The sequence below is a fragment of the Schistocerca americana genome, chromosome 2 (genome assembly GCF_021461395.2).
Source record: "Schistocerca americana isolate TAMUIC-IGC-003095 chromosome 2, iqSchAmer2.1, whole genome shotgun sequence".
NCBI lineage: Eukaryota > Metazoa > Arthropoda > Insecta > Orthoptera > Acrididae > Schistocerca > Schistocerca americana.
In genome coordinates this window covers 386,869,158-386,941,246 of record NC_060120.1, presented here as the reverse complement: position 1 = coordinate 386,941,246, position 72,089 = coordinate 386,869,158, and the positions used below count along the sequence as shown (strand labels likewise).

At 41.7% G+C, this 72,089-nt stretch overlaps 1 protein-coding gene across 1 annotated transcript; it reads left to right on the top strand.

Annotated features, from left to right (window-relative positions):
- The first annotated feature begins 26,211 nt into the window (after positions 1–26,211).
- Positions 26,212–70,258, top strand: LOC124596362. The gene is made up of 3 exons (XM_047135470.1): positions 26,212–27,001; positions 44,636–44,996; positions 69,358–70,258. Exons 1-3 carry the CDS (start codon positions 26,235–26,237, stop codon positions 69,508–69,510), a joined length of 1,281 nt encoding a protein of 426 aa, XP_046991426.1. The 5' UTR covers positions 26,212–26,234; the 3' UTR covers positions 69,511–70,258.
- Positions 70,259–72,089: the final 1,831 nt, after the last annotated feature.

The following is a 72,089-nucleotide window of genomic DNA, read 5'->3' as shown; positions in this document are numbered from 1 at the left end:
TAAAGTCTATAAATCTTCGGGTCCCTTAGTGTTGTTCCGGGTATGACTACATCGCGAATATAAAAATGCACAGAAATGATAATGTTTCTCTTATTCAGGTATTTAATGCTCAGCGTATGTTATTGTAATAGTGTAATCAATCCCTGATTCTGTTGCCAAGTGGGCCACCAAAATATTCACTTTTTCGACATTTTTTTAAAAAAAAATATGAAATAACAATTATTTTTCTTTTTGCCCCCAAGAGCAACGCTACAGGCCTGCACCACACTCGAACCCTACCACAGCTTTATTAACTGAAATCAGGACTCGTCTAAGCAGGCCATCGTTTTATAGTCGTCTAGCGTCCAACCGACTCCGTCCCGAGCCCAGAAGAGGCGCAGCAGACAATGGCATGCTGTGAGCCAAGACACTTGCATCGGTCGTCTGCTGCCGTAGCCCATTAACGCCAGATTTTGCCGTACTGCCCTAACGGATACGTTAGTCGTAAGCCCCACGTTGATTTCGGCGGGTATTTCACGTAATGTTGCTTTTTTGTTAGCACTGACAGCTTTACGCAAAGGCCACTGCTTTCAGTCGTTAAGTGAAAGCCGTCGGCCACTGCATTTTTCATGGTGAGGGGTAATGCCTGAAATGTTCCATTGGTCACCTCAGTGTATGTTGGATGGTGTATTAGGAGCGAAACTCTCATCAAGAGGGACATGTTATGTAGATGTGTTGATACAGTCCGAGGACATACTACAGGAGAAATCTGTGAGAAGACAAGAGGTATATAATCATGGAAAACTGGCACAATCATTTCAAATTGGTGAATCTGTATTGGTGACGGCAAGGGCTAAATCAGCCAAGATAGATAGTGAAATAAAACTTTTTTATGTTATTTATGAAGGATCACACAAAATAACACACATAGCTCAGGCTAAAACAATGGAACTCTCAACACCCAAAATCTGTGTGACAAAAGGTCTGTAATGTTGTAGATATAAAACAATATTGTGCATGGAAAATCACGCTTTAAATGTATGTGGATAGAAAATTATACTGTAAATAAAGTCTGAAAATGAATTGAATGTGTTAGTTGAGCCATTACATACTATAAATTTTATGTCAGTATTTTGCTAATGTTATGTGGCATGACCACGAATGTTGTAATGTTTTGCACATAGTTTAAAGGACAGAGCACAAAGCGCACACAGAACAAGGGAGTGGTGTTCTAATGTTTTGTACTTAGTGTAAAGGACAGAGCAGAAGGTGCACATAGAACAAGGGAGCGGCTAATGGCCTCTCTGGAATGTGGAGCGATGAATCATATAGTCTGGCTCATCAACATCCAGCTACTTTGGCAGTCCATGAGCAGCAGGAACACAAAGAAAGGACTGGCAACACAGATGTTCTAGGATGACGTAACAGTTCATAATTCGTTTTCAACAAGTTAAGCGAATACATGCTTACTGTGTAGTTGTTTTCCCATCCATTCTTCTTCCTTTCATTTTGTATTGGGTACACTGAGGCCTCAGTTAATAGTAAGCAGACAATGTGGAGAAGCAAGTTTCATCTCAGGACGCTATTCAGCAGTCCATAAATTGTTGTTGTTGTGGTCTTCAGTCCTGAGACTGGTTTGATGCAGCTCTCCATGCTACTCTATCCTGTGCTGGTGATCCCTTGATGCCTCAGAATATGTCCTACCAACCGATCCCTTCTTCTAGTCAAGTTGTGCCACAAAGTTCTCTTCTCCCCAATCCTATTCAATACTTCCTCATTAGTTATGTGATCTATCCATCTAATCATCAGCATTCTTCTGTAGCACCACATTTCGAAAGATTCTATTCTCTTCTTGTCCAAAATATTTGTCGTCCATGTTTCACTTCCATACATGGCTACACTCCATACAAATACTTTCAGAAACGACTTCCTGACACTTAAATCTATACTCGATGTTAACAAGTTTCTTTTCTTCGGAAATGCTTTCCTTGCCATTGTCAGTCTACATTTTATATCCTCTCTACTTCGACCATCATCAGTTATTTTGCTCCCCAAATAGCAAAACTCCTTTACTAATTTAAGTGTCTCATTTCCTAATCTAATTCCCTCAGCATCACCTGACTTAATTCGACTACATTCCATTATCCTCGTTTTGCTTTTGTTGATGTTCATCTTATATACTCCTTTCAACACACTATCCATTCCGTTCAACTGCTCTTCCAAGTCCTTTGCTGTCTCTGACAGAATTACAATGTCATCGGCGAACCTCAAAGTTTTTATTTCTTCTCCATGGATTTTAAAACCTACTCCGAATTTTTCTTTTGTTTCCTTCACTGCTTGCTCAATATAGAGATTGAATAACATCGGGGAGAGGCTACAACCCTGTCTCACTCCCTTCCCAACCACTGCTTCTCTTTCATGTCCCTTGACTCTTATAACTGCCACCTGGTTTCTGTACAAATTGTAAATAGCTTTTCGCTCCCTGTATTTTACCCCTGCCACCTTCAGAATTTGAAAGAGAGTATTCCAGTCAACATGGTCAAAAGCTTTCTCTAACTCTACAAATGCTAGAAACATAGGTTTGCCTTTCCTTAATCTAGCTTCTAAGATAAGTCGTAGGGTCAGTATTGCCTCACGTGTTCCGATATTTCTACGGAATCCAAACTGATCTTCCCCGAGGTCCGCGTCTACTACTTTTTCCATTTGTCTGTAAAGAATTCGTGTTAGTATTTTGCAGCCGTGACTTATTAAACTGATAGTTCGGTAATTTTCACATCTGTCAACACCTGGTTTCTTTGGGATTGGAATTATTATATTCTTCTTGAAGTCTGAGGGTATTTCGCCTGTCTCATACATCTTGCTCACCAGATGGTAGAGTTTTGTCAGGACTGGCTCTCCCAAGGCTGTCAGTAGTTCAATTCAATTAGAGGCAGAATTATGGCAGCTAAGAGAGGAAAGGAGAGAAATGTCACTCCCTAGTCAACCTGTCCAAGACACTAACTGCACTACATCGATCACCCCATTTCCAGCGAACTCAGGGGAGGATGTCTTTGTCTTTTTCTATAAGATACATCCACTAGGCTATAAAATTGAAATAATTAGCAAGTTTCGAGTGCAGCCAAGCTAAAATTAGCAGGGGACACTAGGATGTATGTGACGTGTCATAAAAAGTAAGGGAAGTACAGTCTTTCGATGTCTTCAGGTTGGTGGACAGATATAGGAGAAAGTATTCGTCGATACATTACCAAGAGCAACTTAACGGTATGTTTCAAAAGAATGGAGAATCAACAGAGAGTTCTGCAAAATTGCTGACAATACATATGAACTCATGGAAGATGATGATGTTGGCAAATCCGTGTTCCTGGAAGCTGACAAGTGATTACTTGATGCGTTTTTAAGGGCATACAGCTAGAAATGTCATGACGAGTCCGCATGGAATTCCCAAAGACTGTGAATGAAGAAACAGAAGCAGCAGAAGCGCTGCCTGATATTGACGTGGTCGCCATGCCACAGGAAAACAAGGCAATATGTGATACAGACGATAAATGTTTTGGATGTAGGCGTATGGGGCATATGAAGTGTAATTGCATAGAACAGCAGTGCTGTATATGCAGATGGTTTGGGCATTCTGAGCAGAACAATAGCGACCGAAATTTGCAGAGGCATGGAAGATGTCCAATGGGCGGACTTCACACCACACGTGGCAGATTTTTTTCTGATCTGTTACGCAATTGGATAGTTGCGTAAATTTTTGTTAGATACCTGATCTCAGGTATGTCTGGCAAGTAAGAGTATATTTGCTAAAGTAAAACTAAATCCGCCACACAGGGCATTAAGTGGCATAGGTGGTGATGGTGTAGATTCACTCGGTTCAATAGTTATAAGTTTCCAAGTGTGGTAATGTAACTTCCAGGCTGACATGGAAGCTCCTCCTTTGTATATGAAATCAGTCTCGTGCGAGATATCGCGGTTGCTCATCCCATAAAGTTGACTTGGAACAGTGTATAGTAGGACAGCACGGAGCACCTTTTCATCTTGGCTCTTTCGCTGGAGTACTATTACTATCTCAAGGAAAATCCATTACGGTAGGTTGGCTGCCTAAACTGCATACAGAGTCCCTTAGAGGCTACTTGTGGGATATTATACTGAAAGGTTCTGGGAAGGTAATGTGGGTTGATGTAGGAGCTCAACTGCTGGTGAATTCTTTTTGTGTTATTGAACCTTTTCTGAAAACAATGAATAGGACAAGGTGAAGCGTTTTGCATAGGGTAGTTTGTTGTACGAATGGGAAACTGAAGGAAGCAAAGTAATGCCTGTCAGTATTAATAACAGCAGTCATGGATAAATACAGCAATCGTGTGGTGTCCTGGTAGCTGATTTAGAAGTAGTAGATGAAGACGAATTGGACAGGGATTTCACATTAAATAACACAATACCAGGCGATCTGGCAGCTTCACCTCACTAAGAAGTAAAGTAGCACATTTAGAGGGACAAGACAAGGAGGACATAAAAGACTCTTTATAAGAAACCATTTTGAGTTCCCCAAATCTTACAGCCCAGCATGGAAGACTTTGTAAGTCAACAACCTCAAGACGAGACCACAGAAATAAGTAATATCCCCTGGTCAGCACCTATCATCATCATCATCATCATCATCATCATCATCATACCGAAAAAATTGCCAAATGGGGGAAAGCATATGAGTTCTTTTGCGACTACCACTACTTAAACCAGAGTACAGGGTCAGATGCGTATCTGATGCAAAATATACCAGAAACATTAGGTAATCTGGGCCAGTGTCGATATTTTACAGCTATGGACCTACCATCAGTTAAAGATGGCGTCTGAAGATCGTCCAAAGACAGCATTCTTAACCCTTTCTGATCATTATCAATATTGTTGCATGCCTTTGGGACGGAAAAAGTACCAGCTACTTTCCAGCGAATATTAGATGATGTATTTTGAGGATGAAAACTGAAGCAATGCATGATATTTTTGGATGATATAATTGTGTCCTCTAAATACACCCAGGAGCGTATAGTGCAATTACGTGAGGTTTTCATTTGTCTGCATGTAGCACAATTAAGCCTTAGCCTGGAAAAGTGCAATTTCGTTTTACAGGAAGTCCATTACTTGCGCCATATTGTCAGCCAAAACGGGAATAATGCTGAACTGCGACTTGTTGATGCCATCAAAAATTTTCTGACACTGCGACAGTCAAGGAACTGCAATCATATTTAGGCATTACAAATTTTTATCGAAAATTCATGCTAAAACTCGCTGAAGTTACAAGTGCCTTCAGGCAGTTGTTAAGGAAAGAGATGAAGTTTCATTGGCCACCAGACTCTAAAACTTAAAGGTAATATAGTCCAGTTATTGCCTTTCCAGATTACCGGAAATGGTTCATAATGTCTTCTGACTCCAGCAATTTAGCATTGGTTGCGTTTTTAGTCAAGAAATAAATGGACAAAGCACTCCCATAGTGCACACATCCAGACAACTTAATAGGGCAGAAAATAAATATTCAACAACTGAGGAAGAAATTCTGGCATTAATATTTGGAATAACTTAATTCTAATGTTATTTATATGGACGTCATTTTAAAGTAATATCGTCTTATGCAGTAGTAACTACAGTTTGCCTAGAGCCAACATTTCCCGCTAGACCATCAGCTATGCTGCCTGTCCGTTAGAATTTGGCGAAGAGCTTGCGAATTATTTTCGCATTGATTCCTTTTGGAACGTAGTATTGAGTTTAAAAACTGTGCTTTGATACCGCTAAACTGTGTTCTAACGTGGGGCTTACTACTCTGTAGCTTTGTTTGGTTCGTTCGGTCTTTATCCAGGTTTTATTTCTAAAGCCTAGATTCTGCTATCCCCTGCGTTTTAACAATGGATTACCGCTTTTAGCGCGCTAATTGTTTCTAATTTTACGTGAATTATGGGGAGTGGAGCTAGGGCACTTATTTTCCGCTATCACTTGTTAAAAAGAATCTGTGATTTCTCTTCAAGTATTGCTATATAATGCTACTTTCAGGTATCCCTCTATTCTGCAGACCATTGTTAAAAATTTTTGTACGGATGAAGAGTCTTCGAGTGTTATTGCAACGTATAATCAATCATCAATTATCTTCGGAAGCAATATCAGGAACAAAAATTACCTATCAGACAAAGAAAAAGCGGTGATGTATTGGTTGAATGAAAGTGGTAAGAAATGCATACGTGTCAGCAATATTCAAAATAAATATCGCTTTGTCCGTTCTGTGCCTGAATTGTACAGATGGAAAAAAGAAGTCGCTGGACGACGTAAGACTCGAATGGAAACTGCGACACAGTTAAAAGCGCGACTTTTTGAGCTGTTTACCGAAGCCAGACAAAATTCATTTAGTTTCAGCGATACAGCTTTACGTGATTGGGCGTTAGATATTGCCAAAGCGATATGTGCTGGAGAATTTACAGCTTCCCAGAGTTGGATTAGTCGCTTCAAAAGATCACATAAAATGTGGCAAGGAAAAAAAAAGCAAGCCGGCCGCGGTGGTCTAGCGGTTCTAGGCGCGCAGTCCGGATCCGCGCGACTGCCACGGTCGCAGGTTCGAATCCTGCCTCGGGCATGGATGTGTGTGATGTCCTTAGGTTAGTTAGGTTTAAGTAGTTCTAAGTTCTAGGGGACTGATGACCACAGATGTTAAGTCCCATAGTGCTCAGAGCCATTTGAACCATTTTTTGAAAAAAGCAGAATATGTATCGAGAAACAGGTTGGAAAATGAAGTGATTCAAACCGAAATGAAGGAAGCTTTTATTACGGATGCAAATCATAAGATTGGTAGTTTAAGTAAATCTTACGTTTACAGTGCAGATTAACACTGTCTCCAAAAAGAAATGCGTGTTAAAAGGACATTGTCATTCAAAGGGGGAAAAATATGCAGAGGCGACAGTGCAGTCAACTACACTCACACGTTCATTGACTATAAAGAACAATCAGAGAATCATGTGATAGATGCATCGAAGTTGGGAAAAATAAGAAATGCAAACGTTGCGTTTCTCATACGTCATGCTTTTCTTCTGTTCTGAGGGAACAAATCTCTTCTCCTTTTTGGTTCCTGATCAGGTCTTAAAAGCACTGATTCATTAAGAGCTGTATTTCGAGCTCACCCTGACAAAGAAGTTGAGATACTTTAGATTCCACCCAGCACGACGAACGTAATTCAACCGTTACATAGAGCATTTTTCCCTGTGTAAGGCATTTTACGGAAAAGTAACAAATAAAATTATTGCTTGCAAATTACTGCAGTTTCCAGTCTACTACAGCGCAATATTCTCAAGTTGCAATCAGTTGTATGTTATAAGTTTTCCTCAGCACAGTTTCAAAATTTAATTAAATGTGCGTGGGACTCCTCGAATACACTGATATTAGACCTGATTTATTTCTGACACCGGCCCACATTTGTCTAAGGACGCCTAACAACGTCTGTGAGTTGCAGAGGTGTCATACGTCGTTTTTACTTGTATGTTCTTGATGCACAAAAAATACATGTCTGGAACACTGTATCAATATTAGTTACAAGAAATAAAAATAATTTTTGTGTGTTTTCAACCATATATTTATTTGTGTGTCTATTCTATAGCAATTTTGAAAGAACGTTATAATTAACATGCCAGTTGTACTAGTCAAGAAATTGTTAATTATCTTACGATAACTTTCTATGGGCGGTTCAGCTCTCATTATTATGGCAAGAGAGCGGCACGTAGCTAACGCCACCTTGTCACTAGTGTTGGCGAAACGTAGCGAGAGATGTCAGGCATGGACAACAGGCAGTTAGCTATAAGCACGGAAACTTCCTTTACAGATTTCCAGGTTATGTTAGCAGCTAAAATATTACGTACAGGCTGTTTTCAACGTTAACTCACAGTGGTAAAAAAAAGCAGCACAGGTTTCGACATGACAAGTCTAACCTTCCCCTGCAAGTGAATGTATTAATCACATTCAAAATCCGAGTTATTTTGTTTCAGTACTTTACAGAGTATTGTAAATGTGACATGATTAGAAACTTCAGATGTAAGAGACATTAGTCAGCATCAATATTCGTTCTTTAAAATTCCACTTTGTGTGATTCTGTATAGACGCAATGTAGACTCTAGGTCATCAGGTCGGCGACAGCAGACTGCTATTGCGGCTTTGGTTGTGTGGAGTTCACTCGATGTCGGCCCTCGTCACAGTCAGAGGCCTTTGTTGTTTGATGAGGGTCCGCCCCCACACCACCTGGTTGACAGGAACAGATGCCTGGCGCTCGCATCAGGTTTGGTATGGCGTCTCAACGTCGTAATACGTATTACAGCTCACCATTGGTTTATATGAAACAAATTAAGAGCAGCATCAGAGAGACAAAAGCACATTTGTTACGCATTATGCGACCATAAAGAGAGTTTTGTTAGTACATTTGACTTGTTAGAAATTTCTTATAGTTTATATAAGGTTATTACTATACATTTGTTTCGTGTAGTGTGAACTCATGTTTCTCACGAGCTTTACGTTCGTTCACTGTTACTGATCTAATCTAGGCAAGGGTTCCACTAAACAGCTACTGTTAGCCTGTTACATATACACACCTGGAAATTGAAATAAGAACACCGTGAATTCATTGTCCCAGGAAGGGGAAACTTTATTGACACATTCCTGGGGTCAGATACATCACATGATCACACTGACAGAACCACAGGCACATAGACACAGGCAACAGAGCATGCACAATGTCGGCACTAGTACAGTGTATATCCACCTTTCGCAGCAATGCAGGCTGCTATTCTCCCATGGAGACGATCGTAGAGATGCTGGATGTAGTCCTGTGGAACGGCTTGCCATGCCATTTCCACCTGGCGCCTCAGTTGGACCAGCGTTCGTGCTGGACGTGCAGACCGCGTGAGACGACGCTTCATCCAGTCCCAAACATGCTCAATGGGGTACAGATCCGGAGATCTTGCTGGCCAGGGTAGTTGACTTACACCTTCTAGAGCACGTTGGGTGGCACGGGATACATGCGGACGTGCATTGTGCTGTTGGAACAGCAAGTTCCCTTGCCGGTCTAGGAATGGTAGAACGATGGGTTCGATGACGGTTTGGATGTACCGTGCACTATTCAGTGTCCCCTCGACGATCACCAGTGGTGTACGGCCAGTGTAGGAGATCGCTCCCCACACCATGATGCCGGGTGTTGGCCCTGTGTGCCTCGGTCGTATGCAGTCCTGATTGTGGCGCTCACCTGCACGGCGCCAAACACGCATACGACCATCATTGGCACCAAGGCAGAAGCGACTCTCATCGCTGAAGACGACACGTCTCCATTCGTCCCTCCATTCACGCCTGTCGCGACACCACTGGAGGCGGGCTGCATGATGTTGGGGCGTGAGCGGAAGACGGCCTAACGGTGTGCGGGACCGTAGCTCAGCTTCATGGAGACGGTTGCGAATGGTCCTCGCCGATACCCCAGGAGCAACAGTGTCCCTAATTTGCTGGGAAGTGGCGGTGCGGTCCCCTACGGCACTGCGTAGGATCCTACGGTCTTGGCGTGCATCCGTGAGTCGCTGCGGTCCGGTCCCAGGTCGACGGGCACGTGCACCTTCCGCCGACCACTGGCGACAACATCGATGTACTGTGGAGACCTCACGCCCCACGTGTTGTGCAATTCGGCGGTACGTCCACCCGGCCTCCCGCATGCCCACTTTACGCCCTCGCTCAAAGTCCGTCAACTGCACATACGGTTCACGTCCACGCTGTCGCGGCATGCTACCAGTGTTAAAGACTGCGATGGAGCTCCGTATCCCACGGCAAACTGGCTGACACTGACGGCGGCGGTGCACAAATGCTGCGCAGCTAGCGCCATTCGACGGCCAACACCGCGGTTCCTGGTGTGTCCGCTGTGCCGTGCGTGTGATCATTGCTTGTACAGCCCTCTCGCAGTGTCCGAGGCAAGTATGGTGGGTCTGACACACCGGTGTCAATGTGTTCTTTTTTCCATTTCCAGGAGTGTAGTTCAGTTCTCAGCAAACTGTATTTACAAAAATGTCCACCACAAACAATGGTTGAGCGTTCTTTATCCTTTAAACGTCCTGCGCTTGGTTTTGTGCAACAACACTTTTGAAGACACGTAGGATTAAGTGCATTCACACTATTACTTCCATATTCCAGCGCAGCACAGGTGAATGCAAATTCACACACTACTGTCTGTTTTCAAGCGTTTAATGTGTTTGGGTTTGCGTAGTCTTTCAGTATCACATAAATAAGTGTTCAGAGTTTCTCAGCTGGCTTAAACTGCAATTCATACGGAATCTTCACCTGTTTCTGTGCACTTTCACATACAAATATGGGCTACTTAACTATCCGGTTCCGGGATCGTGAAACTTCTTACAACTTTAAAACTATATACATATTTAACATTTTTGTCTCTGATTTTTAAAGTGTAAACTACATGTATATACGCGATTCGTGTATTATCTTACTATTTGGCTGTGTTGCTAGACACTTGCCCCAGTGGCCTGACATGTTTTCTACTTCATAAATTCATGTTTTTCGTCGTACAGGGCATCATTGTTCTACACGCACCATCAAAAGAATCAAAAAGACCAAAGCAAGAAAGTGGGCAAGAAATCGTCCACCCCATGCGCGAATCAAAAAATGTGTATGCAAAGAAGCATAGAGAGAAACTTCGTCCAATTTTAAGTTAACGAGACATTGTGTTAAGCAACTCATGGTCAGATCCTTCAACTAGTACTATGAGCTTGCATCATTTGCATATGAAAATTCACTAATAAATGATTGGTCACTAGGTTCTGAACAAAACTTATCCATTACATTTGAAATGATAAAACTAAACATAAGCCACAAATATTTACATGTTTGTACCTTGCTTGAATAGTTAATGATTTTTATTTACATGCTCTTGACAGTGCATTCCACCCATACTGTCTGTCTTGACAGCAAAATTGTCACTTTTTGATTCGTATTCTAGTATCCATTCACATACTACGTATGTCTGTTGCAGATTACTGCTCTCAAACTATTTAACTTAAATGCTGCACTTTCCATGACACATTTACAGTTGTTGACTTTACATGTCACTGTTAGTAGCATAGGCATACCGTGGCCGTTATTATTATTGCAATTACTCGGCGGCGGGTGCCTAAAATGCAGCTGCCACTGGTTATAATGGTGTGGTTGCCATCTACCATTATACCTGTATTTTGAGGCTGCTGTACCCTGGAGTTCAACGACGTCCATTATTTTGATTTCGTTGCCACTTGTTTGCGTGCGACGGGTTGTGGATATTTTTCTGTCTATATTGGTGTTCGTTTTCCTGATACGACGCAGCGACGTTGCCACGCTGCGGCCGTTGGCGGTGGTGGCTGCCCCTCTCCCCCCACGGCGTTGCCATTGCAGCTCGCACCAGTTTTCCTGGATTAAGGCTGGTCCACACGCAACGATCTGTCTGCGCAAATGTCTGCGCACATGAGATGTGCGCAGACAGATCGTTGCGTGTGCACAGAAGATTTGCACCAACCTGAGGTGTGTGCAAACCTGGAAATTGGAGTTGGAGGTTTGAGCGAAACCTCTCAAATCTGTGGGTTCAAACCACATCTGCGCAGACAAGTTGGAGCGTGTGGACAGGAGATCGCCGCAAATCTGGCGCGAAACAGCTGTTTGCTCAGTCTAGTGTTTATATTTGTGCGCACAGGGCATTAAAATGGCTGGTACTAGTCAGTGTTCTCGAGAGTTTGTAAGTGAATTCATTGAAATATATAGAAACCACCCATGTTTGTGGAAGATTAAAAGTAAAGAATATAGTGACCGAGACAAAAAGACAGCCGCATGCAATGCTCTAATTGAAAAATTGCGGGCAGTTGACGTCTCGGCAAACAGAGAAACGGTAATAAAAAATAAAAAAATTCGTTGCGAACTGGCGAAATTATTTGCGAATGGATGTCGAAACTTATAATTATCTCTTAAAGCTTGTAACCCCTCATATTATGAGAAAAAATACTTGTATGAGAAGGGCAATCTCTCCGCATGAACGGCTGGCGGTAACATTAAGATTCCTAGCAACAGGAAGGAGCTACAAGGATTTGGAATTTTCATCTGCAATATCGAAATAAGCATTGAGTGAAATAATACCCAACAGATGTGAAGCTATTTACGCTTTCCTGAAGGATGAGTTCATGAAGGCAAGTCAAGTAAATTAAGTCCGTCAGCGAATTGTTTACCGAAAAAATCTAGATCTGGTGTAGGAGTAGATCAAGTATACCAGCCAACGTTATGGTATTTTGATCTGCTTGTCTTTCTTAGTGATCAAGAAACGCCAAGACCAAGCAGGAGTACAATTGAAGATGAAATTGGAGTGCCAATGTGCGAGGAAATGGAACACGAGGTAATGTAAAACAAAACTGGTTCGCCCTGTAACTCTCGCAGTAAATTTACGTGAGAAAACTGCTTTCGCTTTAGCAGCCACTGTCTACACCATTTTGACCGCTTTCTCTGTTTCCTGCGGTTGGTCTGAATGTTTTTTGCAACACAAGTTGCGACCACAGACCACAACAGAACTTCCTCCATTTCTATATTTCAAAATAACTGATTTAAATTTTGACGTTTACGGGGAGCGTAGTCGCTTACCACTGATATTTCATTTCTACACCGACAGATGGCGGGCGAGTAGTAGATTGGGGTTTGTGTCGTGTGAACACACCACATTTGCAGCGATCTTTTGCATGTACAGACATCTGCGCCGATAGATCGTTGCGTGTGGACCGGGCTTTAGATCACTCGACTCCAAGACGGATAAGAAATTTCCCAAATTATCGTCCAGCACACAAATGATTTCTCCACGTATCGGTATGGGCAGTTTAGTTTTCAGTATTCTCAAGAAGTTCGCTAGGGGTTTTCGCGATATATCTCTCAACAGTACTTTCGAAGACTTCCAGTTACGGATTATAGACCTCTAGAGAAAAAACTTACGTCCGTAATCTCCCCTGAGTACATGTCAACCAACGTTTTGTGAGGAAAGCTTGTCAAATTCATTTATGTTGTACAAGTTTCTGCCGCCGCAGTTCTCCATAAGGCAGAGTCACCCTGAATGTGAAATATGACAAATTCTATTTTATGTTTCTCATTCCAAGCTTTTATAAAGCTTTTATATACACGGCTGGATGTGGAGATTTGTTGTCTTGTGTGAAAACCAGAAGCTGCCGATGTTTTTAAGAGGCCTTCCTCTGATACAGCGGATCTGAACATTTTTCGACCCGCGAACCCCTTCTACAACGATCTGTCTTGGGTGAACCACAGACTTTTAAATAAACACACAGTAGACATGCGTAAATTTAATTCTAAGCAAAAGGTTTAATAAACTTAAATTAACTTTCTTGTTGGTATTTTTGTTCTATCGCTGCAACTACAAAAATGTGTGACTTTTTCACCAGACGCGTTTCGCTTTATTGAGGTAAAGCATCATCATTGGTCTGTAATTTATTTACATTTTGATTTGCTTTTAGATAGAAAAACAGTTATTTAAGAATAGGTTAATTTGTACTTTCGGTGATTTTTCGACTGATTTCTCGCTTACATCGGGAAGTACCGACTGCTAACACATCGTTGTTTTTGTGTGTTAGACACTCATAATTTTGGTCTAATTTTTAGATGTTCTGCAGCACTATGCATTTCTTATGTTTTTTCACAACGCACTTTTATGCACACCACTGTATTCTGTTTATTATTGTACTTCAAGTATGTATTGTTGTTTGAGTTGTGTAGTGTTAACCAACGTGACCTTTCCACTACTTTGTCTTTAACCTACAACTTTTTTAAAAAAATTAGATTATTTTGTGTGTGTAGTTCTATTTAATAATAATAAACACAAATTTGACATATACAGAAAACCCACAAGTGACGTTATCTTAAATGCAACTTCAAACCACCCACAGAACCACAAACAAGCAGCAATCAGATATGGGTTAAAGAGGGTGAACAAGATCTCCCTAAACACTTCTAATTGCCAGAAATATTTAGCCATTATAAAACAAATAGCATTAAAATATTGACATAAAGAAACAATGGTTGTTGTTGTTGTGGTCTTCAGTCCTGAGACTGGTTTGATGCAGCTCTCCATGCTACTCTATCCTGTGCAAGCTTCTTCATCTCCCAGTACCTACTGCAACCTACATCCTTCTGAATCTGCTTAGTGTATTCATCTCTTGGTCTCCCTCTACGATTTTTACCCTCCATGCTGCCCTCCAATGCTAAACTTGTGAGACCTTGATGCCTCAAAACATGTCCTACCAACCGATCCCTTCTTCTAGTCAAACTGTGCCACAAACTTCTCTTCTCCCCAATCCTATTCAATACCTCCTCATTAGTTACGTGATCTACCCAGCTTATCTTCAGCATTCTTCTGTAGCACCACAATTCGAAAGCTTCTATTCTCTTCTTGTCCAAACTAGTTATCGTCCATGTTTCACTTCCATACATGGCTACACTCCATACAAATACTTTCAGAAACGACTTCCTGACACTTAAATCTATATTCGATGTTAACAAATTTCTCTTCTTCAGAAACGATTTCCTTGCCACTGCCAGTCTACATTTTATATCCTCTCTACTTCGACCATCATCAGTTATTTTACTCCCCAAATAGCAAAACTCCTTTACTACTTTAAGTGTCTCATTTCCTAATCTAATTCCCTCAGCATCACCCGATTTAATTTGACTACATTCCATTATCCTCGTTTTGCTTTTGTTGATGTTCATCTTATATCCTCCTTTCAAGACACTGTCCATTCCGTTCAACTGCTCTTCCAAGTCCTTTGCTGTCTCTGACAGAATTACAATGTCATCGGCGAACTTCAAAGTTTTTATTTCTTCTCCATGGATTTTAATACCTACTCCAAATTTTTCTTTTGTTTCCTTTACTGCTTGCTCAATATACAGATTGAATAACATCGGGGAGAGGCTACAACCCTGTCTCACTCCTTTCCCAACCACTGCTTCTCTTTCATGCCCCTCGACTCTTATAACTGCCATCTGATTTCTGTACAAATTGTAAATAGCCTTTCGCTCCCTGTATTTTATACCTGCCACCTTCAGAATTTGAAAGAGAGTATTCCAGTTAACATTGTCAAAGGCTTTCTCTAAGTCTACAAATGCTAGAAACGTAGGTTTGCCTTTTCTTAATCTTTCTTCTAAGATAAGTCGTAAGGTTAGTATTGCCTCACGTGTTCCAACATTTCTACGGAATCCAAACTGATCTTCCCCGAGGTCCGTTTCTACCAGTTTTTCCATTCGTCTGTAAAGAATTCGCGTTAGTATTTTGCAGCTGTGACTTATTAAACTGATAGTTCGGTAATTTTCACATCTGTCAACACCTGCTTTCTTTGGGATTGGAATTATTATATTCTTCTTGAAGTCTGAGGGTATTTCACCTGTCTCATACATCTTGCTCACCAGATGGTAGAGTTTTGTCATGACTGTCTCTCCCAAGGCCGTCAGTAGTTCTAATGGAATGTTGTCTACACCCGGGGCCTTGTTTCGACTCAGGTCTTTCAGTGCTCTGTCAAACTCTTCACGCAGTATCTTATCTCCCATTTCGTCTTCATCTACATCCTCTTCCATTTCCATAATATTGTCCTCAAGTACATCGCCCTTGTATAAACCCTCTATATACTCCTTCCACCTTTCTGCCTTCCCTTCTTTGCTTAGAACTGGGTTTCCATCTGAGCTCTTGATATTCATACAAGTGGTTCTCTTCTCTCCAAAGGTCTCTTTAATTTTCCTGTAGGCAGTATCTATCTTACCCCTAGTGAGACAAGCCTCTACATCCTTACATTTGTCCTCTAGCCATCCCTGTTTAGCCATTTTGCACTACCTGTCGATCTCATTTTTGAGACGTTTGTATTCCTTTTTGCCTGCTTCATTTACTGCATTTTTATATTTTCTCCTTCCATCAATTAAATTCAATATTTCTTCTGTTACCCAAGGATTTCTATTAGCCCTCGCCTTTTTACCTACTCGATCCTCTGCTGCCTTCACTACTTCATCCCTCAAAGCTACCCATTCTTCTTCTACTGTATTTCTTTCCCCCATTCCTGACAATTGTTCCCTTATGCTCTCCCTGAAACTCTGTACAATCTCTGGTTCTTTCAGTTTATCCAGGTCCCATCTCCTTAAATTCCCACCTTTTTGCAGTTTCTTCAGTTTTAATCTACAGGCCATAACCAATAGATTGTGGTCAGAGTCCACATCTGCCCCTGGAAATGTCTTACAATTTAAAACCTGGTTCCTATATCTCTGTCTTACCATTATATAATCTATCTGATACCTACTAGTATCTCCAGGATTCTTCCATGTATACAGCCTTCTTTTATGATTCTTGAACCAAGTGTTAGCTATGATTAAGTTATGCTCTGTGCAAAATTCTACAAGGCGGCTTCCTCTTTCATTTCTTCCCCCCAATCCGTATTCACCTACTATGTTTCCTTCTCTCCCTTTTCCTACTGACGAATTCCAGTCACCCATGACTATTAAATTTTCGTCTCCTTTCACTACCTGAATAATTTCTTTTATCTCGTCATATATTTCATCTATTTCTTCATCATCTGCAGAGCTAGTTGGCATATAAACTTGTACTACTGTAGTAGGCATGGGCTTTGTGTCTATCTTGGCCACAATAATGCGTTCACTATGCTGTTTGTAGTAGCTAACCCGCACTCCTATTTTTTTATTCATTATTAAACCTACTCCTGCATTACCCCTATTTGATTTTGTATTTATAACCCTGTAATCACCTGACCAAAAGTCTTGTTCCTCCTGCCACCGAACTTCACTAATTCCCACTATATCTAACTTTAACCTACCCATTTCCATTTTTAAATTTTCTAACCTACCTGCCCGATTAAGGGATCTGACATTCCACGCTCCGATCCGTAGAACGCCAGTTTTCTTTCTCCTGATAATGACGTCCTCTTGAGTAGTCCCCGCCCGGAGATCCGAATGGGGGACTATTTTACCTCCGGAATATTTTACCCAAGAGGACGCCATCATCATTTAATCATACAGTAAAGCTGCATGTCCTCGGGAAAAATTACGGCTGTAGTTTCCCCTTGCTTTCAGCCGTTCGCAGTACCAGCACAGCAAGGCCGTTTTGGTTAATGTTACAAGGCCATGGTCTACAATGGTAGACAAACTAATAAAAAAAAATACAGAGACAAATAATGCAAAAGCTAACCAAACCACACTAACTGGTACAAGCGGCACTACAACAAAAGGAAATGGCATACAACGACCTACCACAACAAATTCATTAATAAAATAGGTAACATATTCGAAGAAGAAGGCATAAACATTGCTTACAAAACAAACAATTCCGTACAAAAGCACATCCCAAAACAAAAATCAAAACCAGACAGATACCAACAATGTGCTATCTATCAGCTCAGTTGCAGAGATGTTGAGAAGATATACTTTGGAATGATTGGCAGGACATTTGACACAAGGTATAATGAACACATCAGAGCATTTAAATACGGTACAAATCATTCAACATTTGTGGATCATCTAAACCAAGAACACCATAGACCAAGCGATATTGAAAAAGATATGAATATCATAAAAATCAGTAAAGATAGACACCTCCTCCCTTTCCAAGAAAATTTTCACGTACAAAAAGCATTAACACAAAACAAACAGTTGATCAATGACCGGATAAATATTGGAAATCAGACTCTATATAGAATAATTGATGAAATTACATGAAAAAGAAAAGAGCCTTTTCCATCCTTCACCCCCTCCCACAACCCCCCCCCCTCCCACTAGATACTTATGTCCACTCATCACGGTTTCCCCCTACCCTCAAAAAGAAAAAAAGAAAAAAAATCCCTCCATCGCTATTCCTTCTCTACTCTTACACAGTACATAATTACAAAGAAGCATAATTAAATAGAATTACACACCTAAAATAATCAAATTTTTTTTTAAATGTTGTAGGTCATGTTGGCAACACTACAAAACTCAAACAACAACACATACTTGAAGTACAAAAACAAAAAGAATACAGTGGTGTGCATAAAAGTGAGTTGTGAAAAAACATAAGAAATGAATAGTGCTGCAGAAAATCTAAAAATTAGACCAAAATTATCAGTGTCTAACACAGAAAAACAACGATATGCCAGGAAATGCCATTTCCCGCCGTAAGCGAGAAATCAGTCGAAAAATCACCGAAAGTACAAATCAACCTATTCTTACGAACTGCTTTTCTATCTAACGGCAAATCAAAATGGTTCAAATGGCTCTGAGCACTATGGGACTTAACTGCTGAGGTCATCAGTCCCCTAGAACATAGAACCACTTAAACCTAACTAACCTAAGGACATCACACACATCCATGCCCGAGGCAGGATTCGAACCTGCGACTGTGGCGGTCGCGCCGTTCCAGACTATAGTGCCTAGAACCGCTCGGCCACCACGGGCCGGCAAATCAAAATGTAAATAACTTAATTACAGACCATTCATGATGCTTTTCCTCAATAAAGCGAAACGCTTCTGGTGAAAAAATCACGCCTTTTTGGTAGTTGCAACGACAGAACAAAAATACCCTCAATAATTGTAAAGCAACTACGGACACTATGGTCACACAAATGAAGAAATGAAATTAGCTTAACCCTTAACGGTTAAAACCTAAAATTCCTCTAGTTACAGCTTAAAAGTTGCACAACGTGTAGGCCTAGCTGCAATAATAAATATAAGTTTCCATTGTAATTACTCCTCTCTTCCCTGGAATTCAGTAAAAAGGTTGCGCCTGCTTTCCATGGCAAAGAGATTTGAAGCCAGGAAGCACAGCAGTTAAATAAAGTCTCAAATTACTTTCAGCACAAAGTCCGTTTCTCTATTTATTTTATACAGGCATATGAAGAAAACGATTTTTCGCGCAAATATGTGGATGAAAAGGTTTATAGAGCCGTTATGACTTTATTCGTTAGCATAGGGAACTCCTTCAAACTTAATCAAAATAACTAGTTAATGAAAAAGATTTATAACTTTCCTGTAACTGAAAATCACAGAAAATTTCAAGAAGCTGCTGTTTCTCATTCACGCTTAATGTGGATTCTAAAATTGTTGATTCTTCGAAGGGACTGCGAATCCAATTGTTATTATTGGACATAGCAGGGAGATATTCTCTGAAGGTTTTCCAAGTCCTTTCAAATGTTCTTGACTTTTTCTTCCAAAGGAAGATAATTTTCCACCAGGAAGTCGTAAGGGATATCAAAGTATTCGGTTTGATTCTTCCTGAAACATTTTTCCCTAAAATTAAATTTTTTAGTCAATGATTCAATAAGTCCTGCACAGTACAAACTTTTATGTATGACCCCTGGAGAGGTAAGTTTAAACTGTTGCTTTTTGAGAAAATGTCCGCCAGATAAGCTAAGGACTGAAGCCAAATTTCATTTTCCATACACATTGCTCTGTGAAAGGCGTAGCCGGCGAGAAAAACGTAAACTTAGTTTTTAAGCCCGTACAGTCTGGAAATAGTTCCACTTCGACATAGCCACCTAACTTAAGTGTGAGACAATAAACCCTTATAAAGCACTGCGAAGATGCGGGAATTTCTAGAGCATGCCTTAATAAAATTAATTATTTTCACTGCATCGTTCAGCACAGATTTCAGTTCATCGGGCATGCGTTTAGAAACAGATCCGGGCTATGAATGCAACAATGTGTCCAAGTAGCTTTCGGCGATACCTATTTCACTGTGGCAACAAAGCCAGTATGGCACGCTCTCATAGATTTCGCACCGTCTGAACAAAATGCCTACACAGCGAGTCCAGTCTATTGAATTTTCGCCAAAATATTCGTCGGTTAACTTAAATCTAACTCCTCCTATAGTTCTCTCGTTTAAGGGTCTGCGGAATAGTAGATCCTCTTCTACAGACACTTAATATGACGGACGAAAAGTAACAAAATGTCTAAACTGGTAACATAAGTCGATTCGTCAAGTTAAATCACAAAAGAAGGACTGGGTCGAGCTCATTCCACACTTCATTTTCGACATAATTTGACATGTATTTAATCCAACGGTTGATCATATTGTCGGACAATGGCACCGTATTGATTTTTGATTTGTGGAAGATTCTCCAAGTATGCAGTGTAATACATCATTTATACATGGCTGCACTAAATCTTCACCTATTGAATCTAGTTTTGCAGTTTTAGCAATTCCGTAGCTAATGCGGTAAGACACCTCAAGAGCATTCTTATTGTCACTGTTATCAGCTGATACAAAAGCAATTAAATCATTTTACCATTCGTTAGCCTTCCCTATAAAAAAGAACCAGCAGATTTGTTTGCGCGGGTGGGGTATTTAGTGTGTAAATAGCGTTGAAATAGCAAGGGTTTCAGACTATTGTTAGTAAGAATATCACCATAAACAACACACCTTGGTCTTGGATGATACTTGTCACCTATATAGGAAAATTAAAATGTAATGCAATTATCATCTTACTTTCTTTCCTTTACACACGGTTTACTTTTGCCGGATTGAGACACATCACTAAAAGCTGTATGTTCTGTTGACATAACACTAACTTGTGATTTTAGTTAAGCCCTACTTCCCTTTCAAACTTCCAATTTTCAACCAGTCATCTATTTTAATGTGAACAGAAACGATTCTGATACGCAACTGACAATACTTGTTTGGTCTCGGTTATAGAAGGTGTTTTTTAATTTTTGCTAATAACCGAGTAAAAAACCGAAATATTAATTACCCATGGAAACAGTGCTAAAATTTTTCGTTTCTAAAAACCAGTTTTTAAAAAAAGGAGTACATTTTATTCGTGAAATTTGCATTGGTTTGAAAAATTGCGTTGTTGTAGACAGTTGGAAAAGTGATTCTTGCTGTTTTAATAACAATGCCGGCAGAAACGATCAACTAACATACGGCATAAGAATTGGTATACGTAGCATTGCTAAGGCAACACTGTTCCTATTGCCGTACGTCGTGGCCGAAGGCACATGTCTACGTGTAGTATGTCGGACGCGGTCCCGCTCGATTTGCTTTAAAAAATTAAAGATTTGTCTGCCATTTCTATGAAATAATAAAAGATGCCGGAAATTATGGTAATAGTAACAAATTAAAAATTTAACAACATTCAATTCATAGAATGAAATAAAAATGGAAAGTAGCTGTAGCTGCGTGTGCCTACAAAATATGCCTTTGTCTATTGCAGTCCTTGAAAACCGACAAATTAACACAAAAAAAAAAGAGTTCTTTAACCTTGGTTTTCACCCTTTAACACCGACTATTCATAATGCCTAAATAGTGGTATAATCCCCGATTACAACATGATTTTTGAGCAGAGTTTCAAAAATTGGAATCAATACGAGAATATGTGAATTTCTGTAGTATTCAATCACTTATCACTTTTCGAGAAAAGCAGCGCATCTAGAACGGTCTAAGTTTTGTTTTATTGCCTATTTAATTTAATATTTTGCTTCTATGTACCTTGAAAACAAGAGAGTCAAAATTTTTCAATCTTTGTTCGATTTCGACGTTTATTACAGGAAATAATAAGAATAAAAAATTGAAAATCGGTTATTTCAGAAACAGGTTACTTTGAGCGATTTTGACTGTCAGGTTAAAGTGCCGTGGAATAATTAATATAACCGGAAATCGTCGGTTTCAGCGATAACCGCTATCCTTACTTACGGGTATACGCAATCGCGCCAGTCCGATAGATCGCTCTTTAATATCTTTTTAAATTGTGACGAGTCGGTTTGAACATTTTTAGCGCAGCACCCACTACATGTAATGCCTCTGCTTTAGATTGCGCGGCATCACGTAACTCAGTGTCGAGTTTTGTATTGATAGGGTATGTTTCTCCCCTAACCCGCGACTGATATCATCTACTAATTTTGTACTCTGTGCTGTGAGTTTCTCATTAAAGTTAGATTTCTGGCTAACAGTTAATTCATTCAACTGCTGTGTACGTTAAGTGACATTTCCCTGCGGTGTATGGTGCGCAGTTTTTAGCTCGCCAATATCGTCCGATAACCTTTTTAGTGTTTCTGGTATTCCCTGATAAGTGTTTTTAATGTAGTCATTTCAGTACGGATCGCATAAAAATCTTCATTAACAGTATCTGTTTATTGCTTCGCAAACTGTTCAAAATTTACTTTAATTGCTGCTTGGCAATACGATCAAAGTCAGTTCGCATTTGTTCCGGTTGTTCCCTGGAAACACGCTCGAGAGCTGCGTTAGTGTGCACTGCTTGCTGTTGAGACAGTTTTATCTAAATCTGTTGTTTCGCGTTCTTGTGCAATGTGATGAAAATCAGACATGAACTGTACGTATTGCTGTCGTGCGAGTCGCTCAAAAGTCTTATCTATTTGTTCTGCTTGCTTCAATGTAAATATTAGGAAATTATCATTCATCGTTCATGATATTTGACAACTTATTAAACAATGCACTTAACGCATCTTGAGCAGCGCTCGTTTGCGGAATTTCATCCGTTAATTCAGATTGCTTATTATTCTCCTCTTGCACGTTATTTAAATCTACATCAGACATTGTCGGATCGACCACATCGTCGCCATCGACGTTTGAACTGTTTTCAACATTGTCAAATACTACTACAGAATCACGGATTTTACTAAAACACGTCACCACACAATATATACAATTACTTTGTAGCAGTGGTGCACGGAAATACTAAATTAAGACACAACAAGATGCATACCTCTAATTGAAACATAAGATAGACAACCTCCATCCATCTTGTTCGCTTATAGCTCAATAGCAGCCATGTTGCTTCGACTTCCACCGCTAGTCATGAATTTTATAAACAATAATTTTCGTAACTAAAAAGATCTGGAATAATTACAATGGCAGATTTGAACCATGAGTTGTTATAGCACTGTCTGAAAGTCGTAGCAACGCAAAAAATGCAAGCGTATATCAGTGCTGCCCTTTTCTGATTTTTGTGCATTACCTCTTCATAATTTATACAATAATGTCGTTTCCTTTTTTTTTTAATCCCCAAAAAATCTTATAACGTGGATAACTTCTTCTTACAATTTTAGTCACAGTTTGTGTTTACATCAATGGCTTCCATCCACATAGTTACATACAACACAAAAAACTTTATATAAATACACGTAATAGAATTTTCATTTATCGAGCCCCACGCTGAGCACCGTTGAAACGTTTCCCTCTCGAATTTATACTAAAAGAGAAAAGGTCTAAGATATCACTGTCATGTAAACTTTTCCCAGTACGTCACGCAGCATAATAATACCGATTATTGTGTAGTTGCGTGACGGGCGAGAGAAACGTTCAAAGACGGCAATGAAATTGTGCCATGTCTCCGCAGTATCCTTTCTTTCAGGAGTGCTGGTTCTGCAAGGTTCGCAGGAGAACTTCTGTAAAGTTTGGAAGGTAGGAGACGAGATACTGGCAGAAGTAAAGCTGTGAGACCGGGCGTGAGTCGTGCTTCGGTAGCTCAGATGGTAGAGCACTTGCCCGTGAAAGGCAAAGGTCCCGAGTTCGAGTCTCGGTCGGGCACACAGTTTTAATCTGCCAGGAAATTTCACATCAGCGCACACTCCGCTGCAGAGTGAAAATCTCATTCTGGTGACGGCAATGAAATTAATTATGTAAATCATGTATTCACGTAATTATGAATTTACCGACTATTAATATAGTGAGGCACGATACATTGACCCATTGAAGCTACTGCCGACGTCGTTGTTCAGGAGTACTGGACCGATCAACTTAACATGATTCTTACGTGAGAAATATACCTAATGAATGAAAAGAAATAACGGCAACTCGATCTAAGGGTGCTTCTGCTTAGCGACGTTGAACAGGTAACGAAAGAACACGAAACGTGTTCGGTCGTCCTATCTTCGAACAATTCGATATCAATCGTTCTTTACGGTCTCTGAAAAGAAAGATGCAAAAATTCTTACAAAGTTATGGTTACTATTATGAGACATTATCAGGTTCCATACTAAATTAAAGTCCAGTTAGACATTTAAAAATGTTATTTTTTATCTACAGATAATGTACATGTTCTCTGTGCCTACTCTGTTAACAGCCACATGAGAAAAGGCGCCACAGAATAGCGAAAGAAAATGAAATGACATAATTTTTTTAAAGCAAAAGATATACAAATTTCGTTACCGTTTGATCTCTTTAGCAAAAGTCTCTGACCAAATGATTTTATCGTGATTTCAATTACAAAACGTATTTTAACACAGAAAAACAAAAACAGAATTCGCTATATATCAGAATATTAATATGTTTCTATTGGTATTTTTCATCTCAATCTTTAGACAGTCATGGAGTCACATGGAGGCAATGCATAAATGTATTTCATGGCTACCGTACATAACGTTATACGCTTAACGACATTCCTACCTTTGGCATGGTAAGGATCTTATCGTTTATTGGCTTCATACATTGATATTGTATCGGTGCACTAGTAGTCTACGGCTTTCATTGGTCCATTTGGTCTTTATCCAGTTTTTATTTCTATAGTTTCTGCTGTTTCCTGCATTTTAATAGCGGACTACCGCTTTTAGCACACTAATTGCAGTTCCCTGCTCGCTAAGACTTGTTAAAAACTAAAACGCCCCCTTAGAAAAATTAGTGAATGACTGTGCTGATAAACGCCGGCCGAAGTGGCCGTGCGGTTAAAGGCGCTGCAGTCTGGAACCGCAAGACCGCTACGGTCGCAGGTTCGAATCCTGCCTCGGGCATGGATGTTTGTGATGTCCTTAGGTTAGTTAGGTTTAACTAGTTCTAAGTTCTAGGGGTTTAATGACCTCAGCAGTTGAGTCCCATAGTGCTCAGAGCCATTTGAACCATTTTTTTGTGCTGATAAACCTCTTACATTATTTAATTTTCAAAGAGCTGAGCAAAACTGAACGTACTCAGACATTTCTCTCTTTACTTATTCTGATCAACACTAAACTGACTAACAATATTTTTAGCGCAACGCAATCTGACTTTCAAAAATCCCTACAAAAGAATGGCCCTGACTAACAATAACCTATACCTTTCATGAATCACTTACCTCACAAAAATCTTCGTTACTCAAACTACTGCAATACAGCGAGCGCCAATACTGCCAGCTAAATAAAAGATTCTACCTACTTAAGTTACTAACTACTGATATGCATAGTTAGCAAATGAAAGATTTTGATAAAGAACAAACAATGTATTTACCTTAATAGTGTTCAAAAGTCGTAATATATACATATCAGTTCATGACATCCAGTCTTACAAATTTACTGTCTCTGATGGACACACGTCCAGATCATCCGCTCTCAAAACTCCGCCATCTCTCTCCCCACATCCACCACTGCTGGCGGCTGACCTCCAACTGCGCAACGCTACGCGCTGTTAGCAGCCAACTGCCCAACACTACAATAGCAAACAACAATGCAAATCAGCCACAGACTGCACACAGCACAGTCAGTGATTTTCATATAGAGCGCTACAAGGCGTTACCAACATAAAAACCTAAACAGCCTATTTACAAAACAACCTGTGAGTATTCTTCGAGTATTGCTGTACAATACTGCTTTTTAGTATCCTTCTTTTCTGCAGACAATATGTTAAGAATTATTTGTAAAAAAGTTTTTTGTTATTAATTTTGTAAGTATCACCTGAGGATGAGTCTTCAATCGACGCGTAACCGATCGCGACTTTTGAGAAAAAGTATTTTACAACCAGTGCGGATCATTTTATTCACAATGTCCCGTCTCGGGCGCCGTACTGAAAAGAGATAACCTACATGTGACGTAGGTAACGTCCTTCCATCACCTTGGTCTACGTTCGTAGGAGCGTTCAAAATATCTGACATACTTGATATTGCTCTGCACGTTCGGAAAGACCCCCGGGCGTGCGTTTTACACGCTATGACGTCAGAAACTCGGCATGCTCAACATTGACCTTCGAGTGGACGACCCTTGTAACAGGGTTTATCATATGACTCTTAAAGCTATCTGGTGCGATAAAAGCTGTACAGGTATGTGACGTGCTGCAATGTGATAAACCGTTCGTTATACAACGTGACACTCACCTAAAAATAATCGCAGGTAAAGTCCGCCCCCCTTACTGCATTTATTACCGCTGGCAGGTTAGGGCACTAGTATAAATAATCTGTCTTTTCGCAGCCGACCTGCTATTGTGTTGTCTACCAGTACGGGAGGAGCTGACGTCTGACATGAGCTCCACCTCAGCACTGTCACGAGAGGAATGTCGCAAGATCGTAAAGAGGCACCTGCAGAGGGACGACTTCGAGTTGGCATGGTTTGCAGTGGCTCCCCTTAGCACAGACATGAAGGGCTTCATGGGCGATCACCTGAAGCTGCGTACATCGGTGTCACTAGGCGACAAGGAAAGCCGAGGGGCGAAGACCATCGAACCGCAGTTCTTCGTGAAGTCGGTGCCTCTGGATGACGCCTACAGGAGGAGTTTCGCTATGGCGTCTGTGGCCTACCAGAAGGAGGTCCTGTACTACGGCGATCTCCTTAGGGACGTGCAGAAACACCTGCGCTGCTCGGAGTACGAGGCTGCTACGTACCTGGGCACTGTCCCGCAATGCTACTACTTGCGGCCGGACTTGCTGGTGTTGGAGGATCTGGCTTTGGCCGACTTTCGCGTGTTGGACCCCATGAAGCCACTGGACGTCCACCAGTGCGAGTGCGTGCTGAAGGCGCTGGCGCGGCTCCACGCCACGTCCATCGTGTTCGAGGAGCGAGAGGGCCGGCGACTGGCCGACAAGTACCCGCTTCTTGGGCACGAGACTCTCTATCGGTGGGAGCCGGACTCTCAACTTTACCTCGCACAAGTCGCCAGCCGCCGCACTACACACATTTTGCTGGACCTCGTACCTCGCTTCGCACCGGGCACGCCTCATAACGAAAAGCTACACAGCCTCCTTGACACTGTTATGGAATCAATCTACGAACTCTTGAAACCGAGTGACAAGTAAGTCGCCGTCAAAAAGGTGTAGCTGTAGTATAGACCGTGTGATAGGGTGTGTTTGTAACTGCTGTAAATTCGGAGCTTCGTCATGAGGTAAGTATTGAGCCAAAAGTAATGCAACGTTCATAACTTCTTCAATGAACGTAGTTAAAAAAAAACATATAGCTACAGTAGCTCTAAAATTACTGCTCTTCTCCGTTAAAAACGGTGTATCATTGAACTCCACTCTGGAATCCTCTTAATCAAATGGTTCAAATGGCTCTGAGCATTATGGGACTAAACATGAGGTCATCAGTCTCCTAGAACTTAGAACTACTTAAACAACTAACCTAAGAACATCACACACATTCATGCCCGAGGCAGGATTTGAACCTGCGACCGTAGCCGTCGCGCGGCTCCAGACTGAAGCGCCTAGAACCGCTCGGCCACACCGGCCGGCTCCTCTTAATCAGCGGTGCATTCTCGCAACCACATTTTCGTCTACTTCCTCCTTAGTTGTATCATCAAATTTGTCCTTGTAATCTGTCCTTCATAGGAACAAACACGTATTCAGAGAATACCAACATCTGGCTGTACGTTGGATATATCACATTCCAACACAATTTTCCGATAATCTATAACAGGTATGCAACCAATTCTTGCAAACGAAGTGAAGGTGTATTACTTAATAGAGAACTGCCATCGAAATGCATTAGGAGCAGCAGACGTGTTATTAACATAGGTGTAGATGCTGCAATCCTTGTAACGGTTGCAGTAATGGCGAGATATCGATTATCGACTGAAGAGGTGCTCTGCATATTCTTCGTAAATACACACAACACTTTTTCTACATCCCAATTCATAAATGGTTAGACGGTAATGCTTTTCAGTTTCGTTTAGAATACGACATTCGCTCTCCAGCAAGGCAATTACATTTTTTGGAGAACATTTTGTGAATTTATTTCGGCTTTGATCAAAGCACACTTCATCCTAATTGGCAGAGGTTCTCTCGCGGTAGAAGACAATTACGTCGACGGCTGAAGCATATGTGATTAAGTCTGTTACCAGTGTAATAAATATTAAGAGTAGTATAAAAAATGGTTCAAATGGCTCTGAGCACTATGCGACTCAACTGCTGAGGTCATCAGTCGCCTAGAACTTAGAACTAATTAAACCTAACTAACCTAAGGACAGCACACAACACCCAGCCATCACGAGGCAGAGAAAATCCCCGACCCCGCCGGGAATCGAACCCGGGAACCCGGGCGTGGGAAGCGAGAACGCTACCGCACGACCACGAGATGCGGGCAGTAGTATAAAAACTTCTAGTTGGATATCAATGGAATAATCTCAGTTTTAAATGGGTTTTTATTCCGTAATTGTTTTAATGTAGAAATTAAATTGCGTAACACAATCGAGTTGAACATTAGTAACCTGACTATCGTATCCCATGCACCGACGTAGCTACTCGCCGGTGCTTACATTTCACCTTCAGCAGCTTTTGCCTCTTTAGCTAGAAAACCCAGGTTATTGGTGTTGTCTAGTTTACCTTCCCCCATCAGTATGCTGAGAGAATGCTGCTTACCAGCTAAAATGCTTGGAAGTTATCGAAAAGACAACCGCGAAATATCATACGTAGTTCCTACGACGGACATTAATTGTTTTAAAACTGCGTGCCATAGGACTTTAAAAAGCTGAAAATGTGTTTAAGCTGATTTACTGCATTTTCATCACAAAGATTAGTATTGCCATACTCATCAAAAGAAAAAATAAACTTAGACCCGTTTATACTGATACATATTTACAAGAAACGTATTTTTTAAATTTTTTATAAATGCTGACTTCCTTCACTTTCTAGAAGTTAATAATCGTGTTATTCTGATTTTTATAGAGTGATACAGTTACAATTTGTTAATTTATTCGCAGAGAACCACTCAGTTCCTGCGCAAATTTCATTTACCATGCCTTCTGCTGGTTGTCTCATTAATACCTTTATGGTGGTGGTATCGTCGCCCTAAATACCTTCCCTTTTTGCAATACAAAATAGTATTTTTACAAATGCTTACTATAGGAAGTACAATCCGGTTTCGATCTTACGCAGGACACAAATGAGACGTTAACAAAGGTATGTTCTTGACATTCCTGATGTGATGTTTCTTATCCAAAAAGACAGTACACGTCACTCATTGAGTTAAATACCGCAGATCTATAAATTTCGCTTACATACAGTCTTCAAAAAAGAATTCAGACCATGGGTTATTCTTATTTTGAAGTATGTCTTGGGAGAAATGAGAGAGCTAACGTGAACGAAATGTATCGTAACACATGCAGTGAGTATTCACATACGTGGACTTTTCATTTTGAACATTGTCTGTAGAAGAATAAATATACTAACAAAAACATGTAAAAGCAAACGTAAACCTTATATTCAGTTTATTCCTTACATTAAAGACAATACATAAACATGTTCCAGGAGTTCATCTATAAACCCTATCTATTCCTAATATGCACGAAGTATTTCTACTTCCAACAAAATCACTGATGAGTATTAAGCTGCGAGGTGAGGTATATGTCGTGCCTACAGTGTCCACATTCTACACTTATTACGGACGTACAGTGAATCCTAGTGTGTCTGTGTGCTCCGTTTGGTAAAGGCCAAATTTTGTACGAAACTAATAAATGTACTGTACGAGCACTGCAACAACATAAATGAAATGAAAGTTCTCAGTTCAAAACCCTCTCAAGCCACAATGGTCTCCGTAAATCACTTAAGGTTAATGTTGGATGCTACTTCAGAACGGCCACAGCCGGTTGTCATGTACCCCATTATCCAATTGGCCTAGCATTCACAATCAGACAGCGATGACTTTGCAGATTCTGTTAAGGATGCTATTTAGCTCGATAACGTAAACCGATCCTTCTTTGACATCATAGATTATCAAGAGATGTCGTTCGATTGTACAGGGTGATTCACCTGCCCATTACGATGTCGTTTTATCCAACCCGCAATATTTAACTGGCGTTCGTGAACCACGCCCGAAATTTCCATATTCTCTCTCTCGCTATGCGCAAGCTGTTGGTCCTACAGAAAAAAATGAACAGGACTTTTTTTGTAGGAAGTTTAATGTAGCAAAATTTTCTAATGGGTTACATTTCCGTTTTAGGCCGTAGTTTTCGGGTTATTCACGAAAAACTTACAAAAGTGACCTTCAAGCCCACCTCCACCCCCACAATGATCTCTCACGTCAGGATTTGTAGTATGTTGTTCACGGCACTCCCTCTCCAACAACTGAACAAAAATTTGCAACTGCACGTATCGTTTCCCACGTTCGACCCTTTTTGGTCTTCATTGACTAGCTAAGATCACGCTTAGTCGAACACTTACAAATTGTGAAACTGAGGTTTCCGTCAATTTTATCTAACTATTTTGTGAACTTTAACAGTATAACATAAACAATTATATCATTGTGTTCGTCAGACCTTCTGACTACGAAACTAGAGTGCTTGTAAGAGTTAAGTTCGGACTGAATTGTCAACGTTAGCATATCGTTTACAAAAGTCGTTTTTCTTTCGTTACTTGTTTTTCTTTCATTACTTGTTTTTCTTTCATTACTCTCTTTGACATTTTAAATTAATAATATTAACGAGATAGCCGACTATGCTGGTGACGTAATTGTCCAATCAATAGAGACCAAAAAAGGTCGAATATTGGGAATAGATCGTGTGGTCGGAAATTTTTGTACAATGGAAGGAGGGAGTGCCATGAACATCATACTAGAAATCCTGATTGATGACGGGCGGGTGTAGGTGTGGAGGTGCGTTTGAAGGTCATTTTTGCGCACTCTCCTTGAATGACTTGAAAACCTCGGACTCCAGCAAAAACGAATTCCAGTACAAAATTAACTACATTAAATTTCCTGTTCATTTTTTCTATATAACTAATAGTTAGCGCATAGCGAGCGAGAGAATATGAAAAACTCGCCTGTGGTTTATGAAAGCCACATAGGACATTGCAGGCTGCATAAAACGACATCGGTAGGGGCAACTGAATCACCATACAAAACCCGTAAGAGTACAATTTTATTCTTAAAAAAAAAAAAAAAAATGCGCCCAGAAATAATTCAGGAGGAAAACGAATATCGCGGGCAGTGATTAATAGCGCACTCTGCAGTCCATCAAACAGCAACCCACGATTAGAGCTCGAACGACTTCTGCTGAGGTACTTTTACTTTTATTTCTTTATTCATAAATACATTGTCAAAGAACGAAGCAAAGGACACCAGAAATATTTAAAAACTGAGTAATAAAACAGAAAACTCATAATTTAGCCTTAGCTTGCGTTACAGCTTTAAAAATCTCCTCTCTGATATTGCTGAAGGGAGACATTGGCTCTCTTGGACAAAGGAAGTGTCATCCTCTAAATGCATTGTTATGCTTTATCCGAGCTACTTTTGGAAGCTCGCATAGGTTAGTGCCTTTTCATTCTAAGGATAAGTATTGTGGTGCAAGGATAAGTATTGTGGGAGTGGAAGTGGCGGAAGGTTGTGATGGCGCAAATCCTTATCAAGGCTAACATACGTTTATTAATACAACAACAATAAACCTGAATGCGTACACAGGATGATCACAAGCAAATAATACAGCGCTCAATTTATAAAAACCAACTTATTACAGCACAGTATAACAATCGATAAGATTTGCTGCCCCTAAACATACCTTCAGCTTTACAATATAGAGGGGCAAAACAATGTTGTTGTTGTTGTGGTCTTCAGCCCTGAGACTGGTTTGATGCAGCTCTCCATGCTACTCTATCCTGTGCAAGCCTCTTCATCTCCAAGTACCTACTGCAACCTACATCCTTCTGAATCTGCTTGGTGTATTCATCTCTTGGTCTCCCTCTACGATTTTTACCCTCTACGCTGCCCTCGAATACTAAATTGGTCTCCCTTGATGCCTCAGAACATGTCCTACCAACCGATCCCTTCTTCTAGTCAAGTTGTGCCACAAATTTCTCTTCTCCCCAATCCTATTCAACACCTCCTCATTAGTTATGTGATCTACCCATCTAATCTTTAGCATTCTTCTGTAGCACCACACTTATAAAGCTTCTATTCTCTTCTTGTCTAAACTATTTATCGTCCATGTTTCACTTCCATACATGGCTACACTCCATACAAATACTTTCAGAAACGACTTCCTGACACTTAAATCTACACTCGATGTTAACAAATTTCTCTTCTTCAGAAACGCTTTCCTTGCCATTGCCAGTCTACATTTTATATCCTCTCTACTTCGACCATCATCAGTTATTTTGCTCCCCAAATAGCAAAACTCCTTTACTACTTTAAGTGTCTCATTTCCTAATCTAATACCCTCAGCATCACCAGACTTAATTCGACTACATTCCATTATCCTCGTTTTGCTTTTGTTGATGTTCATCTTATATACTCCTTTCAAGACACTATCCATTCCGTTCAACTGCTCTTTCAAGTCCTTTGCTGTCTCTGACAGAATTACAATGTCATCGGCGAACCTCAAAGTTTTTAATTCTTCTCCATGGATTTTAATACCTACTCCGAATTTTTCTTTTGTTTCCTTCACTGCTTGCTCAATATACAGATTGAATAACATCGGGGAGAGGCTACAACCCTGTCTTACTCCCTTCCCAACCACTGCTTCCCTTTCATGCCCCTCAACTCTTGTAACTCCCATTTGGTTTCTATACAAATTGTAAATAGCCTTTCGCTCCCTGTATTTTACCCCTGCCACCTTCAGAATTTGAAAGAGTGTATTGCAGTCAACATTGTCAAAAGCTTTCTTTAAGTCTACAAATGCTAGAAACATAGGTTTGCCTTTCCTTAATCTAGCTTCTAAGATAAGTTGTAGGGTCAGTATTGCCTCAAGTGTTCCAATATTTCTACGGAATCCAAACTGATCTTCCCCTAGGTCGGCTTCTACTAGTTTTTCCATTCGCCTGTAAAGAATTCGCGTTAGTATTTTGCACCCGCGACTTATTAAACTGATAGTTCGGTAATTTTCACACCTGTCGACACCTGCTTTCTTTGGGATTGGAATTATTATATTCTTCTTGAAGTCTGAGGGTATTCCGCCAAGTCTCATGCATCTTGCTCACCAGATGGAAGAGTTTTGTCAGCACTGGCTCTCCCAAGGCCGTCAGTAGTTCTAATGGAATGTTGTCTACTCCCGGCGCCTTGTTTCGACTCAGGTCTTTCAGTGCTCTGTCAAACTCTTCACGCAGTATCAATATCTTTAATAATGGAGCAACTGCAAAGGGGGAACAAGAATAACTCCAATAATCAAATCTTAACCCCAAACACAGAATCTCAAAGCATACGCCATCAAAAGCCGACACCCAAAACTAAAAACCACTAATTAACAAGAGTATCGAGCATAATTAACAGAACAAACAACAAGTTACCCACTGCTGGCCACAGCCGACAGTAAATGAGAGCGCAGTTCAATAAACGCCAGTAGTAAAACAGATCGAAATCTCTTAAATCGCCCGCATCTCGTGGTCGTGCGGTAGCGTTCTCGCTTCCCACTCCCGGGTTCCCGGGTTCGATTCCCGGCGGGGTCAGGGATTTTCTCTGCCTCGTGATGGCTGGGTGTTGTGTGATGTCCTTAGGTTAGTTAGGTTTAAGTAGTTCTTAGTTCTAGGGGACTGATGACCATAGATGTTAAGTCCCACAGTGCTCAGAGACATTTGAACCATTTGTCTCTTAAATCGCATTGAGCAGTAAAATACAGAATTTCAGGTTCTAAAACACTTGCCCCTTCAACGGCCTCGCCGTGGTGCAGTGTGATTTCTCGCGCAATTTAATTTGGTCCAACCACACACCGTCGTCTGCATTACAAAATTTGCACTGGACACAACCGGCACAACGTTCTTTCACAGCCTCAGGGAAACACACGCCGCGGCTATCTCCTAGTTGGACAGCCCTAGCTGTCGAGCCCTCTTCACTCTCACACCTCTCCGCTGAGGCCCCACTGGTGACGACAGCAACCGCCCCGTCCTGCTAAAGTTACGTTGTGCAAGACGCGACAGTTGGCTGCGACTGCGACGCTGCCCCCTCCTCTTTTCCCACCCTGGCAGACGGCGACACGGCCGCAACACGACTGGAGTCGTCGCCGTTTCCCAAGCTCCGGACGGCGGCGGCGGATTCAAATACATAAGAAAAATAAGAATTCCGATTTTCTTGCTGTAAAAAATACTGTATGTTAATGCAACAAAGTTACATCGGCTCCCAGAGTTAGTTTTTCGATACAGATTCTCCTTTTACTTTAAAAAATTGAAAAGTATCTCTTCCGGTTTTGCGTGTTTTTTTCGCTGTATATTACTTCTCAATCAATTGTGAGGAAAGTAAAAGGCACAAAAAATTGATGTTTGCGTATCTTACAGTTTCACATCACAGCTTGATAATGAGGTGTGTATTTTTCCGATATTCGTCACAGTTATCCCGATACTTAATTTACAAGTAACCTACTGCATAAAATTTGAATTGTGTACAGTGAAAAATGTGGTCGCTGGCTACTTTACGTATGGTTCACGTTAGGTCATACATCGTTGCCGATGAAAAGAAGCTAACATATCGAAGTTATTTTTTAAGTTGAGATCAGATTGATATCGATCTCCGTTTCCGAGATTTGGGCTCATATATCTCCGGGAGCGTCGCGACTAGCCGCCAGTTCTGTCGACGCGCAACGAGAATCGTGTGGTCATCACACGATAGAGAATGCATTTGTTTTGTTTCGCTGACACATTTGGACCTAATGAAACCATTTTATGTCATATTCCTCCGGTATGAGTTACTAATATTTCTCCATATGCTCTTGACAATTTCATTTAAAATGCCACGAAACGTAGGTTTCTTAAAGCCAAGTGATCAAGCAGAACCCATTTTCTTGGTTTTGCTGAGGCATCTGAACCTGTTCCAAGCTTTCTTTCTCGTTTATTTCTCTGATACGAGTCCCGAATATTCCTCCATCTGTTTTTGCACATTTCACCTAAAATTCCAATGAAAGATAAGTTTATTAACAATAAGCGCACGCTAGCTTCATTGCATTGTTTCAAGTTCTTGACAACAAGATAGGGTTACACCTTAAACATCTCTAGAATTTTGATTCTGAACGTCTACAGTATACACTGGCAGAAATGTGGAAGAAATAATGTCCATGCTTGTTCACAAAATTTCCCCAAATTATACTTGTCAGTTTCTCCCATGCAGAAACTTTTGGAACAAGCTAAGGCAACTTTCATAGCCGACTGAATCTTTATTCCCATCGAAATGAACTTCCATATTCTTGTATTCTGACAGCATACATCGTTATGGATGACATCAACATTTAATCTTGCCAAGCTGCACTCAAAAGATGATTCCAGGATTTACAAAAGACGAATTTCAATTGTGAACTGTGTCAGACCAGAAGGGCCTTGTAAAACAGTAGTGCACTTTTGGCACATGTTTTTTGAGCACCATCTTCTACCAATGAATTGAAGTGAATGTGACAAATTACTTATTGCAGCATACTGTTTGCGCAATCTGTTGAGAAACGCCTTCCTCAAAAACGAACATCTATTGATTACAGAAAACTGTACAACAATCTGGTGGTGGTTTTTCACAACTGGAAGGTATCATCAAGACACCAATCTACCGTTTACTTTCAAAGTGAAGGTATTGTAAAATGTAACTTTCTCGTTGTACTTTAGATTGTTCATTTTATAATGTATTTGCCGTTTTCAATTTTTATCGTCACAAAAAAGAGTAATGCGAAAATTGACCTTCAAGTTCATTTTCATCATTCTAATTCTACATCTGCATGGATTATACTGATTTTCATAACAGGCCTGAAAAATTTGCATTAATGGGAAAATATTATATATTTCACTCACCTGCCAGTTTCAACTGTGCACCAATTACTTCCCAAATTCTGTCTCTGAACATTGTGTCTCTATATTTAGGGTTCTTCAAATCGTAAAGGCAAGGCTGTTGCGAGACCAGCTCACAGAGCATCACATCCTGTGAGTGGCTCATTTCAGTTTTCCTTGACTGGCTCGACATCTTTCTCGCAGCCGTACGCCTTTGTGTCGTGCGACTTCCGTCGCAACACTGCTCACTGGTGCAGTGCTGCGACAGCTGCCGCAACAGTCGCGCGTCGCATCCCAAACTCGAACTGCGCATGCGCCAGCGGACAACTTCTGACGTCACGTAGCGACCCGTCGCAGTCGCTAGTGTGCGTCGCGCCTTGGACAACGTACCTTAATATAACGGGCCGCTACCACCGGCAAACACTACGAGTCAGCCACGCCAGGTCGTAAACAAGAGCGGGCGGCGTGTCTCCCGTGGCCCGACGTCGCACTCGAAGTCTCGTCCGCTGCTACCCACGGTCCCTGGCTCGAGGCTGATGTTGCCGTTTGGCTGCCGTCCACCAGACTGCTCCTCGTTGTGGGAGTTCGAACCTCCACACCTCGCTCCAGCCACAGGCAAATAAATAGTCACGACCAGTGGCCGCCACTGAAGCATTCCATTTGGTGGTGTATATAAAAAAAAAAAAAAAAAAAAAAAAAAAAAAAAAAAAATTTGGTTTGGTAGCATCGAGTGTATTACGGAATTTTGCCGATAATTCATATATTTCACAAAACATTATATCAAACTAAATGTATAGAGTAACAGAAATAAACACTTATTACAACAGCGCTCTTCTTATGCACAGTAGGAGATTGATATATTCCTGTAGAACATGGTAGCAAGTGTTTGTATGAGAGAGAGAGAGAGAGAGAGAGAGAGAGAGAGAGAGAGAAGTTGCTTTAGCTATCTTTTTCGCATGTCTGCATGAGATATAAAACGTAACACTAATTCCGAAAATCTCTCTCGCACACAAATGCACACGCGCGCACACATATCAACAGCACAGTTCTTCACTCCTCGCAGGTTATGTTCGGTCACTTAAACGTGGCCGGCCGCTTCAGTCCGGAACCGAGCTGCCGCTACCGTCGCAGGTTCGAATCCTGCCTTGGGCATGGATGTGTGTGATGTCCTTAGGTTAGTTAGGTTTAAGTAGTTCTAAGTCTAGGGGACTGATGAGCTCAGATGTTAAGTCCCATAGTGCATAGAGTCATTTGAACTTAAACGTGGCAGTCATAAGCAGGGGGTGTTGGTTAAGATACCGGCGGAGATCGGGCCTGTAACTACCACATAACGACGCCACCAACCTCAGCTAACAATTGCACTCTAGCCGTTACCAAATGATTTATGTGCTCCGCTTTGCTTTGAGTTGAGCTTGCTGGTTGTTTCCTTTTCTTAAATGGCTCTGAGCACTACGCGACTTAACTTCTGAGGTCATCAATCGCCTAGAACTTAGAACTAATTAAACCCAACTAACCTAAGGACATCACACACATCCATGCCCGAGGCAGGATTCGAACCTGCGACCGTAGCGGTCCCTCGGCTCCAGACTGTTCCTTTTCTTATTTTGAAATGAGTGCAGAGAGCAATCTTGCTCTGTCACAGGGTTCGAATGTGATTCTCACAACACCAGATGGAATCAGCGATCCGTATGTACATTATTACATCAGTTCTGCTTTCCCAGGAGCACGGAACACAGGCCAGCCCTGTGAGAGGGAGACGTGGCTTCTCCCCCCACTCCACTCTTGTACCCTCGACAGCCAAGACTCTTCGTTTGTTTTACGTTCGCGGCTATCAGAAAAGTCTCCGCTACGACATGAGTGCCAGTACGAGAAATAACAGAGCATGTATAAATTATTCGAACTTGTAATCTGGATTTTGCGAAGCAAATTTAATGAAATTACCAATGTTTAAAAATAAAAGCATTGTACTCACCAAAAGCAGCGACTCCATGACTTTGGGAAGACAGCTTCAAAATAATTAGTAGGAACGATATTGTAAATAGATTCATCGCTCCTTCTTGTGGGGAATAAACCTGTCATCTCAGATTGAAATGTTCAATTTTACACGCTAACGATTTTTCACAGGAAAGCATCCCTAAGGCACTCATTCTTCTTTCATGGTGTTTCGTAGGAACGTTTTAATTCTCTTGAGCATTGAAAAGTACCGCCCAGGTTCTGAGGTCGAGATAGGCGTCGTGATTAGCAGTTTCAGAATTGTGACACTCTCGTCGTCGAATGTGTCATGAAGTTCATCCTCTAGAATCAGCGAGAGAAATGCAACTGCTCTCAACTCAGGCCTAGCGTAGAAGAATTGAATCGCACCCTTCAACCATTTTTTTTCCAGAAAAGTACGTGTCTTTAATTTCAAGTTATTTGTCAGGAAAATCTGTGATGTGTTTGTCAAACTGATTTACTTCAAATAAGCTGGCTGTAATGAGGTGTCCAATGAACTGAAAATGTAATTATATTTCAGAAAGGAAGGCATCGCACACTTCCAAAGCATCTCTTTTTTGGGGCCCATCAAGAATCCGTGGCTTCTTGGCGGGCATCGTTTCACCATTTTCGAAACTAATCTTGTTAAGGATGGAATAAATGTCATCTCTGATGTTTTGCATTACCACTTCAATGTTCTGGTTGTCTTGCGTTGCTGTGGTCAGTTCGGTTATCTTCTTCTGAAACTGATTAAAAAGTACGTCTTATAGAAAAATGATAGCCAGAAAATGACTTCGTTATCACGCCGTCTTTGTACGAATCAGCTTTTTCAATAATAGGAGATAGTTTTATGCTCACGCTTGTTTCAGTGACTTCCGTAACAGTAATACGATTTTTCCCTGTTTTCAAAAACGTCTTTTACTGCTCGTGAATGGCAATTCCATCTCATCACACACAGGGGGCAAGCTTTTTTGAATAATGCTATGCAACACTTTTTATCTCTGTGGCGAGTTAGAAAAGAAAGAAGAATGACCCGAAAGGTGTGCAAAAAAGATGCGGGCTTTGCGATTAACAGAGGCTACCATAGACATAAGGTTGTACTGATGAGAATAACAATGGATGTAGTTTGCATTTGGATATCTGTCGTTAATTTCTGAACCCCGTTCGACATGCCACTTATAACGTTTGCACCATCGTAACCCTGAGCTATTAGTTATGCTCAATCATCGCCAATTAATGGTTCAATTTCTTTCAGAATACTCCCAGCTATAGAATAAGCATGCTGACTTTCTGTACTAACAAAGATCCAGAATCTTTCAATAGGTTTTCCCTCAGCAACATAACGCAAAACAATAACCATTTGAAATTCGCAAGACACCTCTGTGCTATCATCCGCGATTATTGCAACATAATCGGCACGTTTTGTTTCTTTACGGACTTCTTCATGGTACACTTCCAAAGTGCATTGCAGTAGTTTGTTCTGAACAGTCATAGAAATGCCTTTGAACACTGATGCTTGAGGGAGATGAAGTCTATGTTTATCCAGTTCCGCGCTGAACTGAATTAGCTCGCGAAGAACCACCTTATTTTGAGAGGCATCAGATTCATCGTGGCCCCTGAAAGCCAGTTCCAAAGCATCACAGAACCGAATACAGTTTATAATTAAATTCAACATATATATCTATTCGTTCCTACGCGTTTGTTGTGGCTGTCAATTGTTTGTCTACATTGCGAATCTAATTTCTGCTGAATGTTGGTTTTGTCTAGAAATGAAAGACTAAGCATTCATGTGTCGTTCATTTTGACATTTCGTGAACTTCTGTTTTAGACCGTATAAGCCCAATATCAGTTATTCCGGTCTTACACCAATGAACATCTCCCCCCAAATAACACACAAGGAAAACAAAAAACAGCGTTGCTTCCTTCACAACCACAAATCCATTTCTTCTTTTGGTAAATTCTGGATTGAACTTATGGCATCGATTTTTTGTTTGCTACTACAGATCCAGATTCGGAAGAGGATAACCTATTGTTTATTATCTGAGAGTCCTGTCGCTAAATAGCGTTTTCAATAACTCATTTATGGCGTTCTTAATAACTCATTTACTTTGTTCGAGTTTGCTATTTTCACAGTCAACTGAATTTTCCCATACAGATAACACTGTGCAGACAGTTATATACGGTCAGTTACCTGACCTCGCAGTAACTGCAACTTGTTTGTATAGAACTGTAATACACGAACGTAACGAGTATAAACAGAAAATTACACATTTGTTTGGAAAACAGATGCTCAACCGGTGGCGAATACGTTAGTTTTTTGTTTTGTTCTGTAGAAATAGCCCTGCTGTTGTGAAATATACCAATTTTGAAATAATGGCTCTTAGTTACAAAATCTAAGGGCATAATTATATTCAAATTACATACAGCTACACTATATGCATTATTTCTGTATTCTGTGCTCGATCAGGTGCTGGAAGGTTTCTTGGGGAACGGCAGCCCATTCTTCACGGAGTGCTGCACTGAGGAGAGATATCGATGTCGGTCGGTGAGGCCTGGTACGAAGTCGGCGTTACAAAACATCCCAAAGTTGTGCTATAGGATTCAGGTCAGGACTCTGTGCAGGCCAGTCTATTACAGGGATGTTATTGTCTTGTAACCAATCCGCTATAGGCAGCGCATTATGAACAGGTGGCCGATCGTGTTGAAAGATGCAATCGCCATCCCCGAATTACTCTTCAACAGTGGGAAGCAAGAGGGTGCTTAAAACATCAATGTAGGCCTGTGCTGTGATATTCCCACGCAAAACAACAAGGGGTACAAGCCCCCTCCATGAAAAACACGACCACACCATAACGCCACGGCCTCCGAATTTTACTGTTGGCACGACACACGCTGGCAGATGACGTTCACCGGGCATTCGCCATACCCACACCCTGCCATCGGATCGCCACATTGTGTACCGTGATTCGTCGCCCCACACAACGGTTTTTGACTGTTCAGTAGTCCAATGTTTACGGTCCTTACACCAAGCGAGGCGTCTTTTGGCATCTACCGGCGTGATGTGTGGCTTATGAGCAACCGCTCGACCATGAATTCCAAGTTTTCTCACCTCCCTCCTAACCGTCATAGTACTTGCAGTGGATCCTGATGCAGTTTGGATTCCTGTGTGATAGTCTGGATAGATGTTTGCCTATTACACTTTACACCCTCTTCATTTGTCGGCTGTCTCTGTCAGTCAACGCTTTTGTACTGTACGTTTTTGTGCTGTACGTGTCCCTTGACGCTTCCACTTCACTAGCACATGGGAAACAGTGGACCTAGGGATGTTTAGGAGTGTGGAAATCTCGCGTACAGACGTATGACACAAGTGACACCCGATCACCTGACCACGTCCTAAGTCCGTGAGTTCCGCGGAGCACCCCATTCTGCTCTCTCACGATGACTATGGACTACTGAGGTCGCTGATGTGGAGTACCTGGCAGTAGGTGGCAGCACAATGCACCTAATATGAAAAACGTGTTTTTGGGGGTGTCCGCATACTTTTGAACACGTAGTGTATACCTATCAGACAATAATCACACTCTTTTCCTCAATAATATATTTTAACCTTTGGCTTCCTGATCCATTATTCTTCTCTGCTTTGGCACATATCCCCACCTCTACCTTGGTTCATTCCCCAATAAAGCTTCTGTTTTGCTGGGACCATTAATTCATGCTGAAAACCCTTATTGTAACTTTGAAAGGGTACAGTACCGCCCAACATTGAAAATAGGTACAACATACTTCATTATTTTTGTCAGAAGAACACATTTTTCTTTGTAAAGCTAACTCAATTTCAATTAATACAGCGAAGCCGGATACCAGTGTGGGAAAGAATGACAATTTATTTATTTAATTGATCACATGTGCACTCCCACAAAGTAAATCCCTACATCCAGTTTGGTGAGATCTGTGAAATGAATGAATGTATGGTCGTCTGCTAACCGCAGATAGTGAATGTGAATATATGATCATCTTTGAGTCGATCCTTTGGCCACCTTTGGTGGGACCAAAGAGATGAAACTTACCAGAGCTTTGAGCGCCTGAAATGTGAAATGTGGCTGACCAATACGATAGCAAGGTGCTTCCCCCACCTCGACAGAGATGGGAGAGAACCTCAAGAACGGCCATGCTTCAGCACTCTGCCGCTGGATCTTGTGCTGTTAAGACCCGTTTTAGTTGTGCTCCGTAATGACGAAAGAGTGGAGACATGGTATGCATGTGGAATATTTAAGGGTAGTTTGAAATAATAATTTCTCGATTTCAGGAACTTTTGTGGGGAGAATTAAGTGTCAGGCAGGTAATATTAAAGGGATTGTAGGAATCTTCGGAAGTGACCAACGGTCACAGTGAAACCACGTGTAGCATTAAGTTGAAATACTTCCGTGTGCTTAAGTTAAGCTGAATTACTAGCGTGTGTACAATAAGTTGAAATATTTAAGAAATAGCGTGTGTACCATAATTTGAAATATTTAAGAAATGGCGTGTGCAGGACTTGAAATTAGAGACGAGTACTTCCACGTGGTGAGTACTGTGTGAGTCTCAATCTGTGTATGAGGCAAAGGATAAAGAGAAGTACTCGTCCATGGTATCAGTTGAGGACTCGCGTGTGTGATGTTCTTAATGTTAAATTGTGTGATATGATTCCGTGTGACGCTAGATTTAAACTCTGAGAGAGAATCAAGGTGAGTCGGCCGTCTATCCAGCAACGCCACTTGGCTTGCATTGCACAGGAAGACGTGCATATATCTCCAGAGTTCACAGTAGGAAAGTAGAATTACAAAGTGGGGCAGTGTCGTGTGAAACTGGGATAAATATTAATTGAAGTGGGAAAGCTGAAAGTGAAAATGTTGTAACCAATCTTTGTGTAGTATTTCATGTTGTAGTGTGATGTATGTCATGTAATTTGGGTATGTGTGGTTTGCATGGGAGAGTAGCGAGGTAGTTTCAAAAGATTGGTGGGTTATGCTTGTTCCTTCGGTACCGCTCGGTCTGGAGGAAAGTTTAGTGATGATGATTGTGAGAGTCGAAGTGTGAGGTATAATAAAAGATCCACCATCCTATCCAGAAAGTGCACTGTAGCGTTAAAAGTAATTACGAGACCATAATATAGAGATTCACCATTGTAAAGTCATGCCCACTGGGCGGAATTTCTCATGTGTTATTGTTGTAGGTTGTAGAATTTGTGTGTTTAGGTTAGAGAATTTATTGGAATAAATAAGATAGTGAAAAGAAAAAGATTGGTAGACTATTCCTTCGAATTGTGTGTTGTCATAATGTCCCGAATTTATAATGTGTGCGCCATTCATATTCAGTGCGGTGGGCACGTGCTGACAAAAGCCGTTAAATAAAAGACAAAAAGAAAATGTGGTATTGCCAGTGCGTAGTGTACAGTCAGAGTTCTGTAAATTATTGATAGTCAGATGCGTGTTTCCGTTGCGTATTAATCATATAGGAGGATAACTTGTAACTTAAATTGTGAGTACGAGAGTTCATGTTACTCGATAAATTAAGAATGAATCCACTCTCTTGGCAGACCACTCATCTTGCAGGCCTGACTGCTTGATGCCACAGTATGAGCAAGGCATGTGGGTGCCTCTCAACTTATACATTAATTATGTATTTTATCCATCCTCAGCAACTGTATTTCTATTAGTTGAAATAATCAGCAAACAACTACACAAAAGAAATTTTATCCCTTCACCTGTTTCAGAAGATTATAACTATCGCATCATTAGCGAGCGTCAAAAATAAACGTATGTACGTAAGATATTGCGTAGTCCTTATTGGCGATACATTCGTTATTAAAATTAATATGATTAAAGATCTCGAGAGTCTTTATTTTTTAACCGGCCGGAGTGGCCGAGCGGTTATAGGCGCTACAGTCTGGAACCGCGCGATCGCTGCGGTCGCAGGTTCCAATCCTGCCTCGGGCATGGGTGTTTGTGATGTCCTTAGGTTAGTTAGGTTTCAGTAGTTCTAAGTTCTAGGGGACTGATGACCACAGCAGTTAAGTCCCATAGTGCTCAGAGCCATTTGAACCAGTCTTTATTTTGTTTTTCCTGTACAAGTCTTGCTTCTGACTTGACGTTAAATTTAGTCTTTTATCCATCATCAGCAACAGTATTTCAACAAATAGAAATATAGTTGCTGAAGATGGATAAAAGACTAAATTTAACGCCAAGCCAGACTCAAAGAACCATCTGTTTGTACAGGAAAAACAAACTGAAGACTCTCAGAGTGTCCAACCACATTAATTTCACTAACAAACTTATCACCAAGAAAGATTACAGTAATATTTTGCATTAACCTGCTTATTTTTGACGTTCGTTAATAATGCGATAATTATAAAGGGCACTAAGTGCCTGAAATCGGTAAAGGAATAAAATTTCTTCTGTGCAACTGCTTACAGATTATTTCAACAGCCAGCCGAAGTGGCCGAGCGGTTCTAGGCGCTACAGTCTGGAACCGCGCGACCGCTACGGTCGCAGGTTCGAATCCTGCCTCGGGCATGGATGTGTGTGATGTCCTTAGGTTAGTTAGGTTTAAGTAGTTCTAAGTTCTAGGGGACTGATGACCATAGCAGTTAAGTCCCATAGTGCTCAGAGCCATTTGAACCATTTTGAACCATTATTTCAACAAATATTAATGATGGTTCGTAAAACGGACCGGGAGGTAAATACAACTTTTGCTGAAGTACTGCTCCTGTTGATCATTATTTTGGTGCCTCTTGCTACAGTGTTTGTGGTTTTTCTGTGCAGGTATCGTAACGTGCTGTGCCACAGAGACCTGTGGGTAAACAATATGCTGTTCGCGGAAGACACCAAGGGCGAGCTGTCGGTGCGGTTCGTGGACTTCCAGACACTTCACCTGGAGCCTCCAGCACACGACGTGGTACCCTTTCTGCACTTAGTCACTGAGCGCGACATGCGACGTGTCCACGGCCAGCGGCTGCTGGAGCTATACCACCAGACACTGGCCGACGTGCTGCGCCAGCACGACCTCGACATCGACTCCCTCCTGCCCCTGCAGACCTTCCTGCAGTCATGCGAGGACACCAAGCCATTGGCCGTCCTCCTAGCCGCCTACGTACTGCAATTCACCATGCTGCCTCAACCAAAGGTACAAATTCTTCACACAACGAAGACCTGAACATCGACTCTGTCCTGCTCTTAACAGGCCTTCCTGCAATCCTGTGAGGACACTAACCACGCCGCCATCTTCGTCGCCATTGTGAGCGTGTAGGTGCTATTCTGTCATTCTGCGCAACGGATTAATCTGAGATGTACCCTTTACCCTGTGGCTCCTGCAAGATGCAATTTCCACCCCACACCACTACAGAAGTCAGACAGACGCTCCTAACGTTCTAAAGAGAAATGCCTGAAAAACTTTCATCAATAAATGTCTTCTGGAGTCGTCCGCTGTAAGGAAATGACACAAAAATTCACAAAATTTCTTACGCAACTAGTGGGATACTTGGGTACTGGAGTAGTGCTAGTTAGTGTAAAAACATGAATCTAACGAAAATTATTTTTTTTTTAAATTCTGAGAAATCACAATGGCACTTTTAGTTATGAACTGAACAAGTTATTTCCGGGTTCTTTTCGGAATGTGAAGTTACCTCTCAAGGATAGGATTCGCTATGAAATTTCTATACAAAGTTTAACATTGTTATTGACTTGGCAGAATGGCTGAGAGCCGCGCCTACTTAACTTGAATAATTACCTGTTAGAATGTTGCTAGGCACAGTCGAGGCTGTCGCATGTGAAATGCAGTGAGGTGTACTGTTGTGGAGCAAATATGGAGCTCACAAGAGCTGTAGCGCACAACACCGTAAGCTGCGATGACTACTGTCTGCGCCGCTCGCTGCTGACAAATAAGATATCTCTCGTTCTATCTGGATTGACCTTCGCCAATCAAACTCTCCCTACACCTTGATGAAGTCAAGGACCCCTATTCGCCCCTAGTCTAACTATTGGCGTGGTACACCGGTCCGATAACCAGTCCACCGCGATGCCATTCAAAAATTCGCTCGCAGGCGTTTAACTATAACTCTGTCCATTCGCACCGCACAATAAGTGTGGCAGCCAACACAGTGAACAATGCTTAATCGTAAGGACTCAATATAGAGTCGCACTCCGATTCGCTCTCGACAGAGGTGCTCTCCCAGTGAAGTACTGAGGAGAGACTTGTTCCTCGCTCTTTGAGTACACGTACGAGAGCGCACACTCTCGTTACGTGTTCTCGCACCAAGAGCGACAACGGAACGGCCCCTCTCCACGCCAGACGTGAAAGGGTATATCTTTTGGTCTCTTCCATTACTCCTTCAGCTTAAGGCGTCAGAAATATCGTCTGCCAATCAGCATTGCTCTTCTAAAACGGCAGAATGACGTTTCGTTTAAGGCGACCAAACTGGAAATCTGTAGCATCGGCGTTTGGTGTTTGCTGTCTCCCTGTGAAAATCTCTGATACTGCATGCTTTATTTGTAAAGAATGCGTAGGCTGGGTGCTCCCACACAATGTAGCGGAATTTGCTTTTAAACCGAACATGACGTCGTTCTTCCTTTCACTCGGGCAAACGCTGTCCATTCCATGGGCGGCCGCCGGCCGACGAAGATAGGTTGGGACCGGCCTCTTGGCGTACGGTTGCTCTCCCGAACTAAAAGCTCCTGTGACCGTCATGTCTTGAATGTGTGTGTGTACGCCAGCCTCGAGTATTTCAACCACGGTGCGCACTTGCGATTTATTAGTTATTTGCAGATTGTTTACATGAATTCATACAATATTGACTTTATCTTATCGAGTTTGGGTTCCAATGAAGCATCTTGATGTGCGGAATATGATTGTGAGGGCGGAATATGTAAGCAATGAAGGTCAGGAGACCACGACATCTTACACCATACATCATGCGAATCATGTTAATACCTCTACAGCAGGTACAGATACCTCTTCTAACTCTGATACCGAGCCCTCTAGTGGCAAAGACTCTCGGTCTTAGGGTCATTCAAAAAGAAAAGAGGCAGAGGACGTAAAATGAAAACCACTGAAGGGATCATAATTCCATTACCTACGGAAGAAGTGTGATCCCTGTAACAGCGTGGAGGCTCCAAACACACCTCTAGAGGAACATGGGTGCACACCCAAATGACGACACATCGAAAACGTACACTCGTCGACCGTCCACTTCAAAAGAAGACCAAACGGGTGTAGTGCGTGTCATGACAACGGAAGATATGCGGGGAACGGAAATTCATCGAAGAATGGCACAAGTACATGGAGAGCACTGAATGCCCATTGCAGTACCGACACTCTACATCTATGTGATTACTCTGCTATTCATAATAGAGTGCCTGGCAGAGGGCTCAGTGAACCACCTCCAAACTGTCTACCGTTCCACTCTCGAATGGCGTGCGGGAAAAACGAGCACTTAAATTTTTCTGTGCGAGACCTGATTTCTCTTATTTTATCATTTCTCTCTATGTAGGTGGATGCCAACAGAATGTTTTCGCAATTGGGGGAGAAAACTGGTGATTGAAATTTCATCAGAAGATCCCGTTCGCTACGAAAAACGCCTTTGTTTTAATTATTGTCACTCCAATTCACGTATCATGTCTGTGGCACTATCTCCCCTATTTCGCGATAATACAAAACGAGCTGCCCTTCTTTGAACTTTTCCGATGTCATCCGTCAGTCCCACCTGATGCGGATCCCACACCGCACAACAGTACTCAGGAATAGGGCGGACAAGCGTGGCGTAAGCAGCCTCTTTAGTAGACCTGTTGCACCTTCTAAGTGTTCTGCCAATGAATCGCTGTCTTGGTTTGCTCTACACTATCTATGTGATAGTTCCAATTTAGGTTATTTGTAATTGTAATCCCTAAGTATTTAGTGGAATTTACAATCTTCAGGTTTGTATGACTTATCGCTTAATCGAAATTTAGCGGATTTCGTTTAGTACTCATGTGAATAACTTCACACTTTGATTTATTCAGGGTCAATTGCCACTTTTCGCACCATAGAGATATCGTATCTAAATCAGTTTGTAATTCGTTTTGATCATCTGATGACTTTACAAGTCGGTAAATGACAGCATCATCTGCAAACAATTAAGAGGGCTACACAGATTGTCTCCTATGTCGTTAATATAATCAGGAACAATAGAGGGCCTATAACACTTCCATGGGGAACGCCGGATATTACTTCTGTTTTACTCGATGACTTTTGGTCTATTACTACGAACTGCGACCTTTCTGACAGGAAATCACTAATCCAGTCGCACAACTGAGGCGATGTTCCATAGGCACGCAGTTTGGTTAGATGACGCTCGTGAGGAACGGTATCGAAAGCCTTCTGGAAATCTAAAAATATGGAATCAATTTGACATCCCCTGTAGATAGCACTCATTACTTCATGAGTATAAAGAGCTAGTTGTGTTTCTTCGAGATAATTCGTAATGTTTGAACACAGTACATGTTCCAAAATCCTACTGCAAATGGACGTTAGTTAAATGGGCCTGTAATTCAGCGGATTACTCCTATTTCCCTTTTTGGGTATTGGTGTGACTTGAGCAATTTTCCAATCTTTAGGTGCGGATCTTTCTGCGAGCGAGCGGTTGAACATAACTGCTAAATATGGATCCCTGGGACAACGGCTGCCACCGTAACTCGCCGGTCTTCAACAACGAGGGCTCCACCTGTTGGATAACGGTATCGGCAATGAGGTTTGACGATCCTGGTCGTGCGTCTCCGACAGCATCCGTCTTTCCTCGAGTCACTTGTGTCACGCCTTCATCCTTGCTACGGACATGTAGTGCTCTATCCGTACAGTTCTGCCGTGTCTTGATTAATTCCCGTTCCCCGTACTCCGTCCGCTGTCAACAAACGCACTATACCTATGTCTCGTCTTTTAAAGCCTCCATTCCTCTGTTACCAGCATAACTGAGTGCAGTGGGCAGTCGGAGCGTCCACGTGCTCGCTCTCTCGTCACGTGGGTCTGCGCCTACGTCCTTCTAGCGGCGTGTTTGCGGCCTTAGTGGTCTTATAGGTACAACACCTTCTTCAGTAGACAATGGCATTATGATTCCTTCAACAGTTTTTATTTTGCATTTCTTTTTGAATGACCCTAATGAAAAATAGGTTACCAATATAGTGTTAAAACGCTATGGTGAGTGCCATTAGTGGCAAAGACTCTCGGCCTTTCATCTGTAAAGTTCAGTATTGGTTTCGGCGAATATCTCTCTCCTGTGATCTACTTTGTATCGTATTAGATGCCTCAGTGACTGCTGGCTACCTAGCCAGATTAAAATCGACGAAACCATGTATCGTCAGCGTACTGTGCTGTTGTCACCAGAGGGCCTGACCTCCTGAGGAGCTAAACTCTCTCTGATTTCTGTTCTCTTGTAACAGAGGTGTCACTTGACCTCTCCTGTCAGATAAACTTGGGTTGACGAACTTAGTTGGTGGATTTTTAAAGAAAGAAACCAGATCAAGCTAGAGCGTCCCGTCGATAATGAGGTCATTAGAGACGGAGCACAAGTTCAGATTGTGGAGTGATTGGGAAGAAAATTGACCGTGCCCTTTAAGGAAACTGTCCAGGCATTCGAATTTAGCAATTTAGGAAATCACGCGAAGCATTAATCCAGGTGACCGTATGGGAGTTTGAGCCACTATCGTCCCAAATGCTAGTACAGTGCGTTATTAGTGCAGTCTCATATTCTGAAATACATTGTAGCATTTATTTTCTAGAGCTAGGTAGAGTTTGTGCAAGATAAACTGGCACCTGTGCAGAAATACATTTTCGTTCTCAGCACTGGATGAGTCCACCCTTCTGTTTCAAAGGGGTGGCTGTCTCAGTTTTCTGTTGCCCACTGAGTGTAAATTTTGTCCATTATGAGAGAAACATTCACTGCCCACTTCGACTGCGCTGCAGAAATGGACGTATGTGCACGCTTGCTGCTCTGCAGTCTTTCTCAAACGATATTAAAGAAACTATAAGGTGAATAATTTTGATTGTCTCGAATCTCATCAGATTCATGCTGAACTGCTTATCATTTCGTTAATGGTCACAGTTATTGTGCCATTGCGACATTAAGTAAGCTACTACGTGAAATTCGAATACTTTATAATGAAAAATAGTTGTCGCTATGAGGTTGGTTCGTGTTTGGTCATACAATACTGCGTTTGAAAAGTATCTAATATATGGAATTTTTCTTTAAAATTGAGACGTCTATGTCTATCTCCAGTCACAAAGAAATGGACTCTATATGGTGCACTCACTTCCAGTTGTACGCGCAAAAAGTACAGTGAACGTGAAACGTTCGTAACATCCCCCACACCTCACAAACCAGAGGTTTCTAGCCTAGGGACTGTGGGTCACATGCGGCCCAAAGCAAATATCAGTGCGGCTCAAGAAGTGAGTGTCTATCACACGTCTTGTAAAAAAAATTCTATAAAATTCCATTTATGTAAAGTAATGATAAAATTTATATTTTCACTTTGAAACTCCTATCACACCTCCAACCATCTCTCTCTCTCTCTCTCTCTCTCTCTCTCTCTCTCTCATTCTCTCTCTCTCTCTCATTTTTTTTGCTCAACATGTTAGTGTTAAGTACAGGGTGTACAAAAAGTTTGGGAACACTTTCAATTATTTATTGCACAAGGACCAAACATTGTACAGATATCATGCATATGTCATTTAGAAGAGAAATCCTGAAAGTTTCTTTTCATGTATACCGCCACAGCGTAGTTTGGTAATTTGCCGATAGATAGCGCTAGTCGCAAACATGGCGAGTTATGGTGCGGAGCGAGCTTTATGTGTGTTGGAGTTTGACAAAAACAAGTGTTCTACAGCTGTTCAACGGATGTTTAGGACCAAGTACGGTAAGAAGGTACCAACAAGGAAGGCTATTTACCAATGGCACAACAAATTCCCCAAAGGTAAATGTTTTTTGTGCCTTGTCACGTCGAAAACTGTACAGGTGAGAGCACTGTCACTGGATAGTCCTACTTGGACATGTTGCAGCAATGGCTGAGGCCTCAATGCAATCGGACTCTCCGTTCATCTTTCAGGAGGATGGGGCTCCACTCCATTCTCACTGTTAAGTTCGTGGGTACCTGAACACGGAGCTGCCGCATCGATGGATCGGCCGTGCTACAGAAGGGGACAGCTGTTTCATGAAATGGCCTCCCCGATCACCAGATCTCACTCCGTGTGGCTTTTTTCGAGGGGGACACATTAAAGATTTGGTGTATGTATCGCCTCTACCACGTGATGTAGAAGTAGCAGAGCTCCGGGAGAGAATACGGGAAGCGACTGCCACAGTCGACGCAAGAAGCAAGAACTGGATTACTGTATTGGCTTCCGGGTCACTCATGGTTCGTATATCGAATGTTTGTTAAAAAAAAAACAACTTTCAGAGTTTCTCTTCAAAATGCATTATGTATGGCATCTGTACAATGTTTACTTCTTGTGTAATAAATAATTTAAAGTGTTCCCGGACTTAATATACACTCCTGGAAATTGAAATAAGAACACCGTGAATTCATTGTCCCAGGAAGGGGAAACTTTATTGACACATTCCTGGGGTCAGATACATCACATGATCACACTGACAGAACCACAGGCACATAGACACAGGCAACAGAGCATGCACAATGTCGGCACTAGTACAGTGTATATCCACCTTTCGCAGCAATGCAGGCTGCTATTCTCCCATGGAGACGATCGTAGAGATGCTGGATGTAGTCCTGTGGAACGGCTTGCCATGCCATTTCCACCTGGCGCCTCAGTTGGACCAGCGTTCGTGCTGGACGTGCAGACCGCGTGAGACGACGCTTCATCAAGTCCCAAACATGCTCAATGGGGGACAGATCCGGAGATCTTGCTGGCCAGGGTAGTTGACTTACACCTTCTAGAGCACGTTGGGTGGCACGGGATACATGCAGACGTGCATTGTCCTGTTGGAACAGCAAGTTCCCTTGCCGGTCTAGGAATGGTAGAACGATGGGTTCGATGACGGTTTGGATGTACCGTGCACTATTCAGTGTCCCCTCGACAATCACCAGTGGTGTACGGCCAGTGTAGGAGATCGCTCCCCACACCATGATGCCGGGTGTTGGCCCTGTGTGCCTCGGTCGTATGCAGTCCTGATTGTGGCGCTCACCTGCACGGCGCCAAACACGCATACGACCATCATTGGCACCAAGGCAGAAGCGACTCTCATCGCTGAAGACGACACGTCTCCATTCGTCCCTCCATTCACGCCTGTCGCGACACCACTGGAGGCGGGCTGCACGATGTTGGGGCGTGAGCGGAAGACGGCCTAACGGTGTGCGGGACCGTACCCCAGCTTCATGGAGACGGTTGCGAGTGGTCCTCGCCGATACCCCAGGAGCAACAGTGTCCCTAATTTGCTGGGAAGTGGCGGTGCGGTCCCCTACGGCACTGCGTAGGATCCTACGGTCTTGGCGTGCATCCGTGCGTCGCTGCGGTCCGGTCCCAGGTCGACGGGCACGTGCACCTTCCGCCGACCACTGGCGACAACATCGATGTACTGTGGAGACCTCACGCCCCACGTGCTGAGCAATTCGGCGGTACGTCCACCCGGCCTCCCGCATGCCCACTATACGCCCTCGCTCAAAGTCCGTCAACTGCACATACGGTTCACGTCCACGCCGTCGCGGCATGCTACCAGTGTTAAAGACTGCGATGGAGCTCCGTATGCCACGGCAAACTGGCTGACACTGACGGCGGCGGTGCACAAATGCTGCGCAGCTAGCGCCATTCGACGGCCAACACCGCGGTTCCTGGTGTGTGCGCTGTGCCGTGCGTGTGATCATTGCTTGTACAGCCCTCTCGCAGTGTCCGGAGCAAGTATGGTGGGTCTGACACACCGGTGTCAATGTGTTCTTTTTTCCATTTCCAGGAGTGTATATCCTGTATAGAGTATGTGCAGCTAAAAGATTGTAACCCCTGTCATAAGCACTTGGAGATACCAAAATGAGATTTCCGCAAATGATAGCATGCAAAGTGAAGAGTATTTTGTCATATAGTTAACATGTACAACGTCTTTTTGTCTACTTTGATTTAAAAATAACTACAGAGTTTTTCAGTGAAATAATGTAATTATTTTAAGGCCCATCAATAGCTGGTGAAACGAGAATTAGTATTGGTTTGTAGCAACATAAGTAAAGGGATTACCCTTTTATTTTTGTACTGAAGATGAGTTTTTCGTAAGTCACTGACCTGACTAGACCTCAGTTGTATGTTTAATAGCAGAACGTTTCAGGATTTTGTCGCAATTGCATTAGCGTGTTAATGAGATGAAATGATGTACTATCTCTGTGTTTTGGGAAAAGAAACTAATTTTAGCCTGGAGAGAAGAGAAGCGAAAAGTTTATAAATCAGGTGAAAATAAATCGCTCCTTCTGTTGCAGTTTCAGTGTAATCTTGTTAATCATTGTGGTTTTAATAGTGAGTGACTGACTTGTCGAATTATTTGTCGTACTGGCATAACCTGTTAATATGATCGTTTGCAGACACGCTAACCGCAGCTTTTAAGTTCTGCGAGATAGGCGTTTGCGTGAAGGCTTTAGCTGTAGAATAACACTTTCCCTTCCGCGGTGTCCCGTCCGCGATTGAACGCCCACCACTAGTGTTGTTCCCTCCACTACTGCGCCGTCTGCGCAGCAGGAGGAAAGCAATGTTGTAAGCACTCTACCCAATGAAGCGATGTATGGAGTCTCCATATGACCTTATTTCACTTCTCCCCCAACCATTCAGAATTGTAGGAGATGTGCTGAATATACAACGAGAATCTATGAAAATGTACCCAAAGAGTCGTGTTGAGGGCATCATTTTGTAAAAAGAGCAGTGTCTCGTGATTACGTGAGGCAGCATGCTCATTTGCAGTGCAATGGGATTACGCACAACTGATATCATATGGTGCTCCTGTGCCCTTTCAGATCCCATTCACTGCGAAGCGGTTGGCGATTTACATGTAACTGATCACATCCCTATCTGGGTGCTTCTATGAAAGAGCGTCTCCCAAAAGGAAACCGGTATGATGGATTCTCATATGGCAAACTGGACACCGTACAGCGAAGTGACTGGTTTTCAACACCGAGACAGCATCCAGGATTGGTCTCATCCCATTATAAGCATGGTCGACAGTTCCGTCGATGTATCTATCTCCAAGTTCTCAGGCCGACTCCAAAGGCCGCGTATCTCATAGTGGGACGATGAATGTCGTTCTCCAGGGTCACTCAGCAGTCGGTTGGTATAGCAGACTTTCGCAGTGGAACGAGTAACGCTCAGAGCCAGTAATCAGAAGTCACGACAAGTGTTTCTGAACTCGTTAACTCACTCCAATAGCTCTACTGTATTATGAGATGGGCAAATAAGATTTCTAAAACATTGTTTAGATCGCCAAGAACTACTGTACTGAAACGAGAGACATCCAAATTACAAGTGGAGACATCAACCAAGCGGTAACAGAGTACATCGATAACTACCATTGAAAACCAGAATCCAGTTTTGAGACTCTGTCGGCCATTAGTAGAGGGGGGAGGCTGTAAATACGCTTCCAGCAACAAATTAGCTACATAATTACCCATTTTCCATGTGGGATATGTTTGAACTACGAATGTTCAATGTTGACAGATCATCGATGCTGATTACGAATTCATCATCGACGCATAAGAAACATCGATAGCTGATAATAGCCTCCCAACTATGTCGTTGTTATTAATATCGAAGTTAAATGTAGAATTTATGGAACACTGTAGAAAGCAACATGCGAACTCATATATCTACCATCAGATTTATTAGTCAATAAATTCAACATGAATGAAAGTACACGATACTACTGTAAATTCTACAATATTTATTATTTTACTAACCAATTTTCGGCCACACATCTTTGTACCTGATGATGGAATAACAGCTCGAAAGCAGTTTATAAAATAATAAATGTTGTGGAATATTGCACCAGTGCCGTGTATTTTTCATTCATAGTATATAAAATATTCTGTCAAGAGTCAAAGGAACTGTCAATTAAGGCAATAAACATAGAAATTACATTACCTGTTCCATCCTATACAGAGACATTAGAAATAACATTTTTGAGAGAAGTTTTCCTTTCAGTCTATTTCATTGTTAACACAGGTCCTGCATTTAATAATAGTCTTTCAGATGCTGACGACGTTGCTGTACAGCTCCAATACCTAAATGCATTTTTGGTTAGATAAAACTTCTATATGATCCCATACTTCTAATGAATCTTGTTGAAGGTCTAGAAGGCGATCTCTCAGGTAATAATTGAATTTTCATGGTTGATCCGTTTCTGTTCCAGGTTGCAACTTACTCTTTTCTTGTCCTACATTATAATGTAAATTCTACAAATCAAGTTTGATTTTTCTGTTTTCCTGTAATGTATAAAAGTGTTGTCCATCCTCATCGACTCCGTTTTAACAGCTGCCAGTAAATCCTTAACGGTTTTGATTGCCTTAAATGTGTTAAAGTAAGTTGAAACAGTTTGTCTTTGAATCTGCAACCGATCAACGTTCATGTGGCAAATAAGTGAACATATATGTCCGTTTTGATTTCTGTTACAATGTTACCTCTTCAGACTGCCTCCAGTAGTCTGTATTGCTTGCACGCCTCACATTTTTATTTTCAACATACTAATTATCGGAATTACTTTACAACGTATTTTTATGCGAATTTCACGAGTATCAATTTCTATAAACCTCAGAATATCACAAACATCTGCCCCATATACAATATCTGCGGCAGTTAGCGTGGACGATGGTCGATCTTTTGTCTTCAACATAGACGTCACTTTAGTATCGATATCGATACGTCGAAAATAAAACATCTGGTATTGATATTTTGTGATTGTTATAGATCATCGAGCGTCTCTAATTTGAAGCGTTACAGTTTTTGCTCCAGCGATCAAACTGCAAATGAGGGATCATCCATGACTATTTCACACCCCATGTGTAAACTAAGATTGGTCTGGATCAATACAGTACGCCAATTCTATTATGAAAAGAATGTTCATATTGGAATAACTCAGATGTTCTAATTTTAGCCTTCAGTAATTCTCATTGCTATTGATAATGATAGTCTTACAAATTTTGAGTTTTTGAGATGAGATGGATCGTTTCACTTAATCTGTCTCGCAAACTTGCTGGGCCAAAAAATGTTATTGTTCAGTTAATACTCCAAATATATTAAAGTTCTGATATGTCGTAACCGAGTTTTAATTACGGTATGGCAATGTTCACTAGCACAGAGAGCAGAGTTCCATGAGCCTTAGTACAGTTTAAGTCATTCGGTAAACTTGACCACTTACTTGAAGTAATTTTAAAACCGACAATGCAATCACACTGTCCAAAAGAACAAGTCTGAGCTGCTTCAAAAAGATGTTTGTGTTCTACGATGCCCAAACAGTAAGACGCAAAGTGAATACTAGATCAGTCTCTTATCCAACCGCCATAGCAAAATTATAAAAATGCCCAGTCACTAAAAATTAACACGTAGTTCATATACGTTCTATTGACAAAAGATGAGCATATGGCCTGCTGTTCTGTTCGCGTTTATATGACCCAAAAGCAGTATGGTTTCATTCTTTTTTTTTTTTTTTTTTTTTTTTTTTTTTTTTTTTTTTTTTTTTTTTTTTTTTTTTGTAAAATCAGACGTACTTGTGAAATTTACTAATTTTCTCTTTAGTTTTTAGAGCGGCTTGTAGCTCAGAAATGTTATTGATTTTTAAACGGGCTTCATCCAAATTAGTAGTTGTTATGTATGTAGTGTTTGGCTATGTATAACGCAAACAGAAATCTTTTTACTTTACCGTCCGCAACTGTATCATTTGCTGCCATGTTGCATTTGTATCTAATCAAGGAATTTAGTCTCATATAATAACGCGTCAGTTTTCAATAACTAACTTGCTTTTTATTATTGCTCACATGAAATCCAGCTGGCGGAGAATTCTTTGGGATACTCGACTGTTGTAATTTTGTAACTTCGTGAATACTCTCCATGATCAACAAATTACTAACTAATGCAGAGATAAAAGCGATTATAATCACTTCTCATAGCGAAGACTCAGTTTCTGAATGTGAAGATCATGAACGTAATGGTTCGCTAAGCGACGGTTGTGGTATCCTCTAGTCGACGTCCTGTCAATAATACACAAACTATTTCTTCAGGAACTGTACTATAAACCGGAAGCTACGACTGCTTCTGCAATACTGCCATCGTTTTTCAGCCAATATCATCAGGAATACCCCTGGAATTATAAGGGGCGATCATAATGTTACAGTTTGAGGGCGTTGCTGCAGCGTATATGCAACGTAGCGCGAATCCGATGCGGGTGTATAAATACCGACAGTTAGGGAAGGGACTAGTATCACCCCGGCGTTCGTGCGTTAACTGCTGGAACGTGAACTTTGAGGACGTCACTACCAAATGCGTCCAAACAGGACCAAGTTGCTATTTATTCTTTTCTTGGCTGCCAAAGGATTAACACCGGTAGGAGTCTATAGGAGAGTGAACAATGTGTATGGGGCAGCGTATCTGTCGGAAGCCACCACTGTGGAGTGAAAATTGCGTCAAGGGGTGGTGCTGGTTCATGATAATGCATGTCCCTATATCGCAAATATCAGAAAGCAGAAGTCACGCCAAGGAAGACATTCGAGTACTGTCCCTACAGTCCTGCTCTCTCCCTATACGATTATCTCGCCTTCAGTCACTTAAAAAAAAGGCCTTGAAGGGTCGATGATTCCTGTCGGACGAGGATGCGCAGCAGACAGTTATCGACTTCTTCACGCAGCAGGAGCCGGTATCTTCAACCTGATGCGTTGGTGGGATGATTGCCTCAGTGCTCACGGCGATTTTACGTGAGTGTCATACCTGTTCAGGACCGTACGGCCTTCGAATGGAAACTTTTTGATCGCCCCTTATGCAAACTGTGCCACTGCCAGAATGTCTGGCAAAAAAAGAACATTTGAAACGATCTTTCGTACAACAATTGAAAATGAAATACATTGACAGGAAAAAAAGTCGCAACACCGGGAAAGAGTTCTGTGGGTTTCTACATCTGAAAGATGTTGTCTATTCAAATTTCGCCCCAGTGGCGTAAGAGTGGCGCTAGCAGCGCTACTATGAGGACGCAAATCAGGTTTGCTTTAAATAGGCACTGTGACAGACGTGAGCGTTAGTCAGTTTTGGGATTGGACGTCGTGAGTTGATGCTAGTCACGAATGCCTTTACCGAGGCGGAAGACCATAGTTTTCGGCGTATGGCTTTGGTACCTGCAGCAGCAATTTAAGCAGCATTTAGCATGACTGTGACGCAACGAGCTGGTACAAATCGGTTACTTCAACAGCAGCTCTGAGAGAAACTATTGTAGCATACATTCCACTGACCCCAAACCACCGCCATTAGCTACTTCAGATGTGTCAAGATAGAGCTCGCTGGAGGGTAGATTTTAGGTTATAAGGTGGCAGAATAAATGGTCAGATTTTCACCTTACATGAGATCTTTACATATCGCAACGAGAGGGTGGAGATGACACCTAACATAATTCGGCGGTTATGAGAACATTTGTCTATCAGTATCTAATGCAAAAAGGGATGAGAGCCAATTGATGGCAATTAACACACCGTTCCTATACAATGCATGTCTTTGAGCGGAAGGTGGAACAGGGAACGCGAGTCGCTTTTAGTTTTGAAAAGCCAGCCCCACAACGGTGTAGCGAAGCTGTGCTGTGGGAGTTACAACAGAATCTACTTAAAGGGGTGGCTGGAGGAAGGTCAGCGACCCTGGGCCAGGTGATTTGGGCCGGAGGACGCGTGTAGTGGCACCTCTGCGCAAAGGAAAAAAAAAAGCTTTAGAAAGCTGCGTTTCAGAATTCCAACGGGATACAAACAAAAGCCAGTGACGCATTTTCGTCCAGCGAGTGCGACACACGGAAAGGTCAATGTACTCTAGGCGTCTAGAATGGGAACAAAACGTCCGATTGGCGGAAACGCACTAAGAAGAAGAAATATACTGAAGTTTCGATGCAGTTGACAGAAGGGACATTGCGATTGGTACAGAGAGTTTCTACAAAATAAGATGAATGCTCCTATTGGTCGAAGAAAGCTTTGGCGTGAAAAAGGAACCCAAGTGGAGGGAGGTAGTTCTGCCATGAGTAGGACAAGAGAGAAATTTTGAGAGGTCTCTTCTCTGAACTGGCGTCAAGTGCAGAACGGAGGGCTTAACGGTCCATACAACGCAGAGAAGAAATCTGTGTGGACACTGCATTCACAGTGGCTGCGCTCAGCTAGAAATTAGCTGTAGCAACGTTTAGCTGCAACTGTGGAGAAACGAACCAGCCAAATTACTTAATTGTTCTCGCGAGAACTGAGAGGGCACTATAATTATGCACGCTGCTCCAACCATGACGTGTATATCGCCACATAAAGACTAGGGCTGAGCACGTGTTTTCTCGCATATCAGAAAACAACGGGAAAGTTTCTGCTGGAAAGTTCAGCAAAGGCCAGATTAGTTTTTTAGGAATTTCAGTGGGAGAGAGCGGCTTTGCAGACAGTAGCACATCTCAGCTTAAGGTAAATACCGCGTGCAGAGGCATAAATGTTGTTGGTTCACCAGCTTGAGTCCACTGTAAACTCGAGCGGCCTTGGGTAATCTTGCGCTCAGATTTGTCACTTAACTAACCATCCACCGTAGACTTGCTTGTCATCTTAAATAGTACCGAACTTTGAACCGGAATCGGACGATTTTCGTAGTACTGACCAACATCATAACGTATTTGTAGGAACAATTTTGTAAAGAAACTTTCAATGAAACTTTAGTATTATTGTGCTTAGGATTAATGTAAAGAAACTTCCAATTAAACTTTCATAACATTGTGCTTAGGATTAATGATCTTTCAGAGAGTTAATATTTGACATTGTTGTGTATAAAATCATTTCACTTTCTGATGTTGGCAAGATGCGTTATCCATTGCGCTGTTTTTATGTTGGCGAGTTGTAAACTGTGTAAAAGCTGTAATTTTGTGAGAAATATTGCGACTTTAAACTTGTCATTTCACCTTACACAGTTCTAGAAAAATCAAACCGCACCTTACAAGGTCTGTTTTTTTTCTGATGAAAACTGGTTTTGCTTTGGTGCCAGTGATGTTCATGTGTTGGTTAGAAAGAGCCCAGTTGAGGGTCTCTAACCAAACTGTCTGTGTGCTAGACATACTGGACCTACATCTGGAGTCATGGTCTGAGGTGCGATTTCGTATGACAACAGGAGCACTGTCGTGGTTGTCCCGCGTGCCCTGTAGCCTTGCTTTGTACGTCAATCTGGTGATTCGACTTCTTGTGGTGCCATTCATGAATCGCATCCTGGGGGTATTTTCCAAAGGGCTAACGCTCGCCCGCATACCGCTGTTATAACCCAGCAGGCTCCTCAGTGTGTCGACGTGTTGCCTTTGCCTACTCGATCACCAGCTCTGTCTCGAATCGAGAACATATGGGCCATTATTGGACAACAACTCCAGCGTCATCCACAAACCACATTAACCGTCCCTGTAGTGATTGACCAAGTGCAACAGGCATGGAACTCCATCCAGCAAACTGACATCCATCACCTGTACAACACAATACATGCAAGTTTACGTGCTTGAGTTCAACATTCTGGTGGTTACACCGGCTATTAAAGTACCAGCATTACATATTTGCAATGTCTGATCCCGCGCTTACATTAAAGTGTGATATTGCAATGTTAGTCACATTAACATGCCACCTAGACAAATGTATTCCCGAAATTTTAATACTGTACGTTAATTATTTTTTGGTGTGTGTAATTCGCTTGGGAAAGAATGAAAAAACAGCCAACCATAGCGCGTGTTATGCAACTGTTTGGTTGGTTTTTTCTTTTTTCCAAGACTATCGCTTTACCGTTGCCGTTTACAGCCATGTTTAAGATTCTGAAATTATTGGATTGCGAAACAGTGAAGATGAACAAATTCATGGTCAGCGATAGACAAATACTGGCAGTGTTGTGTTTTACTCATATGCCGCGTTGCTGTTTCTTGCTAACATAAATCGGTTGTAGCGTGGATATACAAAAAATTGTGGGATGAGGAGGGGACAGGTCCGAATATACAGGGAGTTTCGAAAAGATCCATTCGATTTCAGAAGACAATAATGTTCTACTAAATAAAGGCAGAGACTTAAGATGAATTTTAACTTACGCATCGGAACTAATAATTCACGTTAGCGCCAGTTGTCAGTTGTTGGTTCACGTGGTTACAAGTAGGGGTCTCCCGCGCAGTTAGCGAGATAGCAGCTCGCTATCTCGCTTGTTCATCGCTCAGTGAGCGTTGAGTCGAGTTAGCTGTATCATCGACCAGTGGGCGATGAGTCGATTTAGCTATAATATAGCAGCGAAGGCGTTTTGCGTTCTCCGTTTCGGTGGTGCATTTCAATTACAACGGTGTAGCGTGATTTTCACCGAGAGTAGGCTCACAGAATTCGACGATGGTACCAGCAGTTTAAAGAAATGGTTCTTTATACAGTGGTTAAAATAATTGTTTCATATTGCTTTATTGTCAGTACTGGACATAATAAACAAAACTGCTTTTGTTCCGTCAACTACAGACATAATAAAACAAAAATAATCCAGTCAGGAATTTCACACAAAGGTCTATACTGGATGAGGGCACTCTGAAAGAATGTTACATACAACCAATTTATGTGAACGCTTTAGAGAAAATAGAAGAGGAGGTCGGAAAACATGAAGTGGGATTCGTTTCAGCTGAAACTATTGAGGAACTGCAACGTTATATTTTGAATATGTTGGTTTTTCCGTCATTTGATAAATGGGAAAAACCCATGCCTCTTAAAATATACTAATTGGAGATGACAAATGCCTACTCGGAACGCAATCATTCAACGACTGATGTATGAACCTGTGGTCAGGGGGCAGCTATACTTTCGACTTTTCGACAATTGAAGGACACATACCCCAACTTCAACCATGTGACATATATTGCACACGATCTACACCGTATTTGCGAAAACATCGGGGAGAATTACTGCAGGGTAAATGACTTCATTGCTGCTGAAAAAAATGTTGGTAAAGGCTACCAGTCGTCGTCAGGTTTTGTTCAAGAAATGACAGGGTTCCACCTTCCATAGTTTTCTGTCATGACAAGGTCGGATACTTGGAAAAGATCAACAGTTTTCTTGTGCGAAAACTTTGATAAAATCAAATACTTCATATGTGCTCTAGAATCAATGCGCGTAGCAACTATCAAGAAGGTCCAGCAATTAGTCAACAAGAAATATCTAGAGTTGGAACATTTTGCAGTGTAGTGCTAGAATTATTTGCTTGATGTGATTCAGAGTTTGAAAGAAGAAGGTATGGAGGAGGAGGATCAGCGAAAGAAGTTGATATGTGTTAGGGACATCCTTGATGGATTTGCCAAGACATATTCGAATTAAATTTGAAGAACAATTCAGATGTGGAAACCTATGTAACTTAGACTGGACTTTCTTTACGGGTGTTGGCAAAATATGCTCCATAGATTTCTGTAGAGAGACGTTTCTCCATACATAAGGAGCTATTGAGCTCAAAGCGCCAGCGACTTAGTGTCATAAACATCAAAATGGTGTTTGCAATCCAGTTTAACAGAACCAAGCCCAGTATGGCAGAATCCTGCAAATGCGACAAAGAAAGTTAATGTAGCTGGTTTAAACCCAGATGAAGTAATTTCATCAGCATCTTTTTTGCATCTTTTTGTATGTATTTTCAAAACCTTTTTCCCTCCTTTTCTGACCATAATTTGCGTTTTAAAATAGTGTCCCCACAATGAGTGTTACAGTGGAAGCGAAATGGGGCACACAACACTGGCAGACTGACGACTAACAATTCCCAAATTAGAGGACATCAAGAAATAATATCTGTACATTATAACTATCTATAAACATGTCATTGTATGCCCTAAAAAGGCACGTTAAATCCGTAACAGCTATAGCGGTGAAACAGTACCATTAGATAACTGGATTGTACACTCCTGGAAATTGAAATAAGAACACCGTGAATTCATTGTCCCAGGAAGGGGAAACTTTATTGACACATTCCTGGGGTCAGATACATCACATGATCACACTGACAGAACCACAGGCACATAGAACAGGCAACAGAGCATGCACAATGTCGGCACTAGTACAGTGTATATCCACCTTTCGCAGAAATGCAGGCTGCTATTCTCCCATGGAGACGATCGTAGAGATGCTGGATGTAGTCCTGTGGAACGGCTTGCCATGCCATTTCCACCTGGCGCCTCAGTTGGACCAGCGTTCGTGCTGGACGTGCAGACCGCGTGAGACGACGCTTCATCCAGTACCAAACATGCTCAATGGGGGACAGATCCGGAGATCTTGCTGGCCAGGGTAGTTGACTTACACCTTCTAGAGCACGTTGGGTGGCACGGGATACATGCGGACGTGCATTGTCCTGTTGGAACAGCAAGTTCCCTTGCCGGTCTAGGAATGGTAGAACGATGGGTTCAATGACGGTTTGGATGTACCGTGCACTATTCAGTGTCCCCTCGACGATCACCAGTGGTGTACGGCCAGTGTAGGAGATCGCTCCCCACACCATGATGCCGGGTGTTGGCCCTGTGTGCCTCGGTCGTATGCAGTCCTGATTGTGGCGCTCACCTGCACGGCGCCAAACACGCATACGACCATCATTGGCACCAAGGCAGAAGCGACTCTCATCGCTGAAGACGACACGTCTCCATTCGTCCCTCCATTCACGCCTGTCGCGACACCACTGGAGGCGGGCTGCACGATGTTGGGGCGTGAGCGGAAGACGGCCTAACGGTGTGCGGGACCGTAGCCCAGCTTCATGGAGACGGTTGCGAATGGTCCTCGCCGATACCCCAGGAGCAACAGTGTCCCTAATTTGCTGGGAAGTGGCGGTGCGGTCCCCTACGGCACTGCGTAGGATCCTACGGTCTTGGCGTGCATCCGTGCGTCGCTGCGGTCCGGTCCCAGGTCGACGGGCACGTGCACCTTCCGCCGACCACTGGCGACAACATCGATGTACTGTGGAGACCTCACGCCCCAGGTGTTGAGCAATTCGGCGGTACGTCCACCCGGCCTCCCGCATGCCCACTATACGCCCTCGCTCAAAGTCCGTCAACTGCACATACGGTTCACGTCCACGCTGTCGCGGCATGCTACCAGTGTTAAAGACTGCGATGGAGCTCCGTATGCCACGGCAAACTGGCTGACACTGACGGCGGCGGTGCACAAATGCTGCGCAGCTAGCGCCATTCGACGGCCAACACCGCGGTACCTGGTGTGTCCGCTGTGCCGTGCGTGTGATCATTGCTTGTACAGCCCTCTCGCAGTGTCCGGAGCAAGTATGGTGGGTCTGACACACCGGTGTCAATGTGTTCTTTTTTCCATTTCCAGGAGTGTATATAAATGAAATTGTCCAATCACACACACAGAACGATACAATGACTTCAATTAAATTAGAATGCGATAGCACAAAGAATAGGAGGGCAAAGAAGACAGACCAAAGGTAGCGACTGAACTCTCACTCGTAGATGCTTCCCTACGGTCAGTAAATCACTAGAACTAGATGTCAGTATGCCATGCAGACGCGAATGACTCAAAATGTACTACTGAGATCCTCACATTTGGAATGGCACGCACATATTCTATTCTGTTTTCTTCTTTTTTTCCTCCTAGTCAAATGATCTTTACTTAAATTTTTCTTATTTTTTCAGTCTAAAATTTTTAAAGTTTTTATTTGATTGTAAAATCGTAAGTATATACTAGTACGATTAGTAAAAAACAGAAAAAAAAAGAGAAATGATCCATTCAGTTACCTAGGTGATGGATCATCAATTAAATGCAAATGTAAAATATTACTTACACTGGAAATAAATCGAAACATGAACAAAGTACCCCTTTCTGGGAAATTATTGCCAACTGTTTAGGTATACCTACAATACAGTACGTGCTCATTTAGACCGAGAATTCACAAGATGGTGGACGAGACGCTGCAGTATATAGCAATGTCGTCAGTCCTTCGTCAAAACCTGAGAAACTTAAAAATATTTTGAATGATATGATGAAGCCCTACGTACAAGAGAACAAATTTCTTCTGTTAACTGACTCGTGAGAAAGACAAACATATCCACATTTTTTTTTTATTTACACGTCAATTTCCTTAGGACCAAATTGAGGAGCAAATTTCCAAGGTCAGGCAACGTGTCAGTCCATGAAATTACAACATAAAAGTAATAACAGATAAAATAAAAGGTTTATGAACCCGAAAAAAGTCAAGCCATAAGTTTGAGTAAACGCAATCAACACTACAACAAGAATCAGCTTAATTTTTCAAGGAACTCCTCGACAGAATAGGAGGAGTGCCCCATGAAGAAACTCTTCAGTTTCGATTTGAAAGCGCATGGATTACTGGTAAGGTTTTTGAAATCTAGTGGTAGCTTATTGAAAATGAATGCAGCAGTATACTGCACACCTTTCTGCACGGAAGTTAAGGAAGTCCGATCCAAATGCAGGTTTGATTTCTGCCGCGTATTAACTGAGTGAAAGCTGCTTATTCTTGGGAACAAGCTAATATTGTTAACTAGAAATGACAATAAGTAATATATATATATATATATATATATATATATATATATATATATATACTACACCACTTATTGCCCGAACCGCCCATTTCTGAGCCAAAAATATCCTTCTAGAATGGGAAGAGTTACCCCAAAACATAATACCCTACGACACAAGCGAATGAAAATAAGCAAAGTAGATCACTTCAGAGACCATTCGAATAGTAAAAATGGCAGCATTAAGTCTTTTAACAAGATCCTGAATGTGGGCTTTCCACGACAGTTTACTATCTACCTGAACACCTAGAACTGTTCAGTTCCACTAATCGTATGCCCATTCTGTGAAATTAAAACGTCAGGTTTTGTTGAATTGTGTGTTAGAAACTGTAAAAACTGAGTCTTATTGTGATCTAGTGTTATTTTGTTTTCTACAAGCCAAGAACTTATGTCATGAACTGTACTGGCTCTGAGCACTATGGCTCTGAGCACTATGGGACTCAACTTCTGAGGTCATTAGTCCCCTAGAACTTAGAATTAATTAAACCTAACTAACCTAAGGACAGCACAAACATCCATGCCCGAGGCAGGATTCGAACCTGCGACCGTAGCAGTCTTGCGGTTCCAGACTGCAGCGCCTTTAACCGCACGGCCACTTCGGCCGGCTGTACTATTTGAAACTGAGCCGATGTTGTACACACTATCCTTTACTACCAACCTAGTGTCATCAGCAAACAAAAATATTTTAGAGTTACCCATAATACTAGAGTGCATATCATTTATATAATTAAGGAACGGGAGTGGCCCCAACACTGATCCCTGGGCACACCCATTTGACTGTACCCCACTCAGACCCCACATCACAGCCATTCTCAATACTGTGAATAATGACCTTTTGCTGTCTGTTGCTAAAGTAAGAGGTGAACCAATTGCGAGTTACTCCCCGTATTCTGTAATGGTCCAACTTCTGGAGCAATATTTTGTGATCAACACAATCAAGTCCCTTAGTTAAATCAAAAAAATACGCCTAGCGTTCGAAAACTTTCGTTTAACCCGTCCAGTACCTCACAGAGAAAAGAGAATATAGCATTTTCAGTTGTTAAACGACTTCTAAAGCCGAACTGTACATTTGATAGGAAATTTATGTGGTATGAAATGATAAATTATCTTTACATACATAGGCTTTTCAATAACTTTAGCAAACACTGATGGCGTAGAAATAGGTCTAAAATTGTCTACGTTATCCCTTTCTCCCTTTTTATAAAGCGGCTTTACTTCTGAGTACTTTAACAGTTCAGGAAACTGACCATTCCTAAAGGAAAAATTACAAATATGGTTAAACACAGGGCTAACATGTGCAGCACAGTACTTTAATATTCTGCTAGGCACTCCATCATATCCATGAGAGTCCTTAGTCTTCAGTGATTTAATTATTGTCTCAGTCTCCCCCTTGTCTGTATCACAGAGGAGTATTTCAGACGTCAATCTCGGAAAGGCATTTGCCAAGAGAATTGTATGGTTCCCTTTAGAAACTAAATTTTTATTTAATTCAACAGCAATGTTCAGAAACGATTGTTAAATACTATTCATATATATATCATTTATAAGTAACATAAATGTTTTTACTATGAACTGACTTTATATTGTCGTCCTTGTGCTGCTGACAAGACACTAGCTTACGGTTTTAATTTTATCCTGTGAATTAGCTATTCTATTTGCATACCACATACTCTTTGCTTTCCTAGTAACATTTTTAAGCACCTTACAGTACTGTTTGTAATGGGCTACTGCAGCTTGATTGTGACTACTTCTAACATTTTGATATAATTCCCGCCTTGTTCTACATGATATCCTTATCCCACTAGTCAGCCAGGGCGGCCTTTTACTGCTAGTAACCCGTCTAGAACGTTCTAATGGAAAGCAACTCTCAAATACCATGATAAATGTGTTATGGGAAGCATTATAAACATTCTGCCACAGTCGTTCCTTGACGAGATTTAAAAAACTCTCTGTTGCTGTTGGATTAACTTTCCTACATAGTTTATAATTATATGTGACATTTGTTTGAGTACAAAAGCCTTTTAGTCTTAAAATTTGTGCATCATGTTTTGAAAGGCCATTCACCCTTTTACTAATAGAATGCCCACTTAGTAAAGAAGAATGAATAAAAATATTGTCTATGGCTGTGCTACTGTTCCCCTGCACCCTAGTTGGAAAATACATAGTCTACATCAGGTCATATGAATTTAGGACTACCAACATCCTTTTTCTTGCACCATCAAATACAAAAGTTACACTGAAGTCACCACATACAATAATTTCTGGTACTTCCTATAAAGTGAAGCAAGAACCCTCTCTAGCTTGAGCAGAAATGCTCTCAAGTCAGAGTTAGGGGACCTACAAACAACAAGTAGAAGTTTAGTTTCACTAAATTCAACTGCCCCCGCACAACATTCAAATGTCTGTTCAGTGCAGTGCCGTGATACGTCTGTGGACTCAAATGGAATACTGTTTTTTATATACATGACCACTCCCCCACCCCGCAAGGAACTCCTTGAAAAACAGCCAGCTAATCTGTATCCTGGTAAAGGAAGCCTTTGAATTGTCAAATTATTTGATTTACTTATTTCGTTGTACAACGAGTTTTGTCATGATGAAGAGGTATTGCCAATCGTGCAATATTAAAATGATTCACCTCAAATGCTCCCCACTAGTGTAGCTCTGCGATGTTTACTTTAGCCGTCAGCTAAAGAATTTTATCAAAAAACCTTCAAAACCGCTCTTATAGCAAGAGAAAAAGAAATCACATTCCAAGAAGACTATCAAAATACATTCCATGATACATCACCGGTTTACTCACCAATATTTGCCTAAATGGTATGTTACGGGCGGCTGGCTGCCAAATTGTGCGGTAAGAACGAACATTTTATGAATGTTAACAAAGTTTGTTTTTCTATAGGAACTTCAAAACGACCATGTATTGTAAAAATGCGGCGCTTATAACGCAAGAAGCCGAGAAAATTACTGCTTTCCTTTTTTTCACGACGAATATTACCTTACAACAAACATCACCCCAGCACGTGTAATTCTCAACTTTAAAATAATAAAAGTATCTAATTTTATGTACGAAGTTCAAGTTTACGTCTTATAACCCCATTCTGCAGAATTTATTCCCAATCTCAAATTTGCCTTTGCCTTTTCATGCCTGTAATAGAATGCGATATGCTGAACATTATTTCAGTTTATTTGCAATGTAAGTAAGATAAAAACTGAAAACAAAAATAAGCTTCCACATATGGACACGACTCCGTGACCGCTGGCTTACTATTCTGTGCTCTTTCCGTTCAATCCCTTCGTAACTGTGGTAGAGTTTTGTGAATTCATTTCTGGTGCGGAAATGGAAGTTAACAATTTTCTTCAATGATGGAACAGCAAACCGTCTCTGCTTAAGAAAATGGGGAACATACCAACCACATACTGATACATAATAGAGCAAGAGCACTTTTCTAGCAAGAAGAGTAATTTCAACAGCTTTCGTACTCCTTGACTTTTATGCACGTTGCCAACTTTTGTTACCTGCTTTCTTGCATCTTCGTGTAGAACTTAGATACTAGCACCAGTAAAAGGCATTTGGGCTCATTCCACTGTATAATAAGAGCTTATTTTATCCACACTATTTCTTGTACATTTTATAAATCACTCATCTGGCTCTGTATTTCCTCCCTATCAATGAAAAACTCATGTGTTTTCAGGAATATTATTAAAGTGTTTTAGATCCTAGTGGTATGGAAATAGTATAAATTAATTGAATGCGTCATTGTTCCACAGGATTTCGACCTGGAGAGTTTGGTATTGGACCGTAACGACCTGGTGAAGGCCACATACCAGCATGAAGAACGCTATCGTTCGAGGATGACAGAGGCTGTGGAGGAACTGGTTGAGACCTGCCTCATGCCTCGCCTACGGGAACAGCAGCGGTGACCACCCAGGAGTACTGTGCTTTTGTGGACTATGTGACCAGTGATTCGTAGCAGTTATCCAAAACAAGCTCATTTCCTCTGTTGTAACTACAGAAGAAATATCTCAAAGATTACTTACGTGACTGCAGACTTCCTAATCACTTTCCACCATTGTTTTATTGATATAGCCTACATGGTGAACCGACACACTGACGAACTGCAAGGACGGATTCGTGACTGGAAATGGAGGAGAAAAGGTCCTACGAACATGTGTCCGGAAATGCATCGTTGCCATGGTAAATGGTGCTGACGAATGAAAGTTCCTTTGATCACGTACCGTGTGATCCTTGTATACTGCAGGCTGTATGATTGACGCAGCGTACTGTGAGCAGCTAAATGGTCTGGTATTCAAGTAGGTAATAAGCCGAGATGGTGTTTGTGGACGGCCAAGCAGAAGGAAACGGTCGAGAGGCAACATGGCCATACCAAAATGGGTATCCCCACAGACACAAACCACATCACACAACACTTCAACCCCTTTTTGGGCTTTTGTGTGATCATGGGTCCTTCCAGACAGACGAACGAGCAAGAAGGTGGCGGATTGTGCGTACACCAGATTTGGAGGACCGGGTTCTAGGAAAGCTAGTACAAGCTCCAGGCAAGTGGCCCGCCAAAGTACTAAAGAGTGCGGCAATCCACGATGCGATATGTGACAGCGTGCATTGCATCCCATGGAGGCCATTTTGAATATCTGTACGTCACTGCAGTTTGTCGGTTTTATTAATGTTCACCCTGTTGACTACAAATTTTCTGTAAAAGTGTATTGTGAATTTTATGTTAATAAAGTGCAGATTCCTTGCTCAAATGTGAGGCCCTGTCTCCATCCTTACGGTTTCCCAGCAGCTACAACTACCAGGCAATTCTTGTCAGTGAGTGTTACAGCACATGTCACCAGCATACTCAGTATTTTCAGCAAGATGTGTATCTCTAACTGTTTTCACTGTATACACAAAGCATTTTAAATTAAACTTTGTAAGGTGCCTGTCGTGAGTCTCGACGTGACTGGTGTTTAATATGTGGTGCTGGCTTGATTTTATGGCAGTCAGGATGCTCTCCACTATTCACATACATGAATTAAGATATACGCAACGGAATTAAGGAAAAATGGCCCCCATACATGAATAATGGCTAATAGTTCTACTAAAATCACCAATTAACTGTGGCAGAGGTTACATGACTGTAGAAATAATAGAAAAAGGAAGTCCAGTCACTACACAGTTTATTTTACAATCACATATATATACATAGGTAAAATCAAACAGTCACAAAACCTGTGCTCCAAGAAGACTATCAATACACAGGTGAAAGCAATAAATTATATAATTCATACTTTATACACCTATGCATGCGTCACAAGAAATCAGGGAAGACGGAATGAAAAATGTTACGTGTAGTAACCACCCTGGAATCGACCTACACCAGTATGACAGAAATAATCGCATTATCCATGCTGCAAATTTGGGCACTAATCCAACATGCAAGGAACTGATAAGTGATAACAGGAACTTGGCACTGCAGTGAGCAAGATGTGGGGATACAGATTTCACTATGGCAAAAATCGACTCCTTTACTGTGAAAAGAAGTTAAATAAATGCTTGGCAAAATCGTGAAAAAAGGTACTAAGCGAAATGAAATGTTACTGCGAATATCCTTAAAAAAAGAAAAAAACCCTCAAAGATTCCTGATCGACTACAGCTTGGGCCGGCCGCGGTGGCCGAGCGGTTCTACGCGCTTCAGCCCGGAACCACGCGGCTGCTACGGTCGCAGGTTCGAATCCTGCCTCTTCCTACCACCGAATTTTAGCCCCAGTCATCAGTCACAGTTAAATTGTCCTCTCCTTTAACTATTTGAATAATTCCTTTTCTCTCATGATACATTCTTTGAATTCCTTGATCTTCTATGGACCCATTTGCACATAAACGTATGCTACTGTGATGGATGTTGGTTTTATATCTATCTTTGCTACGATAATGCTTTCACTATGATGCTCACAGTAGCTTACCCTCATGCTTATTTTCTCATTCATTATCAGACCTATTCCTTCTTTAACTCCATTTATTTTTCTATTTATAACCATGTACTCACCTGTTCTGAAGTCCAGTTCATCCCGCAACTGAACTTCATTAATCCCCACTGTATTTAACTTCAACTTATCCACTTTTCTTTTTAAATTTTCTAACCTACTTATCCAATTAAAGGATCTAACATTCCACCCTCTAACCTCTAGAATGCCAGATTTGTTTTTCCTGATGACAGAATCCTACTGAGTAGCCCCTACTTTGAGTTTAGAATGGAGGACTGTTTTACCTCCAGAATATTTTACCCCACAGAATGCCATCATTATCTAACCATACAGCAGAGCTGCATCTCCTCGGGAAAAGTAACAGTACTTTCAGCCATTCCCAGTACCAGCACAGCAATGTCATGTTGGCTGATGTTACAACGCCAGATAAGTCAATTATCCAGACAGCTGCCCCTGCAGCTACTGAATAGGCTACTTCTCCTCTTCAGGAACCATAAGATTTTCTGGCCTCTCCACAG

Bases quoted from the DNA above. Each gene is read 5' to 3' on its own strand.
- LOC124596362 (XM_047135470.1), top strand. From the start codon at position 26,235: ATGAGCTCCACCTCAGCACTGTCACGAGAGGAATGTCGCAAGATCGTA. The intron at 27,002-44,635 runs GTAAGTCGCCGT...TTTTCTGTGCAG, and splicing joins CTCTTGAAACCGAGTGACAA to GTATCGTAACGTGCTGTGCC. The intron at 44,997-69,357 runs GTACAAATTCTT...ATTGTTCCACAG, and splicing joins CCATGCTGCCTCAACCAAAG to GATTTCGACCTGGAGAGTTT.